Source organism: Pygocentrus nattereri, chromosome 6 (assembly GCF_015220715.1).
Source record: "Pygocentrus nattereri isolate fPygNat1 chromosome 6, fPygNat1.pri, whole genome shotgun sequence".
NCBI classification, from domain to species: domain Eukaryota; kingdom Metazoa; phylum Chordata; class Actinopteri; order Characiformes; family Serrasalmidae; genus Pygocentrus; species Pygocentrus nattereri.
In genome coordinates this window covers 1,883,143-1,955,231 of record NC_051216.1, presented here as the reverse complement: position 1 = coordinate 1,955,231, position 72,089 = coordinate 1,883,143, and the positions used below count along the sequence as shown (strand labels likewise).

General features: G+C 43.6%; 2 protein-coding genes across 2 annotated transcripts; one reads left to right on the top strand and one right to left on the bottom strand.

Moving 5' to 3' along the window:
* Positions 1 to 17,459: 17,459 nt before the first annotated feature.
* LOC108413800 lies at positions 17,460 to 55,705 on the bottom strand. The gene is made up of 6 exons (XM_037538995.1): positions 55,458 to 55,705; positions 54,730 to 54,945; positions 19,972 to 20,053; positions 19,715 to 19,763; positions 19,186 to 19,418; positions 17,460 to 18,243 (listed from the first exon to the last, which is right to left on the bottom strand). Exons 1-6 carry the CDS (start codon positions 55,570 to 55,572, stop codon positions 18,195 to 18,197), a joined length of 744 nt encoding a protein of 247 aa, XP_037394892.1. The 5' UTR covers positions 55,573 to 55,705; the 3' UTR covers positions 17,460 to 18,194.
* A 13,980-nt stretch (positions 55,706 to 69,685) lies between these two features.
* On the top strand, positions 69,686 to 71,894 carry LOC108413803 (zinc finger protein 239-like). The gene has a single exon (XM_017686474.2). The coding sequence runs from the start codon at positions 69,799 to 69,801 to the stop codon at positions 70,921 to 70,923; it is 1,125 nt and encodes a 374-aa protein (XP_017541963.2). The 5' UTR covers positions 69,686 to 69,798; the 3' UTR covers positions 70,924 to 71,894.
* Positions 71,895 to 72,089: the final 195 nt, after the last annotated feature.

Genomic DNA, 72,089 nt, shown 5'->3' with positions numbered 1-72,089 from the left:
CCTCTCTTGTACACACATGCGAGAGTTACAGCTCCAGTACAGCTTGGGGTCCGAGTGCACACCCAGATATTTGTATATCCCAACCACCTCCACATTAACACCATCAATAGTGACTGCTGACAAGGTAGGTTTGGACTTCCTAAAGTCCAGCACCATCTCTTTAGTCCAGCACCGTCTCGTTAGTCTTACTGATGTTTATCTGCAGCTGGTTCACCAGTCAAAGTCCTTTACCGGCTTCCTGAATTCCTCCTCTTGTCCATTCCTTGTGCACCCCACAATGGCCGTGTCATCCGAGAATTCCTGCAGATGACAGGACTCTTTGTTGTACCTGAAGTCGTAGGTGTACAGGCTGAACAGGAATGGGGCTAACACAGTCCCCTGGGGTGTCCAACACCGCACACAGCCTTTTCTGAGACACAGCCCTGCAGTTGCACATACTGAGATCGTCCAGTCAGATAGTCCATTGTCCATGAGATGATGGATTCCTCCACCTGCACCAGCCATAGATTCTCCCCCAACAGCACAGGCTGTATGGTGTTGAATGCACTGGAGAAGAACATGATCCTCATAGTGCTGCCTGATGTGTCCAGGTGAAAGCATGTTCTGTCCAGCAGGTAGATAACTGCATCATCCACTCCATTTCCATCATTTAGCAGAGCGACTCCAATGCCATCCTGGTATACACACTGCAGTCGAGAGCCATTTTGACCAGAGGTCTCAGATGAGCTAATATCAGCCTTTCAAGTGTCTTCATTAAGTGGGATGTCAGTGCAACCTGTGGTTAATCATTTCAGTGCTGTTGGTTGCTTTGTCTTGGGGTCCAGAACCACACAAGATGTGTGGGGACTCTCTTCAAGCTGCAGCTCAGATTAAAGATGTGCTGAAGAATTCCACACAGCTGCTCCACACAGTTTCAGCACCCTGGGTTCAGCAGCATCAGGTCCACCTGCTTTGCTCTGCTTGAGTTTTCAGTTCAGTCTTCACCTGGTTAGCAGTGAATATATCATCACTGCAAGTTCCAGTTGTGGGGAGAGGGTGAGAGGTCCATGTTCCATTGTAGAGAGCTGTTGCTGATGGTCACAAGTGTGAGTGGCTGTGGTGGAGGAAAGTGAGGCTGTGGATTAACCATGGCGTAGTTGTGTAGGTGTGTTAATCTTCGGGGAAGACAGACGCCACCAGTAGAGGAGTCTCCATCAAACTACACAAAGAACTGATTTAACTCATTCGCTCATTCACGCTTTCCCTCTGCTGGAATAGGGCTGTGTTGGTTGAAGCCAGTCAGCTCTAGTTTGTTTTCCAGCTTGGACTTGTCCTCCTCTTTGACCTTCTGAATTGAGGTTTTAAGCTCTTTGTACCCTTCATTTATGGCAGGAGACACGGGTGAACTGCTCTGTTCTTCTGGTGACCCAGGGTTTGTTGTTCAGAAAGCATTGCACAGTCCTGGAGGGAACAACAGAACAGAAGTTGATGTAGTCAATGATGCATGATGGGACATCCCATTGTGTAGCCTCCAGAAAGCCCCTCAGTGACTCTACAACCTCATGTGACCACTTCCTTACTGCCCTTGTGGTCACTCCCTGTCTCTGAACTAGGGATTTAGATCAGGAGTTGAGATGGACCAGGTTATGGTCTGAACGACCCAGTGGGGGGAGAACCGTGGATTTATATGCTTCCTTGACACTGGCATACAGCAGGTCTGGAGTCTTGTTCTCTCTCGTCTTGCAGTCCACAAACTGGCTGAAAGTGGGCAGACATGATGAGAGGATAACATGGTTGAAGTCTCCAGCCACCATGATGAATGCACTGGGGCTCTGGTTTTGCACCCTTGCAATGGTCGAGTGGATGACATCACATGTAGCGTCTGCTTTTGAAGAAGGTGGGATGTACACAGTACGGCATGAACAAACTCATGTGGGAGATAATACGGACGCATATCTACAGCACAGTTCAATGTCCGTCTTACAGATTACTTCTTTAACCGTAATGTGAGCAGGATTACATCATCTGTTAATGAACACAGCCAGCCCTCCTCCCTTCTTCTTCAGTTTACTTGTGGTCCTTCTGCCCTCACAGTAGTAAAACCATTTAGCTGAACACGACTTCCCGGTATTCCCATTGTGTCTGTGTTATAGCAAACAGTTTGTCCATTTTGTTAACCAATGACTGTACGTTCCCCATCATTACTGCAGGAAGATTTGGTTTGTATCTCAGCTTATTTTCACACCATTTCCCTCCCGTTCCGTTCTGCAGCCCCGGTAAGGATGTCTCAGCTCTGCTGGAACCGGCCACTATGATGTAAACAAAGCCGTCGGCTTCCACAGCGTGATCAGCTGATCGTTAAACGATCCATTAAAAAGTCAATAAAAGTTTAAAAAGTTGTATAACAAATTCAGACCATGCCTCAGCATCCTGAAAAGAAAGAACGTGGATAAAGACACCATTTACGAAAAAAAACAAGACACGGAGCTACTGGAAGAGGCAGCCGCCTTGAGTGGCACCTTTACGTTTATTTACAAACACAGTGAGAGTTGAAGCTTCATAAAAGTGCAGTTCTGTAAATGTGACTAGAATAGACAGTATTCGATTGATGTCACTCTTGTCCCTGCCAGCATGTTGTTGACACACCACCAGTCTGTGTGGCAATGACAACATCTCTCACTAAGCCACCTTCTGTACAGAGTTAGTCAACATCCTGACAAAATACAATCATGGTGGGCTGCACATTTCACGGTTAAAGTAATAACAGCGACAAAAAAAACAACAAAAAAAGATTCCTGGCTGTTTGACGTTGTGAGGGGAAAGAAGCTGAAGAGCTGAGCCAGAGAATAAACAGGAAAGACTTCCAACCATAACTCACAAGACGACGCACAGACTGGTCAACTGATCGACTTCACTGTTCGATGATGACGCCTTAATCTTGATGTCGACGAGATGCTGATCACATCATTATGGCGCTGACAACATTGTTGTCTCAAAAAAGACAGCAGGTGAGGGGGCTGGTGGTTTCTGGGTCCATATCTCTGGTTTCCTGAAGGCTTGCAATGCGATATTTATCACAACCAACTTATTTATGCAGGTTTCTCCATTCTACTTGAGTGAAATTTATTCCCTCTTGTGGAGAACCTTCAACCTGAGTGAGAAGTACAAGCCAATGAACTGACTAGCATCCAAAACTCACTTTACAAGTATATAGTTTTATTTGCTATGCTTTTAAAATGACAGACAAAGCATGGAGCATTAGACACATGACAAAACAGCTGCACAGCCCACATATGATCAGCAACAAATTCAGAGATAAGCAGCATAAGTCCAACTCCATCACCACTAGCATTTTGAACACAATCAGCACAGCATTAAACAAAGAACACTAAATACGAGATCTCTAGACAGAAGATAAAAGGAGTTCTTATGACACCAATGTATCGCTGCTGTCGGAAGAAAACCTTGTATCTTCAAAATTAGAACTTTACAGGAGAAAGAAAAAACTTAGTGCAGTTTTAATGCAAGTCAATGGAACCAGACATCTTTCCAAGTCATTCTGGGCCGTTTCTTTCGCTCCGTTCATCATGAAATTTACACACAAAGTAAAGGGCAACAGCTCCTTTGAAAACATCTCAAAGACTGAAAAATAACAAAAATGGAGATACAAGGTTTTCTTCCGACAGCAGCGATATATAGACATTTAGCCAAAGGGTTAACTGATCTAAACTTGGCACCAGAAGCCTTTGACAGGAGAAAATGACGGCAGCTGTTTTAAACGCAACTTATTTTGCTCATTTTTAATGTTGATCATTTTTGGAGTCGACTACAATAGAATTACAGCTTCAAACTGTCAAACGCTGTTACAGCTCTTGTGTCTTTAAGCCCCGCCTCTCATTGATCATAGTGTGCTATGACTGGTCTCCATTTCTGTTCTTGATGGTCACTTTCAACCAGCAGAGAGGTTGAAAGCGTCATCCTGCTACAAGTTCTGCCCCTACATGTTCCGCCCCTGTCTGCAATCTGCAGGAGTCGTTCTCTCTGAGCAGCTGTCAACACCACTGTCGCTGTTCTCACAATGACCTCAGTTCTGCCGTGTCAGAGTCGGACCTGAACAAAGTGAAAAAAACTGAACACTCTTCCTCCTTCAGTAGTTGCTGTGCACTGTGTGAGGTTGTGCAGAGCTCACCAGTAGGAGGGCAGCAAGGACTGTGTTACTGTGGTTTCTGTGGGAGGCAGTTTCTCCTTCTGGCATGAACTTTGGGCCATTAACATGCATAAACCACATAGCACACCAAAGGGAAAAAACAGAAAAGGTCCCCTTTAAAACAGTGCATTAATTTCCAGTAGCAACGGCCACAAGACAGATCAAGGCCGTTTGCCCTGAACCACTATTTGTTTGAGCTGCTGATTGGCTGAGGGCAGTGCATTGTATCTGGTGGAGGAGTTAGGAATTTAAGGCATGCTGTACCCGACAATGTGGTTGTGGCGCTGTAGCATGGACAGGGCCACAGCTCCAAGTGATTGTAAACTGGCCTTTATTTTTTTCCACTCTCCAGTTTCATTGACACATACTGGACAAGGACTTTAGTATTTAGTACAAAATTAGCAATATTTTTCAATATGGTGTTGCCTGGCCCTGGAGAGGAAAGCACTACAGGTGCTTGTGGACTTGCCAGCAGGGCAACCTGACAACCTAGCGGTACTGACCACAGTTCTCCAGTGGCATTGCAAGGAAGAGCTAGACAGCACATGCAGCTCGCCACAACAGCCAGCCTTCAAAACACCCATCGCCGAGGCAGAGAGGAAGAACTCATCCTTGGTATACAAATGCTGCAGCGAGCAAAACAGCACTATGGGGCAGAGGAGCCTGTGGAGGAGATAGCATCTCAAGCAGCCCCCAAACAAGAAGCACCATCAAACTCAAGTCTGTTACCAGAGACTGAGTTGACACGAAAGGGAAGAGGTAGCTCCCGGCCGAGAGCTCAGAGTTCTGGCTTGCGCCTATACAGAACGCGTGCAAGCTTGGTCTGAATTTTCCTGTGGCAGCCAGGGCCGTGATCAACCTGGAGACAGGACAAGCGAAGGTGGTTGCGTCGGCTAGATGCTTGACCTTTTTTACCCACTGGGAAAGCTGTGGGGCATGTTGTCAGGTCATGGGCAAAACAGCTTTAAGCAGGTGAAGACGCCAATGCTGGAGGAGCTGAACAAAGTGCCAGGGCCAGGGGATGGCGCACACGAGAGGCGTCCTCACCGGCATGGATGCAGTGGACAACAGAGAAAGTGGAAGATGACAAAGGAGTGCAGCTGCTGTTGTCGTCGTCGTCCCCAGTAGCACCACAGCGCTCAGTCAATCTGCTCCAGCACACCGAAGTCGTGGTGTTGTGTCCACCCCCATTAACCCCACCTGTGTTTTGTGCTGGGGTAACTCTGGGCTGGGCATTTCATATAATTGCTGTGTATGAAATGCTTCTGCAGTAGCTGTGTTTAGTTTTTTGGGGGTTTTTATTTAAAGGGGGGAGGGGGTGTACTGGATTGCCATGTGGACAAATTAGTATTGTTGTCATTTTCTGTTTTTATTATTATTAATAGTATTATAGGTGCTATTGATAATGGTTAGTTAATAACCAATCGGGACTTGTGGATTGTACCAAAACACCAAAGATTTAATTAATGAATAAGAAAATTGTCTGAAGTTTGCACTGATTTCATGGGTAGACTGTACCATACACAACTTTGATGAACAGGGGCCAATCTTTCCCTTTGGTTAATGAGGAGTTAAATCAGATGAAGGAAAAAGACCAACAGCACCAGAGTTGAGAAACATTACTTTAGATTACTGAACAGATTATTAGTGCATTAGTGATAATCTGCACTCACCCACTGGAGGAGGGTGGAGATCACTGCCTTTAACAGCACAGCTGTAGCTGACCGCTTCACTGACCACAGCTACAGAGCAGGAGGCAGATTCACACTCAGATACAAGCTGTCCGGTCCTGTACCAGATGTAGGTGGTGGTGTTGGGCAGAGTGCAGATGGAGCTGCAGGTCAGCTTCTTTACTCCTCCATCTGTATCTGACACTGTAACCTTCAGATCTGCAGGTGATTTTAAACAAGGTTTAGTGTTATTTTCATCTGTAGACACTCTTCCAGTTAACTCCCCTCACTGTATGTTATCTAGTAGGGGTGTGTATGGACACTCGGTTAACTGTTCCAGGGGTCAGTATCTGAACACTGAAATCACTGCTGGGGTATTTCTTACGCTGCATAATGTAAAGTCAGGGAGGAAATAATACAGGTCAACTTCCTTTTTCCTTCCCTGAGATTATCTAAACACCCATTCAGTATCCAGAGTTACCTGTGACGGACAGAGTGACTCCAGGTCTGCCAGAGTATCTGCCCTTAAGATGATCAGTGTAGAATCTGAAGATGTATGTGTCAGTGTCATTCTCTCTCAGGTCAGTGATGGTCATTCTACTGGAGTTCAGGGTCCGGCTGTACTGCACTCTCCCCTCATACTGATCAGACCGTCGTACATCCTCAGGCTCAACACCAGACTTCAACTGACTTTCAATGAACCAGAGTGATCTATTCACTGTGAGTCCTTCAGGGTGTTTATAAGAGCAGGACAGATCAACTGATGATCCTTTCAGAGCACAGACATGTTCAGGAGTGTAGATCACACCCCAGTCCAATTTACCTGGGACACAGAGTCAAGAAGAAGAAATTGTTATATAATTTCCATCTGTAATATTCTAACAAATTACCATTTCCAAAGAATGACATTCATTAAAACTCCACCTACAAGTGTAATTGAAGCTCTTCCTCCCAGAAATGCTGAGGGAAACAGCAGAGAGCGACTGACAGAGAGAGAGAGACTGACAGACAGAAAGAGCGACAGACAGACAGACAGAGCGACAGAGATGTACTAAAGTAAATATTAGCCCCCGGAAGAGGCGGGACCAGAGAGCATTCTGGGAAACATGCAATGCTCTTTTATTTGCACACTCACAAGGCAATGGAAGTTTATTTATAGAACACCTTTCAAGCACTGCTTTACAAATGAGAAAATTGAAAAATAAAAAACAAAAAGTAAAAAAAAGAGAATTACTAAATTAAAAATCAAATTATAAATACATTTAAAAAGTTAAATAATCAAATTAAAAACAAAATTATATTAAGACCGAAAACGTGCCATTACAAAGGGTGTGAAAATACTAAGTGTTTAAACTGAGCTGAAAGCTGCTCAGAAAGGACTGATTTAAAGTCTTCAGTGTCAGGGCTCTTCTAAACACCCTCTGTCCACTGGGTCCATTTAAGAGCAGCACAGGGTTTAAATGCTTTTCCATATTTAGTTTTCACCTTCGGCAGGACTGACCGAGCAGTTCGTAAAGATCTGAGAGCTGAGCTCTGCTCATATCGCAGCATTCTGAGTCAGCTGAAGCCGTTTGTAATGGTCTCCTAACCGGACCCCCAAAAAATACAGTGATCAATCCTGCCAGAAATAAAAGGTGTGGACGAGTTTCTCCAGCTCTGCTTTAGTCAGAACATCTCTAATCTTCATGATTTTCTTAAGGTGATAAAAAGCTGATTCAGTAACTGCTTTGACACGACTGATAAAACCATTAGTTTACGTACTTGTTCTTTAGATTTTAGGGCTCTTCAATCGGCAGCCAGTCTGTGCCTCTCTGTTTCATCCTTAATTTAACTGTAGAAAGTTTTGTTCCATCAGGTTAGTGATGAGCTCAAGGCACTTAGAGTGACCATAGTTGTTTGGGGAGTGGACCAAGTAGATCTGAGTATCATCTGCATAGCTGTGGTAAGATATCCTGTAGTCTTGTAGGATTTGGCCAAGAGGCAGCATGTATTAATTAAATAAGAATGAACTGAAATGCCCAAGAACTGAACCCTGGGGTACACCAGAGGTCACTGGCACACTCTCAAAAGATTATTTTAAATTTCCATGATTTAGTCCCTCCCTTGTAGGTACAAACTGAACCATTTTAGCTCCTGAGAGGACCCAGTTCTCAAGTCTATGAGAATTTTATAGTCCGTGGTAACAAGCAGCGCTGAGATTGAGCACTAAAAAAAAAAAAAAAAAAAAAAAATGGTTTTCCAGAGTCTATATTTAACTGAATGTCATCAATAACTTTATTAGTTATTAGACCCATTTCAGTACTAAAAACCTGAGGGAAATTTGTCTAGACAGCTATTTAAGGATACAAAGCCAGTAGGTTGCTTAAAGACAATTTCCAAAGAAAGGTGTATTTAAAACCAGTTTGTAATTACTCAATAGAGCAGCTTCTAGATTTTTCTTTAAGAAGGGCTTCACAACTGCAGTTTTTAATTTGTTAGAAAAATCACCGACAGAAGTTAGGTGTACTATCTGACGTATGTCCACTGCTATTGAGTGAAACATGTTCTTTAAAAAGTTTGGTAACATGTCAAGACTACAAGTGGAGGATTTGGGACGAGTCACTGTATCAATTAAAACTTCATTATTGAAAGCACTAAACTGGGACATTTTAACCAGGACATCTTTACATGGTGATGAAGAGGACATGGGCTTTCTGTACGAATTGTTCTGGATTTTAATGTTAAAGGCAGCACACTCATGGCAGTTTGTAAACATGACGATATTCTGCTGTTGGGGGGTGAGAGGTTCTGATGTAGGACTGTACATGAAGGAGTCTTAGATCGAATTTGAAAACTACAGATTTTTTTATTTTATCATACCTAAAAATCTGATTTGTGCCACTTCTGCTGGTAATGTGAACACAGCCTTGGTCACTGAGAAACCGGCAGTTTTACACAGCACAGTAGCCCTGCAAAGACTCATGGGAGATATGCAAATGAAGAGAACACAGACCAGAAATCCTGTTGGAGCTTCTTTCTTCTTCATGCAACTCAAATTAATTTGATCTTCCTGCTATTTTGCCTTCGGCACGCAGCAGAACATCCTGTACATCGTGATGCAGCATAATTACCTTATACTACAAAATGATGTAGTGTTGTTTCTTTTGATCTTGATGTGTTTTTACTGAAAACGGTGATAATATTCATATTCTTTTGAAACCTCTGCAAGTTCTTGAAATAAAACATACAGCTCTGTGCAAAAGTCAGAGACCCTTTAATTTTTTTTTACATTCCAGTCAAAACAGCCGTTCAGTACAAGCTGGAGGACGGCTGTCCTGCAGATCACCGACAGTGCCCCACAGTGAGCCGGAAGCCTGGTTACTGATCTATTCCTTCCTAAAATTCTGCTTTTACTGCAGTGGTCTGGTCACAGCCAGGACACGCGGTCATTCACTTACTGTCCAATCTAATGGGGAAAACTGCTGTCCAGCTTGTGTGATAATCTACTTAATACATCTCTGTCCTCATTTACAGACTTAACTGTGGTGAAAATCACTGAAGTTTGTAGCTGGTCTTTAACACCAAACTAATTCCTAGGGTGCAGCTCTCTAGGTGGCATAGTGGAGTCAGTGATTATCTGCAGATTGTCTTCCAGACCACAACAGCATCACGTCTTCACCTCTTTACCTGGAGAAATTTCCTAAACAGGTGTTTTTAATCATTCCACAAACGTCCGAGTCTCCTACTGACCCTGTCCTAACTTTATGGAATGTGCTGCAGGCATCAAATTTGGATTTTGAGTATATTTACAAAAATCAATCATTTATGAAGTCAAATAATAAATATTTCTTTGTGCCGTTATTAATAAAATATCTGTAAAACAGTTTACAAATCACTACTTTCTGTTTTTATTAGAATTTTACCTTCTGTCTTGACTTTCTGGGAATTAATTTAATGTTTTCATATTTGAAATTTACTGTATGTTAAAACTTTATTCTGGGGAAAATAAAAATCCATGGCTTGAAATTCTGTTTGACACAACCACGTGACGCGTTTTCACCGTTCTGATTGGCTGTTTTATGAAATTATGAAACTAAAGTGTAATTAAGTTTCATGTGAGTTTCACTGCGTAGCGTCAGCCCAACTTCACCTTAACGGCCGTTTTGATTGAATATTAAACAAGGGGGGGGCAGGGGGTCTCTCACTTTTACACAGAACTGTACATGAGACTTTCTGGAGTCCAGACATGATACGTTTAATTCCACTGAGCACAAATGATATATTTAGCATATTTTAAACATTTCTATAATGTATAGAGACTGTACAATAAAAGAGCTCTTATTTTGAAAGTGAAGTTTTTTACATCTCAAATCGAAACTGAATGCAGGTCATTTCCTGGTTCTGAATTTCTTACTTTATTTTTTAAATTACTTTATTTACAGACTGACACTCACAGTTTCTCTGAGGGAGGGCGTCGTTCTTCACCTGACAGGTGTAGCTGCCCTGATCAGATGATCTGGTGGAGTCCAACCAGAGTGAGGCGCTATATGAACATCCTGCGTATTCTCCACTGCTGGACTGCCCTTTATATCTGAACCAGTTGTAGTAACAGTTTCCACTGGGCCAGCAGGGGGGGCTACAGGTCAGCTTCACCACTTTCTGTCCTACAGTCTCACGATCCACCTTCGCCTGCAGGACTACACACACACACACACACACACACACACACACACACACGGTAATCACACCATACCAGAATTCTGTAAATCCCCATCATTCCTGTGTGAGTGTGAAGCAGCACTGTGAGGATCTGGGTTTATTTATTTATCTGTAACACTCAGACCGTCTGCAGGTGAAGCGGATATCTGACGTTCTGATGGACGGAGTGGACACAGCGTTAAACACTGCTGATAATATTTAAATGTCCAACTTAAACAGAGACGAAAACACTCAAATACTTTGTTTCTGTACGCAAGTATTATTTTAGAAGATCTGGACTTCAGTCTAATATTCTAGAAACTGGATCCTTTTACTCAGTAATATTTCCAAAAGAGAAAAATAATCATTTAGACCTTCAAAGCACTCATTACAAATTTCAGGATATAAGATTTCTGAAAAGGAACCTGATGTAAGAAAAAAATTAAAGAAGTTCTGTTCATGAAATTTACACACAACTCCACACGACTTTACAACAGACTTTCAAATTATGAGAAAAAGGATCATAAAAATGGACAAATTATTCTGACAACAATGATTTTACACACACTAACATAATATATATAATCGGAAAATCAACAGAAATGGAGATACAAGGTTTTCTTCTGACAACAGTGATATTTACATATGTAGAGTGTGCGGTCAGGACAAGCAGAGCATGGCTTTTCGTGGACAGCTCACTCTGACAAGTACATAAGAGTAAAAGTAACGAATAAGATTTTAACAGAACGTCATTCTGTCACTACAGTTTCTTGACTTGCTCCGCCCTGTTAACAGAACCAAGAGCTGCTCAAAGACGTGTGAAGATGGGTGGAGACCTCACAACCAGAGAAGAGCTGACCTCAGTTTAAAACAGCTCCAAAGCTTTAACAGAGTTAATCACACAAATAAGCTCTGATGAAGATCTTCAGCTTAAAGCTGCAGTTAGTCTGAATGTTCTGGAAGTGTAAGAGATTATAAAACGGTATCAGTTATTAATCTTTAGCTCCTGCAGCTCTGCTGTTCGTTCTAAAGCCACTTCCTGAGACTGAATCGCGTCAAATGTATTAAAATGTTCTGAAAAACAACTGTTAATGTTGAAGGGTTTTTAGTCTCTACACGTTAATCTGACGCAGATGTAGATCAACGCTGTGGAACACAAACACATTAAGAGCAGAAATGGAATAAATGGAAAGTTTACCTGCCAGTAAAATGAGGATCAGCGCTGCTGGAATATTTACTGAGCTCTGGGAAAACATGGCAGCATCGCTCTTCAGACCCAGCAGATACCTGAAGGTCCAGAAGGTCCAGAAGCTCCTCACTCTGACTCTCCTACACTTATGAACTGCTCTGATCTCAGCAGAGAGAAAGTCAGCAGAGACACTGAAGACGTGATCTGCACTGTGTGGTCTGTCGTCACTCCTCCCCTTTCAGCTCAGAGTCGCTTCCTCTTCCACTCAACTCCCTCAGAAAGACGTCTGAGTGAGATCATTTTATTTCTGTGATTCTCTGTGAGGATCATCTCATCACATCACATCAGAACCCACTGCCATACATGAAAGTCCAGAACGCCGCCTTTTCAGAGAGGAAAGGGTCAGTTATGATAGCAGTGATATGAGATGAAGCTCCTCTTCTAAACGGCTCTATTTCTGTCCTTTTATCTCCAGAAAGGTTCATGATGTTCTAGCAGGTTTGGACTCTCCTGGGTCCTGATATTCAACTTCTAACACCTTCATCTGTTTGATGGCCATCATAAACGCTGCTCTCTCACTGTTACAGTACAGTTCCTATTTTTTTTGCCGAGTTTAGATTAGATTCAGTTGTCACTGTGCAGAATAAGAGAAATAAAACATTTGATTTTTTGTGTTTTACTTCGGCCGTTTTCCTTTTCTTTTCTTTTCAATTCAGTAAATTACAGCAAGACAGAAACTACAGATTTTATAGTTTTCTCTCAATAATCATTAAGGAATATTTCAAAACAGGCATTTTAGGATGTGCTTTTAATGAAAACTGGTAACTGAAACTCTGAGGACCAGCACATGAGAGATGAGCTTATCTTACACCATCAGCTGTTAGATTATATTTACACTAATGTTCACCCTCAATCACGTGACCAACACTTCACACACGCAGAGCGGCTCCTGTGACCGTTTACCAGAAACAGACGACTTTATTTTGGTCATTTCAGAGAATCTCATGCAGGCGACATCCATTCATGCCTAAACATCTGAACAGCAGCAAACAGCTTCTTTAATTTGGTTCCACACAATAATAGTCTGAGTGTAGAGAGCTAAAGCCAGCTTAGAGAACCTTTAAATGGGAGCAGGTTTTTAAAACTAAGAATCCAGACTAAAAACAGAGCCAAATGCTGTTAAAACCTCCACTGTTCAAGCTCTAAACACAGTCGTCTGTTTGGTGGGAATGGCCATCAGAACAAACGCTGCTCTCTCGCTGTGCTTCAAGTTAAACACTAACAGTCCAGAGTTTCTGCTACCAGCTCGTTTGGGTACGGCCATGGCAGTGGTGATGGACTTACATGTGTAGATAAGCAACATATGTGCTTACTGAGTTACCCTGAGTTGGGTTATGGGGTAGTTGTGCAGGGTTAGTGCCAAACGGCAGTGTTTCAAATCACCCTGGTATTCGGGGGTCCTAACTCGCTCATCATAGGGGGACTGATGCTTTGGTTTAACAGTTCTTCTTCTGGAAATGAAATCTTACACATCTCTTCTGCCTCCAGTGTGACAAATGTTGAAGAGCTCACTCTTTACACCAAACTCTTGGTAAATTTGGGTAAGTTTTGTATATATGTCATGGCAGGGGGGTCCAAGATGCCTAGGGCCCTCCCGTATTTCACACCTAGTCAACAGTCATGTAATGTGTGGTTATTGATGACCTACCTGCTATCCCAGCAGTTTCAGCCAGCACTGAGCGGTGGGTTTCCCCTGCTGCTGGACAAATGAAAGAGCACTCGTTCAAAGTGGTATGTTTTTTGTGCCTTCTTGGTCTACGCCAACACCGCAGTAGTGTCAGAAGTGGGATCATCCCCTGCCGGACTTGAGGGGAATAGTATGTTTAGCAGTGGACTGGTGTGAGCGAGCCGAGCCAAGTACTACAAAAGAGAGGAGGAGCTTGGCAAAGCAGCTGACAGCAGTAGAGCCAAAGCACCAAGGCACGATGGCCAAACACAGCTGGAGGACGGTGGCCGGCCTCAAGAACCTTCAGGCAAGGACACCTGGATGGCAGTTGATGGGAGAAGGCCTAGCACCAAGGCCTGGATGGCTTGGCTGGGGGACAGAGCTGGCGCAATATAGCCCAACGACAGGGCTGGCACAAGGATGTCAGTGGCAAGGCCAGCATGGCGAGGCATGATGGCAGCCTACATGTTCAAGGCCGAGCATCAGAGCTTGAGTGTGCACAAGCAGTAGCCTTGCTACAGTCTCCAATATGGTGGGCAGACAAAGTGGAGAGCGGTCAAGGAAGCGCTGTTGTTGCTACTGTGGAGAAGTACCTACCATCACTGTAAGAAGTGTGGCTGCTCAGTTTCCCCCACTGCTGCAGTAATAAAAGAGCACTTGTTTGAAGTGCTGTTTCCCACGTCTTCTTTTACACCAACGCCACAATACTTCAGATGTAGCCCAGGGTTGTGGTTAGGGTGGTTCCTGGTAATGAAGCAATGCTGCCATTCTAAAGTTTGAGGAAGCAGGGGCATCAAAAATGTTGAAACAAGCGGCTGATTCTGCATCTCATTATTTACAGTGTGTGCTTCTTTAGTCACAACAACATAAATGTCTTGTGATGTAGATAAAATTTAAAAAAACTATACTAGACTGCAGGAAAACTGGCAATGAAACAGGAGCTCTGAAGACAAGCTTGTGTGAGATGTGCTAATCTAACACAATCAGCATTAAGAATAACTAGACCCTACAGTAGGCTTGTTCTAGGAAAAACAGTTTTAAGACTAACACAGTGAATTCTGAGTAATGAATGAATTAACTGCACCATAATAAGAGCGCAGGATTAAGAAGTGGAGAATGAATGAGAGCAGAGAGACGTTCCTCAAGGTTTTACCTGAAGAGCTCTGTGCAGTGCAGAGTTCCACCACTGAGGGGCGAAGAAATTACCTAAGAAGGAAACGGTCACTAAATTAGTCTCGATAGTTCCAGCAGCTCTGAGTCTCTATTTCTCTGTCAATAGATTTAGATCAACACAGATTCATAAAAAGTGATTATATCTGAAATACACGTTACGCAACGCTGGGCTGGAGGTCAGGGAATCGGCTCTGTGACCGGACGGTCGCCGGTTTGATCCCCACAGTCGACAGTACGAGACTGAGGTGTCCTTGAGCAAGACACCTAACCCCCAACTGCTCCCCGGGCGCTGCGGACTAATTGCCCCCTAGTGTGTGTGTTCACTAGTGTGTATGTGGTGTTTCACTGCATGGATGGGTTAAACGCAGAGGTGAAATTTCGCTGTTGTGGGACTAATCAGGGTCATTAATCTTAATCTAGAGAACAAGATTATGTTTGTGTCAGTTATACAGCCAAACGTCATGGTGTTCACTTCCATAAACATGTTAAACTCTCTTTGGGCATTAATGACAACACTGCACAGCACGTTCCTGCAAAGGGAAGTTTGTCATTCCAGTTAAAAATACTTTATTTTAATGCTGACTCAGTTCCACAAACATTTCCCCCTTTAAATAAATGTGTAGTTCCTCAATTCTCACAGAAGCCTCTGAATATAATAAACCAGGTTTTCAAACAGCAGTGCTGCATAATAAACAATCCCTAGGGAGGTGTTCCAGACATGTCCAACGGGGAGGAGACCCCAGGGAAGACCCAGAACACGTTGGAGGGATTATGTCTCTCGACTGTCTTGGGAACGCCTCGGTATAACCTCCAGAAGAGCTGGAGGAGGTGGTGGGGGAGAGGGAGGCCTGGGCCTCTTTGCTTAGGTTGCTGCCCCCGCGACACGGACCCGGATAAGCGGTTGAGGATGGATCCTATAAAACCACCTACAAAAGTAACCAGCCTTTGGGTTTCAAGCTCCTCTTAACTTGTTCAAGTAAACAGGAACCATAAACCAAAGTTCTGCACATCACAATATTGATTCACTGTTATTTCCCAAAACCAACCCTTATCGTTCTTCATGTTTCCATCCCACAGAAACAGCAACACCCACGTTAATGTTCTCTTACAGGAAGTTAAACAAACTCTCCACCTTTATTTCCTTTATTTTGCAGTTATCTTAGATCAAAACAACAGATCCTCATTTCTTTCCCATATTTTCAGCGTGATTAATCTAGAACCTTGCTTTCTTTACCAGGTTCTAGCAGCTGGGTCCCCTGTTCAATGTGCACTCGTTCCCCTGTCATAACTGAGTTTATATTAATAAAATAAACTCCTACAAAGAGTTTAAGGTGCGCTGTTTGTTCCAGCGTCTACCTGCTTTACCAAGACTCCCTGAATATGAGCAGCTTCCATATCTCTGGAATGTTCTCCGTGTTAGCGCCGTCTGCTGTCCCGGCAGCTCCAACCTGCTCAGAGTCCAACAAGGAGAACAGAACATTTTCCTCCACGGCTTTCAGAAGAACCGGCCTTAACCCAGTGAAACGGGTCGGTACCGTGTGGGTTTAGCGCGTTATATTAGCGTTTAGCCGAGTTAAACCCGCTTTACGCTGAGCCGTCCTGCCAGGAAAGCTAACGAGGATTAGCGTGATGAGCTGCTGAGCGCTGAAACAGAGGAGGTGGTTTTCTGAGGAGAAACAGTGAAATAAACTCACCCAGATGTCCTGCTGAGCCGGGGGCTGAACTTCTGATCAACATTAGCGGCTTTTGTTGGGGTTTTTCTGTGTTCGAGTCCTAAAGCCACTTTTCTGTAGAGCTGCGTGTTTTAGCTGCTAAGCTAACTCCTCACTGAGAGTCCACAGCACAGAGCGCGCGACGGAGACACGCAGCTGAGCGCCAAACCGCGGCTGATGAGGAGGCGGGGCTACACGGAGAGACTGATGAGGAGGCGGAGCTACACGGAGAAACTGATGAGGAGGCGGGGCTACACGGGGAGACTGATGAGGAGGCGGAGCTACACGGAGAGACTGATGAGGAGGCGGAGCTACACGGGGAGACTGATGAGGAGGCAGAGTTACACACAGAGAGACTGATGAGGAGGCGGAGCTACACGGGGAGACTGATGAGGAGGCGGAGCTACATGGAGAGACTGATGAGGAGGCAGAGTTACACAGGGAGAGACTGGTGAGGAGGCGGGGCTACACAGGGAGACTGATGAGGAGGCGGGGTTACACAGGGAGAAACTGGTGAGGAGGCGGGGCTACACGGGGAGACTAATGAGGAGGCGGGGCTACACGGGGAGACGGATGAGGTGTGATATTAATCACACTAAGCCCACACAACTCTCCTCATTACTGATCTTCTGTTACTCTCTAGAACCCAAACAACGCTCCCCCTGAACCCAGCAGGGCTTTCAGTGCTTTATTAGAGAAACAGCCGATCACAGTAAACATCGTTTAAAGGAAATCAGGCTCGGATTCTTAGTCATGGTGACTTTAAATGGTTTAGGTGGAGGTAAATGAGGTGAGGAACTGCACCGCTGTGTACAGTAGATCTGTAACAACTGACACCATTACTATTATTGATACTATTTATTTGCACTAAATATATACAATATTAATTTTTTTTCTTCATTTTGCCTCACTAAACAAAAAAAAATTAACAGACCAATGAATATTTACAAAGAAAAAATCTTTAAAATAACACTGGGCTGTTTATTATGTACAATGAAAAACATGAATGGAATAAAAAGTACAACAATTACAGTAATAATAAGTAAGTAATGTAAAACCTTACAGTAGAAATAAGGAAAATATAAGAGTTAAAAGCTAAAGTTAAAAAATTACAATTTTAGCTGCTTTCTAAAAATCTGTATAAAAGAAGATGAATATTTATTGATCCTGTGTTTCAGATCTTTGCGGCATAAAAACAAAACTTTTTAAATTGGTGGAAAGTGTTGAAGGCAGCAGTGGATGATCTCGGAGCTCAATGTGGATCAGAGTTTATGAGGCTTTCAGAGACGTATGAAGGAGCTGCAGCACTAACAGATTCAGAGACTACTAATAAAACATTACAGCCAATTCTAAAGGAATAGCCAGTGGAGTGATGATAAAACTGCTCTCATAGGTTCTCCTTATCTAGTACGTGTTCATGTTCTCACTGCTGTGCTTTGTACAGGCTGTAATTTGTTTGTTGGTACGGCGAGAAACACATTTCAGTAATGAAGGTGGCAAAGTATAAAAGCATGGATCTGTTTCTTGGTCTTGAAACTGGTAAAGCCATGAAATTTTAAAACAAAACATCATGATTGCTGCCTGCTGCTTCTTTTGGTTCAACAGGAATGGAGCAATTTTTTTAATCCATCAGAAACTATACAGTGATTTTATTTCTGTCCTGCACTAAATCCAATTAAACAGGACTAATTAAGCCCTCTTTGTAATGAAACAGGCAGTTGTTCAGTGTTAAAGTACTGACGATACCAACAAAATACTCCAAGTATACAAAAGAACATTGTGACTAGATTCATCACAAAAATGATAAATATCTTCATGTTGTTCACCACTATTGGCGCGTCTGCTGGAGAGGTGGAAGCTTTCATCTTATGTTCTTCTGGACTGTGCTGTAGATTGGAGTTTCATCATTCCTGCAAACAGTTGGAACAGCAAGATCATATTGGCGGGTGGCATTTCACATATTCATAAATACGTTCTGCTTTCCAAGATTAAACAATTTCTTCACCATAAATTGATTAGGAAAAACACTAATATTCAATTCCATGATGGTAAATAAAAGCTCATGAGGACAAACTGCACTTTGTGCAATTCATCACCTACTGGGTCCTTCACTGGTGTCAGAAGTGAGATAAATATCACGCATGGGTTCAATTGGCTCGTTATTCTTTATGACAAATGAGTATCCACCATCGTAGAAAGCATGCATCATCACACATAAGCTACATCCATTCATGTATTCGTTTAACTGGCCATGCTAGCCTTTCTCTGTATGTACGTTCAGCAGTAAAGTGAATAAGAACCTCTTTGGGTTTGTTCAGACTGCCAGCCCAAATCTGATTTTTGTCATATCCAAATTGTATCCAGATTGATTCCTAATAGTCTGGACAGCAAAAAACACATGAAATCTGATTTTTGTACATCAGATCCAAACCACATCTGGAGGTGGTTTGAAATGTGAATCATATCAGATTTTTACAGATGCGTCTCAATCTGGACGCTCAAATCAGATTTCATTTTTTTTTTTTTTGGCTTCACACACAGCATGAAAAACAATGACTGTCAAATTGAGAATGATGAAGTGCTGGGATTCAAGAAGTGCTCCAAAAATTCATGATTATGAAGTAAATTTTGAAGTCTGGAGGATGAGATGATGCTTCTATATCCCTCCTGTATCCGTGTTTGAAATCTGCATCACCATGAGTTGTTAACTCCGTAGGTTAAAGTAAATTTATCTGCAGCTACTGTCTGCGCTACAGAGAATCTATTTCTATTCTATCAATTTCCAGAGAAAGCAGAAGAAGTGAGCTGTGTGTTTGAGAGAGATAAGCTTCACTGTTATTTGTCCTGCTTACCGAGCAGTTCTTGGTTTAGCAGTGTTCACTACGGCGTACTGCACTTCCTCTTCATGAGGCAGAACGTTTGACGGGTGGACGGTGGAGTTGAGAGGAACATCCTTCGTCTGAGAGCGTGAGAAATGAACGCTGGAGTACTGAACATCATCCTGACCATCTGAGGATGCAGCTCTTGAGGGCTCAGAGGTCACAGCCAGGGTGGAGACCTCATCATACACAGGAGCAGAAGCTCCCTGAGAGAGTGAGAGAGAGCAAGAGAGAGATGAAAATACAGATATACAGAGCCAATTGACTGAGCTTTTCTCCGAAGAGCTTAAAAATTCTAGTGTTCATCATATTCAGAGTTTATTTTCTTAGTCAGTGCAGCGGGAGCTGAAAAAGTTCTATTGGAGAACCTTTTATATGAGCCACACCAACCTGTGTAGAACAGAATTACAGCTCTGTTTAATCAAGAACACTTCTCAGTGTATGAATTCAATCACTGATGCAATTCAAACTGGACTCAAACGACTCCCTCATTAAAACTCACCTCTCCACTGCTCTTCTCTGTCTTGCTGCTGGTCACTGCTGCTCGTCTCCTGTTGGAGTTTTCAGAGGAAAATGACCTTCAGACTCACATCTCCAGCATTAAATCAGCTCCTGTTAATGTTCTGAAACTGCACACCGTCTATTTCACTCTCCACTGTATTAAACTGCTGATATTAGAGTGAAGAAGCTGAACTGCAGCACAGCTTACAGGCAGCATTTGGAGGATGTTTCATATCTTACATGTGTTCAGATTCTCACCTCATCCACAAAAAGACTGCAGTGAATATCAGAAGCAAAACCACGGCGCCTCCAGAAGCTGCATATACTGACGTCCTGTTATCTGTATTAGTGCAGAGATGCAGGAGAGGAAAAAGAAAAGTACGTGAGTGAAAACTAAAAATACAACTTGAAAGTTCTGAAGTAAGTTTATTGCATACTACAATGGAAGTAAAGAAATCTGGGGCCATTTTTTTTACCTTTGCTTCAGCTTCACAGAGGTTCACAAAGTTTACTTTGCATGCAGAGGAGCAGCAGCAGGAGGAGCAGGTGTAGCAGCAGCAACAAGAACGTAATAGCACATGCAGTTTTGTCCAGTAATTTTAAGACTGTTCTTAACTCAGACAAGGGAGCAAGATAGACAGAACTTTATTGCCGTTTAAAGGAAATTGCAGTGTTTCAGTAACAAGATATTATAACACAAACTTTGCAGAAAAAAATAGAAATAAAGCTAGACATAAGTGAAAGTGCAAGAGAAATGAAAGTATATCTACTTGCATATTTACATGGCATATGAGACATTTGTTTCACATGACGGCAGATTATTTACATGACAGCAGGCTCTGAGAGTTATGAGGTAAACTAAAAGCACAATGAGTGCAGACATAACTGACTACACATTACAGTGTAAAGTGCAGTGAAAGTATCGTTACAGTAATAGTTAGTGATATATTGCACAGTGTGTATTAATCAGAGAGGAGATACAGTGATGTGGTTCAGCTCAGTTCAGACAGTGGGGTATCAGTACCGTCTCTGCAGTAAGGAGACTTGCTGTAGAGCCGTATAGCAATAGGTAAGAAAGATCTCACACAGCTCTTTAACACAGAGCAGCTGGAACAGACACCACTCAATGAGCTTCTCCGTTCATCCAGTGTAGCATGCAGAGGGTGTGAGATGTTGTTCAAGATGGCTAGCAGCTTGAGCGTCCTCTCTGTTCTGCCACAACCTCAAAAAGAGTCCAGCTTGACTCTACACCAGAGCCAGCCTTCCTAATAAGTTCGTTGATTTTGTTCAGAGCACAGTTTTAATGCTGCTGTCCCAGAACACAACAGCCTAGAATAGAGCACTCGCCACAACAGACAGGTAGAACATCCAAAGGAGCTTAGTCCTCACATCAAAAGACCTCAGCCTCCAGAGGAAGAAGAGACTGCTTTGGCCTCTCTTGTACACATGCGAGAGCTACAGCTCCAGTCCAGCTTGGGGTCCAAGTGCACACCCAGATATTTGTATATCCCAACCACCTCCACATTAACACCATCAATAGTGACTGCTGACAAGGTAGGTTTGGAATTCCTAAAGTCCAGCACCATCTCCTTAGTCCAGCACCGTCTCGTTAGTCTTACTGATGTTTATCTGCAGCTGGTTCACCAGTCAAAGTCCTTTACCGGCTTCCTGTATTCCTCCTCCTGTCCATTCCTTGTACACCCTACAATGGCTGTGTCATCCGAGAATTCCTGCAGATGACACAACTCTTTGTTGTACCTGAAGTCGTAGGTGTACAGGTTGAACAGGAATGGGGCTAACACAGTCCCCTGGGGTGCCCAACACCGCACACAGCCTTGTCTGAGACACAGCCCTGCAGTTGCACATACTGAGATCGTCCAGTCAGATAGTCCATTGTCCATGAGATGATGGATTCCTCCACCTGCACCAGCCGTAGATTCTACCCTAACAGCACAGGCTGTATGGTGTTGAATGCACTGGAGAAATCGAAGAACATGATCCTCATAGTGCCTCATAGAGCCATTTTGACCAGAGGTCTCAGATGAGCTAATATCAGCCTTTCAAGTGTCTTCATTAAGTGGGATGTCAGTGCAACCTGTGGTTAATCATTTCAGTGCTGTTGGTTGCTTTGTCTTGGGGTCCAGAACCACACAAGATGTGTGGGGACTCTCTTCAAGCTGCAGCTCAGATTAAAGATGTGCTGAAGAATTCCACACAGCTGTTCCACACAGTTTCAGCACCGTGGGTTCAGTGGCATCAGGTCCACCTGCTTTGCTCTGCTTGAGTTTTCAGTTCAGTCTTCACCTGGTTAGCAGTGAATATATCATCACTGCAAGTTCCAGTTGTGGGGAGAGGGTGAGAGGTTCATGTTCCATTGTAGAGAGCTGTTGCTGATGGTCACAAGTGTGAGTGGCTGTGGTGGAGGAAGGTGAGGCTGTGGATTGCCCATGGCATAGTTGTGTTGGTGTGTTAATCTTCGGAGAAGACGGACGCCACCAGTAGAGTCTCCATCAAACTACACAAAGAACTGATTTAACTCATTCGTTCATTCACGCTGTCCCTCTGCTGGAATAGGGCTGTGTTGGTTGAAGCCAGTGATGTCTTTTAGGCCTCTCCAGACATCACAAGTGTTACTCAGCTCTAGTTTGTTTTCCAGCTTGGACTTGTCCTCCTCTTTGACCTCCTGAATTGAGGTTAAGTACCCTTAAAAAATATGAGTACCCTCATTTATGGCAGGAGACACGGATGAACTGCTCTGTTCTTCTGGTGACCCAGGGTTTGTTGCTCAGAAAGCATTGCACAGTCCTGGAGGGAACAACAGAGTCCACACAGAAGTTGATGTCAATGATGCATGATGGGACATCCCATTGTGTAGCCTCCAGAAAGCCCCTCAGTGACGCTACAGCCTCATGTGACCACTTCCTTTCTGCCCTTGTGGTCACTCCCTGTCTCTGAACTAGGGATTTAGATCATGAGTTGAGATGGACCAGGTTATGGTCTGATCGACCCAGTGGGGGGAGAACTGTGGATTTATATGCTTCCTTGACACCGGCATACAGCAGGTCCACAAACTGGATGAAAGTGTGTAGACATGATGAGAGGGTAACATGGTTGAAGTCTCCAGACACCGCGATGAATGCACTGGGGCTCTGGTTTTGCACCCTTGCAATGGTCGAGTGGATGACGTCACACGTTTGCAGAAGGTGGATGTCCACAGTACGGCATGAGAAAACTCATGTGGGAGATAATACGGACGCATATCTACAGCACAGTTCAATGTCCGGCTTACAGATTACTTCTTTAACCGTGATGTGAGCAGGATTACATCATCTGTTAATGAACACAGCCAGCCCTCCTCCCTTCTTCTTACCAGTGCACTTGTGGTCCTTCTGCCCTCACAGTAGTAAAACCATTTAGCTGAACACGAGAGTGAGGTATTCACGGGCTCAGTCATGACTTCCTGGTATTCCCATTGTGTCGGTGTTAGAGCAAACAGTTTGTCCATTTTGTTAACCAATGACTGTACGTTCCCCATCATTACTGCAGGAAGATTTGGTTTGTATCTCAGCTTATTTTCACACCATTTCCCTCCCGTTCCGTTCTGCAGCCCCAGTAAGGATGTCTCAGCTCTGCTGGAACCGGCCACTGTGATGTAAACAAAGCCGTCAGCTTCCACAGCGTGATCAGCTGATCGTTAAACGATCCATTAAAAAGTCAATAAAAGTTTAAAAAGTTGTATAACAGCTTCAGACCATGCCTCAGCATCCTGAAAAGAAAGAAAGTGGATAAAGACACGATTTACGAAAAAAAACAAGACACGGAGCTACTGGAAGAGGCAGCCGCCTTGAGTGGCACCTGGAAGTTTATTTACAAACACAGTGTGAGTTGAAGCTTAAATCTTTGTGAAATAAAAGATCATAAAAGTGCAGTTCTGTAAATGTGACTAGAATAGACAGTATTCGATTGATATCACTCTTGTCCCTGTCATCATGTTGTTGACACACCACCAGTCTGTGTGGCCATGACAGCATCTCTCACAAAGCCACCTTCTGTACAGAGTTAGTCAACATCCTGACAAATAAAATACAAATCATGGTGGGCTGCACATTTCACGGTTAAAGTAATAACAGCGACAAAAAAAACAACAAAAAAAGATTCCTGGCTGTTTGACGTTGTGAGGGGAAAGAAGCTGAAGAGCTGAGCCAGAGAATAAACAGGAAAGACTTCCAACCGTAACTCACAAGACGACGCACAGACTGGTCAACTGATCGACTTCACTGTTCGATGATGATGCCTTAATCTTGATGTCGACGAGATGCTGATCACGTCATTATGGCGCTGACAACATTGTTGTCTCAAAAAAGACAGCAGGTGAGGGGGCTGGTGGTTTCTGGGTCCATATCTCTGGTTTCCTGAAGGCTTGCAATGCGATATTTATCACAACCAACTTATTTATGCAGGTTTCTCCATTCTACTTGAGTGAAATTTATTCCCTCTTGTGGAGAACCTTCAACCTGAGTGAGAAGTACAAGCCAATGAACTGACTAGCATCCAAAACTCACTTTACAAGTATATAGTTTTATTTGCTATGCATTTAAAATGACAGACAAAGCATGGAGCATTAGACACATGACAAAACAGCTGCACAGCCCACATATGATCAGCAACAAATTCAGAGATAAGCAGCATAAGTCCAACTCCATCACCACTAGCATTTTGAACACAATCAGCACAGCATTAAACAAAGAACACTAAATACGAGATCTCTAGACAGAAGATAAAAGGAGTTCTTATGACACCAATGTATCGCTGCTGTTGGAAGAAAACCTTGTATCTTCAAAATTAGAACTTTACAGGAGAAAACTTGCAGTTTTAATGCAAGTCAATGGAACCAGACATTTTCCAAGTCATTCTGGGCCGTTTCTTTCACTCCGTTCATCATGAAATTTACACACAATGTAAAGGGCAACAGCTCCTTTGAAAACATCTCAAAGACTGAAAAATAACAAAAATGGAGATACAAGGTTTTCTTCCGACAGCAGCGATATACGGACATTTAGCCAAGGGGTTAACTGATCTAAACTTGGCACCAGAAGCCTTTGACAGGAGAAAATGACGGCAGCTGTTTTAAACGCAACTTATTTTGCTCATTTTTAATGTTGATCATTTTTGGAGTCGACTACAATAGAATTACAGCTTCAAACTATCAAACGCTGTTACAGCTCTTGTGTCTTTAAGCCCCGCCTCTCATTGATCATAGTGTGCTATGACTGGTCTCCATTTCTGTTCTTGGTCACTTTCAACCAGCAGAGAGGTTGAAAGCGTCATCCTGCTATATGTTCTGCCCCTACATGTTCCGCCCCTGTCTGCAATCTGCAGGAGTCCTTCTCTCTGAGCAGCTGTCAACACCACTGTCGCTGTTCTCACAATGACCTCAGTTCTGCCGTGTCAGAGTCGGACCTGAACAAAGTGGAAAAAACTGAACACTCTTCCTCCTTCAGTAGTTGCTGTGCACTGTGTGAGGTTGTGCAGAGCTCACCAGTAGGAGGGCAGCAAGGACTGTGTTACTGTGGTTTCTGTGGGAGGCAGTTTCTCCTTCTGGCATGAACTTTGGGCCATTAACATGCATAAACCACATAGCACACCAAAGGGGAAAAACAGAAAAGGTCCCCTTTAAAACAGTGCATTAATTTCCAGTAGCAACGGCCACAAGACAGATCAAGGCCATTTGCCCTGAACCACTATTTGTTTGAGCTGCTGATTGGCTGAGGGCAGTGCATTGTATCTGGTGGAGGAGTTAGGAATTTAAGGCATGCTGTACCCGACAATGTGGTTGTGGCGCTGTAGCATGGACAGGGCCACAGCTCCAAGTGCTTGTAAACTGGCCTTTATTTTTTTCCACTCTCCAGTTTCATTGACACATACTGGACAAGGACTTTAGTATTTAGTAGAAAATTAGCAATATTTTTCAATATGGTGTTGCCTGGCCCTGGAGAGGAAAGCGCTACAGGTGCTTGTGGACTTGCCAGCAGGACAACCTGACAACCTAACGGTACTGACCACAGTTCTCCAGTGGCATTGCAAGGAAGAGCTAGACAGCACATGCAGCTCGCCACAACAGCCAGCCTTCAAACACCCATCGCCGAGGCAGAGAGGAAGAACTCATCCTTGGTATACAAATGCTGCAGCGAGCAAAACAGCACTATGGGGCAGAAGAGCCTGTGGAGGAGATAGCATCTCAAGCAGCCCCCAAACAAGAGGCACCATCAAACTCAAGTCTGTTACCAGAGACTGAGTTGACACGAAAGGGAAGAGGTAGCTCCCGGCCGAGAGCTCCGAGTTCTGGCTTGCGCCTATACAGAACGCGTGCAAGCTTGGTCTGAATTTTCCTGTGGCAGCCAGGGCCGTGATCAACCTGGAGACAGGACAAGCGAAGGTGGTTGCGTCGGCTAGATGCTTGACCTTTTTTACCCACTGGGAAAGCTGCGGGGCATGTTGTCAGGTCAGGGGCAAAACAGCTTTAAGCAGGTGAAGACGCCAATGCTGGAGGAGCTGAACAAAGTGCCAGGGCCAGGGGATGGCGCACACGAGAGGCGTCCTCACCGGCATGGATGCAGTGGACAACAGAGAAAGTGGAAGATGACAAAGGAGTGCAGCTGCTGTTGTCGTCGTCGTCCCCAGTAGCACCACAGCGCTCAGTCAATCTGCTCCAGCACACCGAAGTCGTGGTGTTGTGTCCACCCCCATTAACCCCACCTGTGTTTTGTGCTGGGGTAACTCTGGGCTGGGCATTTCATATAATTGCTGTGTATGAAATGCTTCTGCAGTAGCTGTGTTTAGTTTTTTGGGGGTTTTTATTTAAAGGGGGGAGGGGGTGTACTGGATTGCCATGTGGACAAATTAGTATTGTTGTCATTTTCTGTTTTTATTATTATTAATAGTATTATAGGTGCTATTGATAATGGTTAGTTAATAACCAATCGGGACTTGGTGGATTGGACCAAAACACCAAAGATTTAATTAATGAATAAGAAAATTGTCTGAAGTTTGCACTGATTTCATGGGTAGACTGTACCATACACAACTTTGATGAACAAGGGCCAATCTTTCCCTTTGGTTAATGAGGAGTTAAATCAGATGAAGGAGAAAGACCAACAGCACCAGAGTTGAGAAACATTACTTTAGGTTATTAAACAGATTATTAGTGCATGTGATAATCTCCACTCACACACTGGAGGAGAGCGGAGATCACTGCCTTTAACAGCACAGCTGTAGTTGACCGCTTCACTGACCACAGCTACAGGGCAGGAGGCAGATTCACACTCAGATACAGGCTGTCCGTTCCTGTACCAGATGTAGGTGGGGTTGTTGGGCAGAGTGCAGGTGGAGCTGCAGGTCAGCTTCTTTACTCCTCCATCTGTATCTGACACTGTAACCTTCAGATCTGCAGGTGATTTTAAACAAGGTTTAGTGTTATTTTCATCTGTAGACACTCTTCCAGTTAACTCACCTCACTGTATGTTATCTAGTAGGGGTGTGTATGGACACTCGGTTAACTGTTCCAGGGGTCAGTATCTGAACACTGAAATCACTGCTGGGGTATTTCTTACGCTGCATAATGTAAAGTCAGGGAGGAAATAATACAGGTCAACGTCCTTTTTCCTTCCCTGAGATTATCTAAACATCCATTCAGTATCCAGAGTTACCTGTGACGGACAGAGTGACTCCAGGTCTGCCAGAGTATCTGCCATCAGGATGATCAGTGTAGAATCTGAAGCTATATGTGTGAGCGTCACTCTCTCTCAGGTCAGTGATGGTCATTCTACAGGAGTTCAGGGTCCGGCTGTACTGTACTCTCCCCTTATACTGATCAGACTCTCGTATATCCTTATGCTCATCACCAGGCTTCCACTGACTTTCAATGTACCAGAGTGATCTATTCACTGTGAGTCCTTCAGGGTGTTTATAAGAGCAGGAGAGATCAACTGATGATCCTTTCAGACCACAGACACGTCCAGGAGTGTAGGTCACAGCCCACTGCTGATCACCTAGAGCACAGAGTCACAATCAGGAAGAGGAAATTGTGTTATATCAAAATTTTTTCAGCTGTAATATTCTCACAAATGACCATTTCCAAAGAATGACATTCATTAAAACTCCACCTACAAGTGTAATTGAAGCTCTTCCTCCCAGAAAAGCTGAGGGAAACAGCAGAGAGAGACTGACAGAGAGAGAGAGAGTTGCTTTATTGATCCCGAAGGAAATTTAGCAGCCAGTTGCAGACACACAAGAGTATACAGTAACCGTAAACGGGTGTAGACATATAACAAGAATAAATAAACCAGATCCGCTCTACAGGTGTACAGGTGACGTACTACAGTAAATACATATTAGCCCCAGGAAGAGGCGGGACCAGAGAGCATTCTGGGAAACATGCTCTTTTATTAGCACACTCACAAGGCAATGCAAGTTTATTTACAGAACACCTTTCAAGCACTGCTTTGAAAATTCAGAGTCAAATAGAAAAAACAAAAACACTTAAAAAGATAAAAATAACAAGAGAATTATTAAATTAAATGTCAAATTATAAATATATTTAAAATAGTTAAATAATCAAATTAAAAACAAAGTTAGATTAAGACTGAAAACATGCCATTACAGACAAAAAGGGTGTGAAAATACTAACAGTGTTTAAACTGAGCTGAAAGCTGCTCAGAAAGGACTGATTTAAAGTCTTCAGTGTCAGGGCTCTTCTAAACACCCTCTGTCCACTGAGTCCATTTAAGAGCAGCACAGGGTCTAAATGCTTTTCCATATTTAGTTTTCACCTTCGGCAGGACTGACCGAGCAGTTCCTAAAGATCTGAGAGCTGCGCTCTGCTCATCGCAGCATACTGAGTTTGCCTTTTTTGGGGGTCCAGTTAGATTACCATTACAGTGATCAATCCTGCCAGAAATAAAGGTGTGGACGAGTTTCTCCAGCTCTGCTTTAGTCAGAACATCTCTGATCTTCATGATTTTCTTAAGGTGATAAAAAGCTGATTCAGTAACTGCTTTGACATGACTGATAAAACCATTAGTTTACGTACTTGTTCTTTAGAGTTTGGGGCTCTTCAATCGGCAGCCAGTCTGTGCCTCTCTTTCATCTTTAATTTAACTGTAGAAAGTTTTGTTCCATCAGGTTAGTGATGAGCTCAAGGCACTTAGAGTGACCATAGTTGTTTGGGGAGTGGACCAAGTAGATCTGAGTATCATCTGCATAGCTGTGGTAAGATATCCTGTAGTCTTGTAGGATTTGGCCAAGAGGCAGCATGTATTAAATAAGAATGAACTGAAAATGCTGAAAAGAACTGAACCCTGGGGTACACCACAGGTCATTGGCACACTCTCAAAAGATTATTTAAAATTTCCATGATTTAGTCCCTTCCTTGCAGGTGCAAACAACCATTTTAGTTCCTGAGAGGACCCAGTTCTCAAGTCTATGAGAATTTTATAGTCCGTGGTAAGAAGCAGCGCTGAGATTGAGCACTAAAAAAAACAGATGTTTTTCCAGAGTCTTTATTTAACTGAATGTCATCAATAACTTTAATTAGACCCATTTCAGTACTAAAAACCTGAGGGAAATTTGTCTAGACAGCTATTTAAGGATACAAAGCTAGTAGGTTGCTTAAAGACAATTTTCTCAACAATTTTTCCAAAGAAAGGTGTATTTAAAACCAGTTTGTAATTACTCAATAGAGCAGCTTCTAGATTTTTCTTTAAGAAGGGCTTCACAACTGCAGTTTTTAATTTGTTAGAAAAATCACTGACAGAAGTTAGGTGTACTATCTGACGTATGTCCACTGCTATTGAGTGAAACACGTTCTTTAAAAAGTTTGGTAACATGTCAAGACTATAAGTGGAGGATTTGGGACGAGTCACTGTATCAATTAAAACTTCATTATTGAAAGCACTAAACTGGGACATTTTAACCAGGACATCTTTACATGGTGATGAAGAGGACATGGGATTTCTGTACAAATTGTTCTGATGTTTTGATGTTAAAGGCAGCACACTCATGGCAGTTTGTCAACATGACGGCATTCTGCTGTTGGGGGGGTGAGACGTTCTGATCTAGGACTGCATATGAAGGAGTCTTAGATCGAATTTGAAAACTACAGATTTTTTTATTTTATCATACCTAAAAATCTGATTTGTGCCACTTCTGCTGGTAATGTGAACACAGCCTTGGTCACTGAGAAACCGGCAGTTTTACACAGCACAGTAGCCCTGCAAAGACTCATGGGAGATATGCAAATGAAGAGAACACAGACCAGAAATCCTGTTGGAGCTTCTTTCTTCTTCATGCAACTCAAATTAATTTGATCTTCCTGCTATTTTGCCTTCGGCACGCAGCAGAACATCCTGTACATCGTGATGCAGCATAATTACCTTATACTACAAAATGATGTAGTGTTGTTTCTTTTGATCTTGATGTGTTTTTACTGAAAACGGTGATAATATTCATATTCTTTTGAAACCTCTGCAAGTTCTTGAAATAAAACATACAGCTCTGTGCAAAAGTCAGAGACCCTTTAATTTTTTTTTACATTCCAGTCAAAACAGCCGTTCAGTACAAGCTGGAGGACGGCTGTCCTGCAGATCACCGACAGCGAAGCGACACTCCTCTTAAAGCCCCACAGTGAGCCGGAAGCCTGGTTACTGATCTATTCCTTCCTAAAATTCTGCTTTTACTGCAGTGGTCTGATCACAGCCAGGACACGCGGTCATTCACTTACTGTCCAATCTAATGGGGAAAACTGCTGTCCAGCTTGTGTGATAATCTACTTAATACATCTCTGTCCTCATTTACAGACTTAACTGTGGTGAAAATCACTGAAGTTTGTAGTTGGTCTTTAACACCAAACTAATTCCTAGGGTGCAGCTCTCTAGGTGGCGTAGTGGAGTCAGTGATTATCTGCAGATTGTCTTCCAGACCACAACAGCATCACGTCTTCACCTCTTTACCTGGAGAAATTTCCTAAACAGGCGTTTTTAATCATTCCACAAACGTCAGAGTCTCCTACTGACCCTATCCTAACTTTATGGAATGTGCTGCAGGCATCAAATTTGGATTTTGAGTATATTTACAAAAATCAATCATTTATAAAGTCAAATAATAAATATTTCTTTGTGCCGTTATTAATTAAATATCTGTAAAACAGTTTACAAATCACTACTTTCTGTTTTTATTAGAATTTTACCTTCTGTCTCGACTTTCTGGGAATTAATTTTATGTTTTTATATTTGAAATTTACTGTATGTTAAAACTTTATTCTGGGGAAAAAAATCCATGGCTTGAAATGATGTTTGACACGACCACGTGACGCGTTTTCACCGTTCTGACTGGCTGTTTTATGAAATTCTGAAACTAAAGTGTAATTAAGCTTCATGTGAGTTTCACTGCGTAGCGTCAGCCCAACTTCACCTTAACGGCCGTTTTGATTGAATATTAAATAGGGGGGTGGGACGGGGCAGGGGGGGTCTCTCACTTTTACACAGAACTGTACATGAGACTTTCTGGAGTCCAGACATGACACGTCTAATTACACTGAGCACAAATGATATATTTAGCATATTTTAAACATTTCTATAATGTATAGAGACTGTACAATAAAAGAGCTCTTATTTTGAAAGTGAAGTTTTTTACATCTCAAATCGAAACTGAATGCAGGTCATTTCCTGGTTCTGAATTTCTTACTTTATTTTTTAAATTACTTTATTTACAGACTGACACTCACAGTTTTCCTGAGGGAGGCTGTAGTCCTTCACCTCACAGGTGTAGCTGCCCTGATCAGATGATCTGGTGGAGTCCAACCAGAGTGAGGCGCTATATGAACATCCTACGTATTCTCTACTGCTGAACTGTCCTTTATCTCTGAACCAGTCGTAGTAACAGTTTCCACTGGGCCAGCAGGGGGGGCTACAGGTCAGTTTCACCACTTTCTGTCCTACAGTCTCACGATCCACCTTCGCCTGCAGGACTACACACACACACACACACACACACACACACACACACACACACACACACACACACACACACTCTGGGTTTATTTATTTATCTGTAACACTCAGACCGTCTGTAGGTGAAGCGGATATCTGACGTTCTGATGGACGGAGTGGACACAGCGTTAAACACTGCTGATAATATTTAATGTCCAACTTAAACAGAGACGAAAACACTCAAATACTTTGTTTCTGTACGCAAGTATTATTTTAGAAGATCTGGACTTCAGTCTAATATTCTAGAAACTGGATCCTTTTACTCAGTAATATTTCCAAAAGAGAAAAATAATCATTTAGACCTTCAAAGCACTCATTACAAATTTCAGGACATAAGATTTCTGAAAAGGAACCTGATGTAAGAAAAAATGAAAGAAATTCTGTTCATGAAATTTACACACAACTCCACACGACTTTACAACAGACTTTCAAATTATGAGAAAAAGGATCATAAAAATGTTTAAAACAGCTCCAAAGCTTTAACAGATCACACAAATTTAATCACACAAATAAGCTCTGATGAAGATCTTCAGCTTAAAGCTGCAGTTAGTCTGAATGTTCTGGAAGTGTAAGAGATTATAAAACGGTATCAGTTATTAATCTTTAGCTCCTGCAGCTCTGCTGTTCGTTCTAAAGCCACTTCCTGAGACTGAATCACGTCAAATGTATTAAAATGTTCTGAAAAACACTGAAACTGTTAAATGTTGAAGGGTTTTTAGTCTCTACACGTTAATCTGACGCAGATGTAGATCAACACTGTGGAGCACAAACACATTAAGAGCAGAAATGGAAATAAATGGAAAGTTTACCTGCCAGTAAAATGAGGATCAGCGCTGCTGGAATATTTACTGAGCTCTGGGAAAACATGGCAGCATCGCTCTTCAGACCCAGCGGATACCTGAAGGTGCAGAAGGTCCAGAAGCTCCTCACTCTGACTCTCCTACACTTATGAACTGCTCTGATCTCAGCAGAGAGAAAGTCAGCAGAGACACTGAAGACGTGATCTGCACTGTGTGGTCTGTCGTCACTCCTCCCCTTTCAGCTCAGAGTCGCTTCCTTTTCCACTCGACTCCCTCAGAAAGAAATTTTATTTCTGTGAGGATCATCTCATCACATCACATCAGAACCCACTGCCATATATTAAAGTCCAGAACGCCGCCACTTCAGAGAGGAAAGGGTCAGTTATGATAGCAGTGATATGAGATGAAGCTCCTCTTCTAAACGGCTCTATTTCTGTCCTTTTATCTCCAGAAAGGTTCATGATGTTCTAGCAGGTTTGGACTCTCCTGGGTCCTGATATTCAACTTCAAACACCTTCATCTGTTTGGTGGCCATCATAAACGCTGCTCTCTCACTGTTACAGTACAGTTCCCTTTTTTTTTGCCGAGTTTAGATTAGATTCAGTTGTCACTGTGCAGAATAAGAGAAATAAAACATTAGATTTTTTGTGTTTTACTTCGGCCGTTTTCCTTTTCTTTTTTTTCAATTCAGTAAATTACAGTAAGACAGAAACTACAGATTTTATAGTTTTCTCAATAATCATTTTAAGGAATATTTCAAAACAGGCATTTTAGGATGTGCTTTTAATGAAAACTGGTAACTGAAACTCTGAGGACCAGCACATGAGAGATGAGCTTATCTTACACCATCAGCTGTTAGATTATATTTACACAAATGTTCGCCCTCAATCACGTGACCAACACTTCACACACGCAGAGCGGCTGCTGTGACCGTTTACCAGAAACAGACGTCTTTATTTTGGTCATTTCAGAGAATCTCATGCAGGCGACATCCATTCATGCCTAAACATCTGAACAGCAGCAAACAGCTTCTTTAATTTGGTTCCACACAATAATAGTCTGAGTGTAGAGAGTTAAAGCCAGCTTAGAGAACCTTTAGATGGGAGCAGGTATAAAACTAAGAATCCAGACTAAAAACAGAGCCAAATGCTGTTAAAACCTCCACTGTTCAAGCTCTAAACACGGTCGTCTGTTTGGTGGGAATGGCCATCAGAACAAACGCTGCTCTCTCGCTGTGCATCAAGTTAAACACTAACAGTCCAGAGTTTCTGCTACCGGCTCGTTCGGGTACGGCCATGGCAGTGGTGATGGACTTACATGTGTAGATAAGCAACATATGTGCTTACTGAGTTACCCTGGGTTGGGTTATGGGGTAGTTGTGCAGGGTTAGTGCCAAACGGCAGTGTTTCAAATCACCCAGTATTCGGGGGTCCTAACTCACTCATCATAGGGGGACTGATGCTTTGGTTTAACAGTTCTTCTTCTGGAAATGAAATCTTACACATCTCTTCTGCCTTCAGTGTGACAAATGTGGAAGAGCTCACTCTTTACACCAAACTCTTGGTAAATTTGGGTAGGTTTTGCAAATATGTCATGGCAGGGGGGTCCAAGATGCCTAGGGCCCCCCCGTATTTCACACCTAGCCAACGGTCATGTAGAGATGTGTGGTTATTGATGACCTACCTGCTATCCCGGCCATATCAGCCAGCACTGAGTGGTGGGTTTCCCCTGCTGCAGGACAAATGAAAGAGCACTCGTTCAAAGTGGTATGTTTTTTGTGCCTTCTTGGTCTACGCCACAGTAGTGTCAGAAGTGGGATCATCCCCTGCCGGACTTGAGGGGAATAGCATATTTAGCAGTGGACTGGTGTGAGCGAGCGGGCCAAGTACTACAAAAGAGAGGAGGAGCTTGGCAAAGCAGCTGACAGCAGTAGAGCCAAAGCACCAAGGCACGATGGCCAAACACAGCTGGAGGACGGTGGCCGGCCTCAAGAACCTCCAGGCAAGGACACCTGGATGCCAGCTGATGGGAGAAGGCTGAGCATCAGAGCTTGAGTGTGCATAAGCAGTAGCCTTGCTACAGCCTACAATATGGTGGGCAGAGAAAGTGGAGTGCGGTCAAGGAAGCGCTGTTGTTGCTACTGTGGAGAAGTACCTACCATCACTGTAAGAAGTGTGGCTCCTCAGTTTCCCCCACTGCTGCAGTAATAAAAGAGCACTTGTTTGAAGTGCTGTTTCCCACGTCTTCTTTTACACCAACGCCACAATACTTCAGATGTGGCCCAGGGTTGTGGTTAGGGTGGTTCCTGGTAATGAAGCAATGCTGCCATTCTAAAGTTTGAGGAAGCAGGGGCATCAAAAATGTTGAAACAAGCGGCTGATGCTGCATCTCATTATTTACAGTGTGTGCTTCTTTAGTCACAACAACATAAATGTCTTTTATGTCTTGTGATGTATATAAAACTTAAAAAAACTATACTAGAGTGGAGGAAAACTGGCAATGTGTCAGGAGCTCTGAAGACAAGCTTGTGTGGGATGTGCTAATCTAACACAATCAGCATTAAGAATAACTAGACCCTACAGTAGGCTTGTTCTAGGAAAAACAGTTTTAAGACTAACACAGTGAATTCTGAGTAATGAATGAATTAACTGCACCATAATAAGAGCGCAGGATTAAGAAGTGGATAGTGAATGAGAGCAGAGAGACGTCCCTCAAGGTTTTACCTGAAGAGCTCTGTGCAGTGCAGAGTTCCACCACTGAGGGGCGCTAAAGAACACCAAAACTGTAAGATCTTACCTTATGAGAATGATCAGATCTCAGGGAAGATCATGAGAGTCCAGGAGTGGAGACCTGAGCTGGCGAGCAGGTGTGGAGGTCTGAAGGTTCTGAGGGAGGTTCTGTATCTGATTTTCATCTCCACAGGAAGTGAAATGACCTAAGAAGGAAACGGTCACTAAATTAGTCTTGATAGTTCCAGCAGCTCTGAGACTCTATTTCTCTGTCAATAGATTTAGATCATCATATTCATAAAAAGTGATCATGTCTGAAATGCACATTACGCAACGCTGGGCTGGAGGTCAGGGAATCGGCTCTGTGACCGGACAGTCGCCGGTTTGATCCCCACAGTCGACAGTACGTGACTGAGGTGTCCTTGAGCAAGACACCTAACCCCCAACTGCTCCCCGGGCGCTGCGGATAGGGCTGCCCACCGCTCCAGGCAAGCGTGCTCACTGCCCCCTAGTGTGTGTGTGTGTGCTCACTAGTGTGTATGTGGTGTTTCACTGCATGGATGGGTTAAACGCGGAGGTGAAATTTCCCTGTTGTGGGACTAATCAAATCAAATCAAATTTATTTGTATAGCGCTTTTTACAACGGATGTTGTCACAAAGCAGCTTTACAGGATTTCAGAAAAGACAAAGTTTCCACAGGACTGTAAGAATGTACAGAATGTACAGAAACCCCCCAGTGGGCAAGCCAGGGGCAACAGTGGCAAGGAAAAACTCCCTCAGAACTGAGGAAGAAACCTTGGGAGGAACCAGGCTCACCAGGGGGGACCCATCCTCCTCTGGTCAAACTACCTACAAGTGATTATACTACTAATATTATCAGCAGTAATATTGATATTAGGAATATCTAGGAGTCTATGAGAACATCAGGGTAGGGTGGGCAGCTCATCCAAGGTGGTTGGTGGTAGCTGAGGCGTGGGCAGCTGGTCTGAAGTGGGTAGCAGGGGGGCTCGGCAGTCAGTCGTCCTTCAGTGTCCAGCCGGACATGTGGGCGGTTGTATACTCGGAAAAAAAAAGAAAGCAGGGAGATGGAATTAGTTTTGTTCTATCCGTTTGTACATAAACAGGGAATGTAAACATTTACAGAGTGTGGCTAACGACTCCGGCAGATCTGACTATGACAGCTTAACTAACAGGAGAGAACCAGTAGGACACACAGACACGGCAGCACTCTGAGACAGTCTGGCATCCCTCCGCTCCACCGTCCACAAACTTGAGTGACCACGTGCGAGCAGCGGGACGACAGCACCAGCGTCTCAGTTTACTATAATTCCCTGTGTCCATGGACCCCTGGATCTGCTGCCTTTATCTAGGGGGGAACATTACCTACCAAAATCTAAACTGAACAAGTGTGTTTTCAGCCTAGTCTTAAAGATTGAGACTGTGTCTGAGTCCCGAACAGTTTCTGGAAGATCATTCCAGAGTTTGGGGGCTTTATAAGAAAAAGCTCTTCCCCCAGATGAAACCTTCTGAATTCTAGGAACTATTAATAAGCCAGCGCTCTGGGATCTGAGTGGTCGTGATGGCTCATAATGAGAAATAAGGTCTTGCAGGTATTCGGGGGCAAGACCATGTAGGGCTTTATAAGTCAGTAAAATGATTTTATAATCAATACGGAATTTAATAGGTAGCCAATGAAGTGATGATAGCACTAGACTGATATGATCAGATGTTCTAGTTTTAGTGAGGACCCTGGCTGCGGCGTTTTGGACTAGTTGGAGTTTGTTTAAATTCCTGCTCGTGCATCCTGACAGTAGCGCGTTACAGTAGTCTAGCCTAGAAGTAATAAAGGCGTGTACTAGTGTTTCTGCATCACGCAGGGACAGGGCATTTCTGATCTTGGTGATGTTGCGAAGATGTAGAAAAGCTGTCCTAGTGATGCCGCCTGTGTGTTGATCGAATCTAATAAGGGTTATTAATCTTAATCTAGAGAACAAGATTATGTTTGTGTCAGTTATACAGCCAAACGTCATGGTGTTCACTTCCATAAACATGTTAAACTCTCTTTGGGCATTAATGACAACACTGCACAGCACGTTCCTGCAAAGGGAAGTTTGTCATTCCAGTTAAAAATACTTTATTTTGGGGGGCGCTAGTGAGCAGCGTATGGAGTAGACATGTTTGAGGGAGCTCCTCTGCGCCAAACCTTTAAAATTATTTTTTTGCGCCATCTGTCAATAAATTATCAGTATTTGTTTAGCTCACGTTGAAAGTGAACTTCTGCTGCTTTACTTTTTTTGCTTTTTGGAACTAAAATGCAACCAAAAGCTTCGAAACAACCGAAAGAATCTCTGCAGTCGGCTACAGGCATGGAGGACTCCATTAGCCGCGAAGCTAGCCAAGCAACAAGCGACGAGGCTCTGCCTCTGGTCTGGGAAAAAGTGTCTAACAAGATCTTGAAGACAATAAATGAGAGGTTTGATAAGCTTGAACTGTCCTTCCAGACTTTGCAAACCACGCTACAGACAGTCACGGAGAAGATGAATGCCGCTGAGGAGCAAATTCAAGAACACAAGGCTTGCATCAGCTCACTTGAAACGGCACTGACGGAGACCCAGAGGAAGAACGAACTCCTCAGGTTAAAACTCGACGACTTGGAGGGCCGGTCACGCCGTAATAACATCAAAATAGTCGGAGTGCCAGAAGGAGAGGAAAAGGGAAAGCCAGTCGAGTTTGTCGCCGGTCTACTCCCCAAGTTGCTTGGAGCTATGCACTTCGCGGAGCCAGTCATTGTTGACCGGGCCCATCGTGTGCTCCAGCCCAAACCCCCAGAAGGAGCAAAACCCCGCACGATCATTGCTCGTGTTCATTTCTACACCGAGAAGGAGCGGATTTTGCGAGTATACATCTTTCCGGACTACACGGCGGAGGTGCTGAGCCAGCGGAGGAGCTTCAGGGATGTCATGCAAGCACTTCGAGCGCTACAGGTGACCCACACGCTCCGTTTTACCGCAAAACTCTGTTTCCAGCATAACGGTCAGCTCAAGAGCTTCACCTCCCCCGCTGAAGCGGCTAGATTTGTGGAATCTGACCTTAAACAAGTCTGAACAAGGACTGTAATACTATAGTCACTGGCTGGTTTCAGCGGTAATGCCGTTTAATAACGCTTTTTGGGGTTCATTATAGATGGTGCTATTTTATTTTCTTTACATACTTAAATAAGGTGCGGAGGAGCTAAGGAGGTAGTGTAACTTAGCTGTAGCTTCATCAGAGATTTGTTTAGGTCTCTGTGCACTTAGTGTTCCTGTCTTCAAGGGTTAATACAGTGCTTCTCCTCTGCAGGAGCTTACTGAGTTGGGGTGGGATGTTTTACTGGGTGTTAATGTTAGGTTATGTTATTTTTCCCCTTTCATTCTTGTTTTTTTTTTTTTTTTTTTTTTTCAGGCTGTCGCCCTATTTTTTCTTTTTTTTTATCCTTTAGACTTAGATGTCTGTAATTAACAATGCTGGGGCGGGGGTCACTTTTGCCTCTTGGAATGTGAGGGGGCTGGGTCACCCAATTAAAAGAGGCAGGGTTTTCTCACATTTGAAATCCCTTAAGGTTGATATCATCTTCCTCCAGGAAACCCATATTGCTAAGACACAACAAAGTAGACTCAGAGTTAATTTGGTGTCCCAGGTCTATCAAGCAACATTCACTTCCAAAGCTAGAGGTGTTGCTATTCTCTTCCGTAAAAATATCCCATTTTATCTAGAAGCTATGGTTTCTGATCCTCAGGGTAGATATGTTATAGTCTCGGGTCACATTAACTCTTTTCCGTTGACTTTGGTTAATGTTTATGGCCCAAATTTTGATGCACCTGATTTTTTTTGTAAATTGTTTGATGCTGTTCCAGAGGATAATTTTACGAACATTGTAATGGGCGGTGATTTTAATTGGTTTCTGGATCCTTATATGGACAGACTTTCTCAAAGGCCACCACCTGTGCTATTGTCAGCTAATGTGTTAAAAAATCTACTGAATTCTAGGAACCTGGTAGACATATGGAGATTGCAGCATCCAAGTCAGAAAGAATTTTCTTTTTATTCTCATGTACACAAGTCATATACCAGGACTGATTATTTTTTGGTGAATTCTGAACTTTTTCTAATGTGGAAGACACCAAGTGTCATAATATTTTGATTTCAGATCATTGTCCAATTACTCTCCAACTCAAATGTAATATAGCTAAAGAAAAATATAGCTGGCGTTTCAACCCTCTTTTACTTAAAGAACCACTATTTAATAAATATATTAAGTCAAAACTAAAGGAATTCTTAGAAATTAATGACAACGGTGAGGCTTCAGATTGTACTCTCTGGGAGTCCCTGAAGGTAGTCATGAGAGGTTATGTTCTCATACGAAGCACAAAAAAGAAAACGAACAACGACAGACTTTTAGAAATACAAAGGGAACTTACATTAATCGAACATGCATATAGATCATCTCTTGCACAGTCAGACTACAATAAAATTTTAAAACTAAAAGATGAATATAATTCAATTCTTAGTAAATGTGTGGAAACTTCTTTACTTAAAATGAAACATAAATATTTTGAACTGGGAGATAAGCCTGAGAGATTATTGGCCAGACAATTAAAAGGAATACAATCCAAACAAGCTATTCATAGAATCAAAGCGAAGTCTGGTGACTTACTTACAGATCCAAAGCAAATAAACAGTTGTTTCAGGGAGTTTTACTTTAATCTATACTCTTCTTCTTTGGAGGTAAATGAGGAAGATTTTAACCTTTTTTTCGATAAGCTTGTAATACCTCAGTTACCTGAGTTCTGCAAAATTGAATTGGATGCCCCAATATTAGAAACTGAACTTATGGAAGCTATTCAGGCTTTCCCATCAGGCAAAAGTCCCGGCCCGGATGGATTTGGGTCTGAATTTTACAAGGCTTTTAGCAAACAACTTGCCCCCTATATGTTAAGGATGATAAATGATTCGGTTAGGAATAAAAAGTTGCCCAGCTCCCTGTACGAAGCAAATATTATCTTATTGTTGAAAAAAGGAAAAGAAGACTCAGACCCTGCTTCTTATAGACCAATAGCACTCTTAAACTTCGATCAAAAAGCTCTAACTAAGGTTATGTCGATTAGACTTGGAAAGCATATCTCTAAGATAATTCACACAGATCAGACTGGGTTCATACCAGGTAGATTCTCATTTGCGAAACACGTCTCCTCCTCAACATTTTATACTCTGACAAAATTAAAGATAAAGAGGCTGCAATTATATCATTGGATGCTCAGAAGGCTTTCGATCAGTTAGAATGGCCCTATATGTTTGAGGTGCTCAAAAGATTTGGATTTGGTGACTTTTTTTATTTCACTGGTCAAGATGCTTTATCTTTGTCCTACGTCAACTATATCTACTAATAGGGAGCGCTCTCGTTCATTTGAACTACACTGTGGGGTCCGGCAAGGGGACCCTTTGTCCCCTCTTCTTTTTGATCTAGCTCTCGAACCACTGGCAATAGGGATCAGGAATCATCCACAGATTCATGGCATTAAATGTGGAGACACTGAAAGTCTTGTGAATTTATATGCAGATGACTTGCTGATTTTTATATCTGACCCAGAGCTGTCTGTTCCCAACTTATTAAATTATATAGATTCTTTTAGTAGACTTTCAGGTTATTCAATCAATTGGAACAAGAGTGAATTTATGTGCATTACTAATTACCTTAGTCCTAGTTTCTTGAGATCATTGCCATTTAAAATAATTGATGATCATTTTACATATCTAGGCCTTAAGATATCAAGAAATCCCAAACATCTCTTCAAACTTTTTTTTCTACATATGGTTGATAAACTAAATGCGAATATTGAATGTTGGAAGCTACTTCCTTTATCAATGATTGGACGTATTAATGCTATCAAAATGGTGACTTTACCACGATTCTTATATCTCTTTCAAAACATACCAATTTTCCTCCCTTCATCATTTTTTAGGCAATTAGACTCAATTATTTGCTCATTTGTCTGGGCCTATAAGCCCCCTCGCAAAGGCCGACAGCACTTGGGGGCCTAGGCCTGCCTGTGTTTAAGCAGTATTACTGGGCAGCCAATGCTAGGGTTCTTACCTATTGGCAGAAGGGAATCATAGATCACTCACTACCTGATGGGTCTCCACTGTGGTTAAGTATAGAGGCACAGTCCTTAACTAATACCTCTTTACCAGTTTTACTGTTTTCTATGACGAAATCTCTCAAGAGAACAATTGGTAATAATTTTATAATTAAAAACTCCTTAAGGATTCTGAATCAAATTAAGAGGTTTCTTTCTCTGCCTCCAGTCTCCAGCTATACTCCTATAGCTCAGAACCATTTTTTTGTTCCAGGCCAGTTAGATAATGTGTTTCTTACATGGAGAGAGAAGGGTTTACAGTGCATCAAAGATTTTTATTTTGACAATAGCTTTGCTTCCTTTACTCAGCTTACAATTAAATGTAGTCTTCCTTCTTCTCACTTTTTTCGATATTTGCAGGTCAGACACTATGTTAAAAAAAAATATACCCTCTTTTTCAATTAAACCAAAAGAACCTGTTTTATACGACTTGCTACTTTCTCTGCCTGACGCTAGACACTTGGTGTCCAAATTTATTGCTGCATTATCGCCACCAAACAATACTACCCCCTTAAAGGTAGGGTGGGCCAATGAGTTGGGTGCTGCAATTTCTGATGATATGTGGGAGGAAAGTTTGTCCAGTATTCATCGTTGCTCAGTCAACTCCAGGTATAGACTCATACAGTTTAAAGTATTACACAGGTTTTACTTTTCTAAAACCAAATTGAACAAAATCTACTCCTCTGTCTCTCCTTTGTGTGATCGGTGTCAAACCTCCGAAGGTTCCTTGTTTCACTTAATCTAGTCCTGCCCTGTGTTGCATGACTATTGGGTTCATATCTTTCATTGGTTCTCTGAAGCACTCAAGGTGGACATTGTTCCAGATTACAAACTTGCTATCTTTGGTTATTTGACAGTTCTGTTTCTCTTTCATTTGCACAAAAGCAAGCTCTTTTGGCGGGTATGGTTGCAGCTAAAAAAGTCATACTTTTATCCTGGAAATCTCCAGTGGCACCATGCTTTAAGAGGTGGTTAAATGAGATGTTATTCATTATACAAATGGATTGGTTACATTGTAATGACGCTAAATCATATAAACGCTTCCAGAGTGTTTGGGGAGTGGTTTTGAACAGTCTGGATGGGTCCTAGTCTGATACCAGTCCCAGTCTGATATTGAATATACTCCAGCTTGATCTATTGTCATTTAGTCTTTGTAATGCTTGAACTCGACAGCCTGTATTGTATTTTTATTTATTTATTTATTTTTATTTATTTTTTATTTATCTTTATTTATTTTGTTTTCCTTTTTCTTTTTATCTTTCCCTTTTTTGTTCTTTATGCTTTGGTGCTAGTTATTATTTCTGATTGCATATTGTCATTATTAGCATAGGTTGTGTTTTTCTGTGATTCCTTATAAATAAAGTATATAAAAAATAAATAAATAAATAATAAAAAAACCAACTTTATTTTAATGCTGACTCGGTTCCACAAACGTTTCCCCTTTAAATAAATGTGTAGTTCCTCAATTCTCACAGACGCCTCTGAATATAATAAACCAGGTTTTCAAACAGCAGTTCTGCATAATAAACAATCCCTAGGGAGGTGTTCCAGACATGTCCAACGGGGAGGAGACCCCAGGGAAGACCCAGAACACGTTGGAGGGATTATGTCTCTCGACTGTCTTGGGAACGCCTCGATATCCCTCCAGAAGAGCTGGAGGAGGTGGCGGGGGAGAGGGAGGCCTGGGCCTCTTTGCTTAGGTTGCTGCCCCCGCGACACGGACCCGGATAAGCGGTTGAGGATGGATGGATGGATGGATCCTACAAAACCACCTACAAAAGTAACCAGCCTTTGGGTTTCAAGCTCCTCTTAACTTGTTCAAGTAAACAGGAACCATAAACCAAAGTTCTGCAAATCACAGTATTGATTCACTGTTATTTCCCAAAACCGACCCTTATCGTTCTTTATGTTTCCATCCCACAGAAACAGCAACGCCCACGTTAATGTTCTCTTACAGGAAGTTAAACAAACTCACCACCTTTATTTTGCAGTTATCTTAGAACAACACAACAGATCCTCATTTCTTTCCCATATTCTCAGCGTGATAAATCTAGAACCCTGCTTTCTTTATCAGGTTCTAGCAGCTGGGTTCCCTGTTCAATGTGCACTCGTTCCCCTGTCATAACTGAGTTTATATTAATAAAATAAACTCCTACAAAGAGTTTAAGGTGCGCTGTTTGTTCCAGCGTGTGGGTTTAGCGCGTTATATTAGCGTTTAGCCGAGTTAAACCCGCTTTACACTGAGCCGTCCTGCCAGGAAAGCTAACGAGGATTAGCGTGATGAGCTGCTGAGCGCTGAAACAGAGGAGGTGGTTTTCTGAGGAGAAACAGTGAAATAAACTCACCCAGATGTCCTGCTGAGCCGGGGGCTGAACTTCTGATCAACATTAGCAGCTTTTGTTGGGGTTTTTCTGTGTTCGAGTCCTAAAGCCACTTTTCTGTAGAGCTGCGTGTTTTAGCTGCTAAGCTAACTCCTCACTGAGAGTCCCCAACACAGAGCGCGCGACGGAGACACGCAGCTGAGCGCCAAACCGCGGCTGAGGAGGAGGCGGGGCTACACGGAGAGACTGATGAGGAGGCGGAGCTACACTGAGAGACTGATGAGGAGGCGGAGCTACATGGGGAGACTGATGAGGAGGCGGAGCTACATGGAGAGACTGATGAGGAGGCGGAGTTACACAGGGAGAGACTGATGAGGAGGCGGAGCTACATGGGGAGACTGATGAGGAGGCGGAGCTACATGGAGAGACTGATGAGGAGGCGGAGTTACACAGGGAGAGACTGATGAGGAGGCGGGGCTACACAGGGAGACTGATGAGGAGGCGGAGTTACACGGGGAGACTGATGAGGAGGCGGGGCTACACGGGGAGACTGATGAGGAGGCGGAGTTACACAGGGAGAGACTGATGAGGAGGCGGAGCTACACGGGGAGACTGATGAGGAGGCGGAGCTACACGGGGAGACGGATGAGGAGGCGGAGTTACACAGGGAGAGACTGATGAGGAGGCGGAGTTACACAGGGAGAGACTGGTGAGGAGGCGGGGCTACACGGAGAGACTGATGAGGAGGCGGGGCTACACGGAGAGACTGATGAGGAGGCGGAGCTACACGGGGAGACTGATGAGGAGGCGGAGCTACATGGAGAGACTGATGAGGAGGCGGAGTTACACAGGGAGAGACTGATGAGGAGGCGGAGCTACATGGGGAGACTGATGAGGAGGCGGAGCTACATGGAGAGACTGATTAGGAGGCGGGGCTACACGGGGAGACTGATGAGGTGTGATATTAATCACACTGAACCCACACGACTCTCCTCATTACTGATCTTCTGTCACTCTCTAGAACCCAAACAACGCTCCCCCTGAACCCAGCAGGGCTTTTCAGAGAAACAGCCGATCACAGTAAACATCGTTTAAAGGAAATCAGGCTCGGATTCTGAGTCAAATGAGGTGAGGAACTGCACCGCTGTGTACAGTATATCTGTAACAACTGACACCATTACTATTATTGATACTATTTATTTGCACTAAATATATACAATATTACTTTTTTTTTTCTTCATTTTGCCTCACTAAACAAAAAAAATTAACAGACCAATGAGTATTTACAAAGAAAAAATCTTTAAAATAACACTGGGCTGTTTATTATGAACAATGAAAAACATGAATGGAATAAAAAGTACAATTACAGTAATAATAAGCAAGTAATGTAAAACCTTACAGTAGAAATAAGGAAAATATAAGAGTTAAAAGCTAAAGTTAAAAAAAAATCACAACTTTAGCTGCTTTCTAAAAATCTGTATAAAAGAAGATGAATATTTATTGATCATGTGTTTCAGATCTTTGCGGCATAAAAACAAAACTTTTTAAACTGGTGGAAAGTGGACAAGGCAGCAGTGGATGATCTCGGAGCTCAATGTGGATCAGAGTTTATGAGGCTTTCAGAGACGTATGAAGGAGCTGCAGCAGATTCAGAGACTACTTATAAAACATTACAGCCAATTCTAAAGGAAGCAGCCAGTGGAGTGATGATAAAACTGCTCTCATAGGTTCTCGTTATCTAGTACGTGTTCATGCTCTCACTGCTGTGCTTTGTACAGGCTGTAATTGTTTGTTGGTCCGGCGAGAAACACATTTCAGTAATGAAGGTGGCAAAGTATAAAAGCATGGATCTGTTTCTTGGTCTTGAAACTGGTAAAGCCATGAAATTTTAAAACAAAACATCATGATTGCTGCCTGCTGCTTCTTTTGGTTACAAGGGAGCGGGAGATTGACAGGCGGATTGGTGCTGGGTCAGCAGTGATGCGGGCTCTTTACCGGTCTGTTGTGGTAAAGAAAGAGCTGAGCCATAAGGCAAGGCTCTCGATTTACTGGTCGATCTACGTTCCCACCCTCACCTATGGTCATGAGCTTTGGGTAATGACCGAAAGAACGAGATCGCGAATACAAGCGGCCGAAATGAGTTTCCTCCGCAGGGTGTCTGGACTCTCCCTTAGAGATAGGGTGTGAAGTTCGGTCATCTGGGAGGGACTCGGAGTAGAGCCGCTGCTTCTCCACGTCGAGAGGAGCCAGTTGAGGTGGTTCGGGCATCTGGTTAGGAAGCCTCCTGGACGCCTCCCTTGGGTGTCACAGGCAAGTCCACTCGGGAGGAGACCCCGGGGAAGACCCAGGACACGCTGGCGTGACTATCACCCAGCTGGCCTAGGAGCGCCTCGGAATCCCTCCCAGGGAGCTAGTGGAAGTGGCTGGGGAAAGGGAGGTCTGGGCCTCATTGCTCAGGATGCTGCCCCCGCGACCCGAACCCCGGAGAAGCGGAAGATGATGGATGGATGGATGGATGCTTCTTTTGGTTCAACAGGAATGGAGCATTTTTTTTAATCCATCAGAAACTATACAGTGATTTTATTTCTGTCCTGCACTAAATCCAATTAAACAGGACTAATTAAGCCCTCTTTGTAATGAAACACGCAGTTGTTCACTGTTAAAGTACTGACGATACCAACAAAATACTCCAAGTATACAAAAGTACATTGTGACTAGATTCATCACAAAAATGATAAACATCTTCATGTTGGTCACCACTATTGGCGAGTCTGCTGGAGAGGTGGAAGCTTTCATCTTATGTTCTTCTGGACTGTGCTGTAGATTGGAGTTTCATCATTCCTGCAAACAGTTGGAACAGCAAGATCATATTGGGGGGGGCGGCATTTCACATATTCATAAATACGTTCTGCTTTCCAAGATTAAACAGTTTCTTTACCGTGAATTGATTAGGAAAAACACTAATATTCAATTCCATGATGGTAAATAAAAGCTCATTAGGACAAACTGCACTTTGTGCAATTCATCACCTACTGGGTCCTTCACTGGTGTCAGAAGTGGGATAAATATCACGCATGGGTTCAATTGGCTCGTTATTCTTTACGACAAATGAGTATCCACCATCGTAGAAAGCATGCATCATCACACATAAGCTACATCCATTCATGTATTCGTTTAACTGGCCATGCTAGCCTTTCTCTGTATGTACGTTCAGCAGTAAAGTGAATAAGAACCTCTTTGGGCTTGTTCAGACTGCCAGCCCAAATCTGATTTTTGTCATATCCAAATTGTATCCAGATTGATTCCTAATAGTCTGGACAGCAAAAAAAACACATGAAATCTGATTTTGCACATCAGATCCAAACCACATCTGGAGGTGGTTTGAAATGTGAATCATATCAGATTTTTACAGATGCGTCTCAATCTGGACGCTCAAATCGGATTTCATAGTTTTTTTTTTGCTTCACACACAGCATGAAAAACAATGACTGTCAAATTCAGAGTGATGAAGTGCTGGGATTCAAGAAGTGCTCCAAAAATTCATGATTATGAAGTAAATTTTGAAGTCTGGAGGATGAGATGATGCTTCTATATCCCTCCTGTATCCGTGTTTGAAATCCGCATCACCATGAGTTGTTAACTCCATAGGTTAAAGTAAATTTATCTGCAGCTACTGTCTGCGCTACAGAGAATCTATTTCTATTCTATCAATTTCCAGAGAAAGCAGAAGAAGTGAGCTGTGTGTTTGAGAGAGATAAGCTTCACTGTTATTTGTCCTGCTTACCGAGCAGTTCCTGGTTTAGCAGTGTTCACTGCGGCGTACTGCACTTCCTCTTCTTGAGGCAGAACTTTTGACGGGTGGACGGTGGAGTTGAGAGGAACGTCCTTCGTCTGAGAGCGTGAGAAATGAACGCTGGAGTACTGAACATCATCCTGACCATCTGAGGATGCAGCTCTTGAGGGCTCAGAGGTCACAGCCAGGGTGGAGACCTCATCGTACACAGGAGCAGAAGCTCCCTGAGAGAGTGAGAGAGAGCAAGAGAGAGATGAAAATACAGATATACAGAGCCAATTGACTGAGCTTTTCCCCGAAGAGCTTAAAAATTCTAGTGTTCATCATATTCAGAGTTTATTTTCTTAGACAGTGCAGCGGGAGCTGAAAAAGTTCTATTGGAGAACCTTTTATATGAGCCACACCAACCTGTGTAGAACAGAATTACAGCTCTGTTTAATCAAGAACACTTCTCAGTGTATGAATTCAATCACTGATGCAATTCAAACTGGACTCAAACGACTCCCTCATTAAAACTCACCTCTACACTGCTCTTCTCTGTCTTGCTGCTGGTCACTGCTGCTCGTCTCCTGTTGGAGTTTTCAGAGGAAAATGACCTTCAGACTCACATCTCCAGCATTAAATCAGCTCCTGTTAATGTTCTGAAACTGCACACCGTCTATTTCACTCTCCACTGTATTAAACTGCTGATATTAGAGTGAAGAAGCTGAACTGCAGCACAGCTTACAGGCAGCATTTGGAGGATGTTTCATATCTTACGTGTGTTCAGATTCTCACCTCATCCACAAAAAGACTGCAGTGAATATCAGAAGGAAAACCACGGCGACTCCAGAAGCTGCATATACTGAAGTCCTGTTATCTGTATTAGTGCAGAGATGCAGGAGAGGAAAAAGAAAAGTACGTGAGTGAAAACTAAAAATACAACTTGAAAGTTCTGAAGTAAGTTTATTGCATACTACAATGGAAGTAAAGAAATCTGGGGCCATTTTTTTTTACCTTTGCTTCAGCTTTACAGAGGTTCACAAAATTTACTTTGCATGCAGAGGAGCAGCAGCAGGAGGAGCAGGAGGAGCAGGTGTAGCAGCAGCAACAAGAACGTAATAGCACATGCAGTTTTGTCCAGTAATTTTAAGACAGTTCTTAACTCAGACAAGGGAGCAAGATAGACAGAACTTTATTGCCGTTTAAAGGAAATTGCAGTGTTTCAGTAACAAGATATTATAACACAAACTATGCAGAAAAAAATAGAAATAAAGCTAGACATAAGTGAAAGTGCAAGAGAAATGAAAGTATATCTACTTGCATATTTACATGGCATGTGAGACATTTGTTTCACATGACAGCAGATTATTTACATGACAGCAGGCTCTGAGAGGTATGAGGTAAACTAAAAGCACAATGAGTGCAGACATAACTGACTACACATTACAGTGTAAAGTGCAGTGAAAGTATCGTTACAGTAATAGTTAGTGATATATTGCACAGTGTGTATTAATCAGAGAGGAGATACAGTGATGTGGTTCAGCTCAGTTCAGACAGTAGGGTATCAGTACCGTCTCTGCAGGAGACTTGCTGTAGAGCCGTATAGCAGTAGGTAAGAAAGATCTCACACAGCTCTTTAACACAGCACAGCTGGAACAGATGCCACTCAATGAGCTTCTCGGTTCATCCAGTGTAGCATGCAGAGGGTGTGAGATGTTGTTCAAGATGGCTAGCAGCTTGAGCGTCCTCTCTGTTCTGCCACAACCTCAAAAAGAGTCCAGCTTGACTCCTACACCAGAGCCAGCCTTCCTAATAAGTTGATTTTGTTCAGAGCACTGTTTTAATGCTGCTGTTCCAGAACACAACAGCCTAGAATAGAGCACTCGCCACAACAGACAGGTAGAATGTCCAAAGGAGCTTAGTCCTCACATCAAAAGACCTCAGCCTCCTCAGGAAGAAGAGACTGCTTTGCTCTCTTGTACACATGCGAGGGTTACAGCTCCAGTCCAGCTTGGGGTCCGAGTGCACACCCAGATATTTGTATATCCCAACCACCTCCACATTAACACCATCAATAGTGACTGCTGACAAGGTAGGTTTGGACTTCCTAAAGTCCAGCACCGTCTCGTTGGTCTTACTGATGTTTATCTGCAGCTGGTTCAGCTTACACCAGTCAAAGTCCTTTACCGGCTTCCTGTATTCCTCCTCCTGTCCATTCCTTGTGCACCCCACAATGTCAGTGTCATCCGAGAATTCCTGCAGATGACACGACTCTGTTGTACCTGAAGTCGTAGGTGTACAGGTTGAACAGGAATGGGGCTAACACAGTCCCCTGGGGTGCCCAACACCGCACACAGCCTTGTCTGAGACACAGCCCTGCAGTTGCACATACTGAGATCATCCAGTCAGATAGTCCATTGTCCACGAGATGATGGATTCCTCCACCTGCACCAGCCATAGATTCTCCCCCAACAGCACAGGCTGTATGGTGTTGATTGCACTGGAGATATCGAAGAACATGATCCTCATAGTGCTGCCTGATGTGTCCAGGTGAGAGCATGTTCTGTCCAGCAGGTAGATAACTGCATCATCCACTCCATTTCCATCATTTAGCAGAGCGACTCCAATGCCATCCTGGTATACACACTGCAGTCGAGAACCATTTTGACCAGAGGTCTCAGATGAGCTAACATCAGCCTTTCAAGTGTTTTCATTAAGTGGGATGTCAGTGCAACCTGTGGTAAATCATTTCAGTGCTGTTGGTTGCTTTTTCTTGGGGTAAGGAACTACACAAGATGTGTGGGGACTCTCTTCAAGCTGCAGCTCAGATTAAAGATGTGCTGAAGAATTCCACACAGCTGCTCCACACAGTTTCAGCACCCTGGGTTCAGTGGCATCAGGTCCACCTGCTTTGCTCTGCTTAAGTTCTTCAGTTCAGTCTTCACCTGGATAGCAGTGAATATATCATCACTGCACGTTCCAGTTGTGGGGAGAGGGTGAGAGGTTCATGTTCCATTGTAGAGAGCTGTTGCTGACGGTCACAAGTGTGAGTGGCTGTGGTGGAGGAACGTGAGGCTGTGGATTGCCCATGGCGTAGTTGTGTAGGTGTGTTAATCTAAGAAGACGGACACCATCAGTAGAGGAGTCTCCATCAAACTACACAAAGAACTGATTTAACTCATTCGCTCATTCACGCTTTCCCCCTGCTGGAATAGGGCTGTGTTGGTTGAAGCCAGTGATGTCTTTAGGCCTCTCCAGACATCACAAATGTTACTCAGCTCTAGTTTGTTTTCCAGCTTGGACTTGTCCTCCTCTTTGACCTTCTGAATTGAGGTTTTAAGTACCCTTAAAAAAATGAGTACCCTCATTTATGGCAGGAGACACTGAACTGCTCTGTTCTTCTGGTGACCCAGGGTTTGTTGCTCAGAAAGCATTGCACAGTCCTGGAGGGAACAACAGTCCACACAAAAGTTGATGTAATCAACGATGCATGATGGGACATCCCATTGTGTAGCCTCCAGAAGCCCCTCAGTGACTCCTTGTGGTCACTCCGTCTCTGAACTAGGGATTTAGATCAGGAGTTGAGATGGACCAGGTTATGGTCTGAACGACCCAGTGGGGGGAGAACTGTGGATTTATATGCTTCCTTGACACTGGCATACAGCAGGTCTGGAGTCTTGTTCTCTCTTGTCTTGCAGTCCACAAACTGGCTGAAAGTGGGCAGACATGATGAGAGGGTAACATGGTTGAAGTCTCCAGACACCGTGATGAATGCACTGGGGCTCTGGTTTTGCACCCTTGCAATGGTCGAGTGGATGACGTCACACGTTAGCAGAAGGTGGGATGTACACAGTACGGCATGAGAAAACTCATGTGGGAGATAATACGGACGCATAGCTACAGCACAGTTCAATGTCCGGCTTACAGATTACATGTTTAACCGTGATGTGAGCAGGATTACATCACCTATTGCTCATGAACACAGCCAGCCCTCCTCCCTTCTTCTTACCAGTGCACTTGTGGTCCTTCTACCCTCACAGTAGTAAAACCATTTAGCTGAACACGAGAGTGAGGTATTCACAGGCTCAGTCATGAATTCCCGGTATTCCCATTGTGTCTGTGTTAGAGCAAACAGTTTGTCCATTTTGTTAACCAATGACTGTACATTCCCCATCATTACTGCAGGAAGATTTGGTTTGTATCTGCTTATTTTCACACCATTTCCCTCCCGTTCTGTTCTGCAGCCCCAGTAAGGATGTCTCAGCTCTGCTGGAACCGGCCACTGTGATGTAAACAAAGCCGTCAGCTTCCACAGCGTGATCAGTTGATTCCTCGAATGGACACAGCTAGGGCACGCGGTGCAGTCGTAATCTGAAAGTTACGTTAAACGATGTGACTCTTGTGGAGAACCTTCATCCTGATAAGCACAGGTGAGTGAGAAGTACAAGCCAATGAACTGACTAGCATCCAAAACTCACTTTACAAGTATATAGTTTTATTTGCTATGCATTTAAAATGACAGACAAAGCATGGAGCATTAGACACATGACAAAACAGCTGCACAGCCCACATATGAACAGCAACAAATTCAGAGCTAAACAGCATAAGTCCAACTCCATCACCACTAGCATTTTGAACACAATCAGCACAGCAGTAAACAAAGTACACTAAATACGAGATCTCTAGACAGAAGATAAAAGGAGTTCTTATGACACCAATGTATCGCTGCTGTCGGAAGAAAACCTTGTATCTTCAAAATTAGAACTTTACAGGAGAAAGAAAAAACAGTGCAGTTTTAATGCAAGTCAATGGAACCAGACATCTTTCCAAGTCATTCTGGGCCATTTCTTTCGCTCCGTTCATCATGAAATTTACACACAATGTAAAGGGCAACAGCTCCTTTGAAGACATGTCAAAGACTGAAAAATAACAAAAATGGAGATACAAGGTTTTCTTCTGACAGCAACGATATAGACATTTAGCCAAAGGGTTAACTGATCTAAACTTGGCACCAGAAGCCTTTGACAGGAGAAAATGACGGCAGCTGTTTTAAACGCAACTTATTTTGCTCATTTTTAATGTTGATCATTTTTGGAGTCGACTACAATAGAATTACAGCTTCAAACTGTCAAACGCTGTTACAGCTCATGTCTTCAAGCCCCGCCTCTCGTTGATCATAGTGTGCTATGACTGGTCTCCATTTCTTTTCTTGGTCACTTTCAACCAGCAGAGAGGTTGAAAGCGTCATCCTGCTAACAAGTTCTGCCCCTACATGTTCCGCCCCTGTCTGCAATCTGCAGGAGTCCTTCTCTCTGAGCAGCTGTCAACACCACTGTCGCTGTTCTCACAATGACCTCAGTTCTGCCGTGTCAGAGTCGGACCTGAACAAAGTGGAAAAAACTGAACACTCTTCCTCCTTCAGTAGTTGCTGTGCACTGTGTGAGGTTGTGCAGAGCTCACCAGTAGGAGGGCAGCAAGGACTGTGTTACTGTGGTTTCTGTGGGAGGCAGTTTCTCCTTCTGGCATGAACTTTGGGCCATTAACATGCATAAACCACATAGCACACCAAAGGGAAAAAACAGAAAAGGTCCCCTTTAAAACAGTGCATTAATTTCCAGTAGCAACGGCCACAAGACAGATCAAGGCCGTTTGCCCTGAACCACTATTTTTTTGAGCTGCTGATTGGCTGAGGGCAGTGCATTGCATCTGGTGGAGGAGTTAGGAATTTAAGGCATGCTGTACCCGACAATGTGGTTGTGGCGCTGTAGCATGGACAGGGCCACAGCTCCAAGTGATTGTAAACTGGCCTTTATTTTTTTCCACTCTCCAGTTTCATTGACATATATTGGACAAGGACTTTAGTATTTAGTAGAAAATTAGCAATATTTTTCAATATGGTGTTGCCTGGCCCTGGAGAGGAAAGCGCTACAGGTGCTTGTGGACTTGCCAGCAGAGCAACCTGACAACCTAGCGGTATTGACCACAGTTCTCCAGTGGCATTGCAAGGAAGAGCTAGACAGCACATGCAGCTCGTCACAACAGCCAGCCTTCAAACACCCATCGCTGAGGCAGAGAGGAAGAACTCATCCTTGGTATACTGCATAATGCTGCAGCAAGCAAAACAGCACTAGGGGGCAGAGGAGCCTGTGGAGGAGATGGCATCTCAAGCAGCCCCCAAACAAGAGGCACCATCAAACTCAAGCCTGAGACTTGAGACTTACCAGAGACTGAGTTGACATGAAAGGGAAGCGGTAGCTCCCGGCCGAGAGCTCAGAGTTCTGGCTTGCGCCTATACAGAACGCGTGCAAGCTTGGTCTGAATTTTCCAGTGGCAGCCAGGGCCGTGATCACCCTGGAGACAGGACAAGCGAAGGTGGTTGCGTTGGCTAGATGCTTGACCTTTTTTACCCACTGGGAAAGCTGCGGGGCATGTTGTCAGGTCATGGGCAAAACAGCTTTAAGCAGGTGAAGACGCCAAAGCTGGAGGAGCTGAACAAAGTGCCAGGGCCAGGGGATGGCGCACACGAGAGGCGTCCTTGCCGGCATGGATGCAGTGGACAACAGAGAAAGTGGAAGATGACAAAGGAGTGCAGCAGCTGCTGTTGTCGTCGTCGTCCCCAGTAGCACCACAGCGCTCAGTCAATCTGCTCCAGCACCCCGAAGTCGTGGTGTTGTGTCCTCCCCCATTAACCCCACCTGTGTTTTGTGCTGGGGTAACTTTGGGCTGGGCATTTCATATAATTGCTGTGTATGAAATGCTTCTGCAGTAGCTGTGTTTAGTTTTTGGGGGGTTTTTATTTAAAGGGGGGGGGGGGGTACTGGATTGCCATGTGGACAAATTATTAGTATTGTTGTCATTTTCTGTTTTTATTATTATTAATAGTATTATAGGTGCTATTGATAATGGTTAGTTAATAACCAATCTGGAATTGGTGGATTGTACCAAAACACCAAAGATTTAATTAATGAATAAGAAAATTGTCTGTGAAGTTTGTGTGCACTGATTTCATGGGTAGACTGTACCATACACAACTTTGATGAACAGGGGCCAATCTTTCCCTTGGTTAATGAGGAGTTAAATCAGATGAAGGAGAAAGACCAACAGCACCAGAGTTGAGAAACATTACTTTAGATTATTAAACAGATTATTAGTGCATGTGATAATCTGCACTCACACACTGGAGGAGGGTGGAGATCACTGCCTTTAACAGCACAGCTGTAGCTGACCACTTCACTGACCACAGCTACAGAGCAGGAGGCAGATTCACACCCAGATACAGGCTGTCCGTTCCTGTACCAGATGTAGGTGGTGGTGTTGGGCAGAGTGCAGGTGGAGCTGCAGTTCAGCTTCTTTACTCCTCCATCTGTATCTGACACTGTAACCTTCAGATCTGCAGGGGATTTTAAACAAGGTTTAGTGTTATTTTCATCTGTAGACACTCTTACAGTTAACTCACCTCACTGTATGTTATCTAGTAGGGGTGTGTATGGACACTCGGTTCACTGTTCCAGGGGTCAGTATCTGAACACTGAAATCACTGCTGGGGTATTTCTTACGCTGCATAATGTAAAGTCAGAGAAGGAAAAAATCCAGCTGGCATTGGCAAGAACCATAAACAAACAGATTTCTGTCTTCAAAGTAATGTAATGGAACATCATTCACAACGGAAAAAAGCTCCATGTGGAAGACCTAAAATCATCATCATCATCATCATCATCTACCACTGCACTGGTCAGCTCTTGTGTTAGCACTAGCTCATCTGAAGGAGCAGCCTTTTAGTTACTAATTGCTTTAATCTGCTAATACCAGTGAACCAGTTCACCCTGTTTGTGTATTATGAGAAAAAAAACCTTTATTTTTTCCTTTCCTGTGATAAACTATATATTCATTATGCAGAGTTACCTGTGACGGACAGAGTGACTCCACCTCTGCCAGAGTATCTGCCGCCAGGACCACCAGCGTAGAATCTGAACCTGTATGTGTGAGCGTCACTCTCTCTCAGGTCAGTGATGGTCATTCTACAGTCGTTCAGGGTCCGGCTGTACTGCACTCTCCCCTTATACTGATCAGACTCTTTCACATCCTCAGGTTCAACACCAGGCTGCCAGAGACTTTCAATGAACCAGAATGATCTAGTCACTGTGAGTCCTTCAGGGAGTTTATAAGTTCAGGACAGAGCAACTGATGATCCTTTCAGAGCACAGACACGTTCAGCAGTGTAGGTCACACCCCAGTGCTGGTTAGGCAGTTCACCTGGAACACAGAGTCACAGTCAGGAAGATGAAATGATATAATAGATATAATAATCTGCAGCTGTAATATAATATTCTCACTAATTACTGGCTTTTTAATCTACCCAACGTTACACTGTAGAAATCACCTCTGCTTTACAAACAATACACAGCTCTTTATTCTCAATTCTATCAAGTCCCAGTGATTCTACTATCTGACATTTCTATATGACGCTCATCTCAACTACAGGGGTGATATTTTATTTCCTCTCAGAAAAGCTGAGGGAGACAGCAGAGAGACACGGACAGTGAGAAAGTAATACTGTAAAGACAAATTGCAGTGACGCCCAGGAAGAGGCAACACCAGGAAGCATTCTGGGAAGCATGTAGTGCCCTTTTATTAGCATTTTATGAATATCAAATATTAAATATCAAGAGAGCATCGGACGTTTCCTCAGCCACTGACCTCTGCACAGAAATGTACATAGTATGATACTTTTATTTGGAATAAATATACAGTGCCTCCACAAATTGTGGCACCTCTGATAAACATGAACAGAACAGGCTGCAAGAACAAATATCAGGTCAGAGTCTCTCTATAGCACTAAATGAAACTGGAGAACACATGGCACAGGATCCGAGACTGTTCTTCGATAAGGAACCTCTCCAGAACCTTCAGATTCAGAGCTCCACACTGTGGACTCTCCTCTTCAGCTCATCCTAAAGGTTTTCTATGGGGCTGAGGTCAGGGGTCTGGGGTGGCCTTGGCAGAACTTTAATTCTGTGGTCAGTGAACCATTTTAGTGTTCACTTTGAGGCATGTTTTGGATCATTATCCTGCTGAAATATCCAAACTATGGCCCAGTTTAAGCTTCCAGGATGAGGCAGTCAGGTTTAGGATTTTATTTCTGCTTGTTCTTGGTGGTGTCTGTGATCATATGTATCCAAATAAACTGTTCAGGCCTTTGGAAGAAAAACATCTCCACAGTATCACAGATCCTCCACCATACTTCACTGAGGGGATGAGGGACTTCTCTGCATGGCCGTCTTTGCGTCCACACCAAACTCACCTCTGGTCTTTCTTTTCATAAAGCTCTGTTTTGGTCTGATCTGACTCCAGAACACTGTCCCACTGAAAGGTCCAGTAACGGTTGGAGTTTGAGTTTGTTGGTCCTTGACAGCTGAGACTTTCTTCTGGCAACCCCCCAAAAAAAACCTGTGGCTCTGTAGGTGGCGTCTGATTGTAGATTATGGAAATAATCTCTGATTTAAGAATGATGAATGTAGCTCTTTATAACTGTTTAAAGTCCCAGTCGTTCTGCTGTCTAACATCTCCAAAGAATGACCCTCATTAAAAGTCCATGTAGAGAGACACAGACAGTGAAAGAGACAGACAGACAAAGAGAGAGAGAGAGAGAGAGAGAGAGAGAGAGAGAGAGAGAGAGAGAGAGAGAGAGAGAGAGAGAGAGAGAGAGAGAGAGAGAGAGAGAGAGAGAGAGAGAGAGAGAGAGAGAGAGAGCGCGAGCGAGAGAAAGAGAGAGCGAGAAAGAGAGAGCGAGACAGAGAGACACAGACAGAGAGTGAGAGAGAGAGACAGAGAGAGACAGAGAGAGAAAAAGGGAGAAAAAGGGAGAGAGAGAGAAAAAGGGAGAGACACAGAGCGAGAGAGAGAGCGAGCGAAAGAGAGAGCGAGACAGAGAGAGACAGACACACAGACAGACAGACAGAGAGAGAGAGAGCGAGAGAGAGAGAGAGAGAGAGAGAGAGAGAGAGAGAGCGAGAGAGAGAGAGAGAGAGAGAGAGAGAGAGAGAGAGAGAGAGAGAGAGCGAGAGAGAGAGAGAGAGAGAGAGAGCGAGAGAGAGAGAGCGCCAGCGCGAGCCAGACAGAGAGAGCGAGAGAGAGAGCGAGAGACAGAAAGAAAGAGAGAGCGAGGTACGAGACTCAAATCTGTCGTTAACGAACTGGTGTCCTGAAACGGCCACACCCCCTAATCAATGACGTCATGTGAGTGAATCACAATCATGAACAGCAAACAAACTGAACTAAACTAGAACTTTAGTTATGACTAGAATCAGCTCTGATCGGCCCCCGGCTGCTCTGATCGACTGGAGGACGGCTGTCCTGCAGATCACCGACAGCGAAGCGACGCTCCTCTTAAAGCCCCACAGTGAGCCGGAAGCCTGGTTACTGATCTATTCCTTCCTAAAATTCTGCTTTTACTCTTTTACACAGAACTGTACATGAGACTTTCTGGAGTCCAGACATGATACGTTTAATTCCACTGAGCACAAATGATACATTTAGCATATTTTAAACATTTCTATAATGTATAGAGACTGTACAATAAAAGAGCTCTTATTTTGAAAGTGAAGTTTTTTACATCTCAAATCGAAACTGAATGCAGGTCATTTCCTGGTTCTGAATTTCTTACTTTATTTTTTAAATTACTTTATTTACTGACTGACACTCACAGTTTTCCTGAGGGAGGCTGTAGTCCTTCACCTCACAGGTGTAGCTGCCCTGATCAGATGATCTGGTGGAGTCCAACCAGAGTGAGGCGCTATATGAACATCCTACGTATTCTCTACTGCTGAACTGTCCTTTATCTCTGAACCAGTCGTAGTAATAGTTTCCACTGGGCCTGCAGGGGGGGCTACAGGTCAGTTTCACCACTTTCTGTCCTACAGTCTCACGATCCACCTTCGCCTGCAGGACTACACACACACACACACACACACACACACACACACACACACACACACACACACACACACACACACACACACACACACACACACACAGGGGGTGTGCGGTCAGGACAAGCAGAGCATGGCTTTTCGTGGACAGCTCACTCTGACAAGTACATAAGAGTAAAAGTAACGAATAAGATTTTAACAGAACGTCATTCTGTCACTACAGTTTCTACTGACTTGCTCCGCCCTGTTAACAGAACCGAGAGCTGCGCAAAGACGTGTGAAGATGGTGGAGACCTCACAACCACAGAAGAGCTGACCTCAGTTTAAAACAGCTCCACAGCTTTAACAGAGTTAATCACACAAATAAGCTCGGATGAAGATCTTCAGCTTAAAGCTGCAGTTAGTCTGAATGTTCTGGAAGTGTAAGAGATTATAAAACGGTATCAGTTATTAATCTTTAGCTCCTGCAGCTCTGCTGTTCGTTCTAAAGCCACTTCCTGAGACTGAATCGCGTCAAATGTATTAAAATGTTCTGAAAAACACTGAAACTGTTAAATGTTGAAGGGTTTTTAGTCTCTACACGTTAAACTGACGCAGATGTAGATCAACGCTGTGGAGCACAAACACATTAAGAGCAGAAATGGAAATTAATGGAAAGTTTACCTGCCAGTAAAATGAGGATCAGCGCTGCTGGAATATTTACTGAGCTCTGGGAAAACATGGCAGCATCGCTCTTCAGACCCAGCGGATACCTGAAGGTCCAGAAGGTCCAGAAGCTCCTCACTCTGACTCTCCTACACTTATGAACTGCTCTGATCTCAGCAGAGAGAAAGTCAGCAGAGACACTGAAGACATGATCTGCACTGTGTGGTCTGTCGTCGCTCCTCCCCTTTCAGCTCAGAGTCGCTTCCTCTTCCCCTCGACTCCCTCAGAAAGACGTCTGAGTGAGATCATTTTATTTCTGTGATTCTCTGTGAGGATCATCTCATCACATCACATCAGAACCCACTGCCATATATTAAAGTCCAGAACGCCACCACTTCAGAGAGGAAAGGGTCAGTTATGATAGCAGTGATATGAGATGAAGCTCCTCTTCTAAACGGCTCTATTTCTGTCCTTTTATCTCCAGAAAGGTTCATGATGTTCTAGCAGGTTTGGACTCTCCTGGGTCCTGATATTCAACTTCAAACACCTTCATCAGTTTGGTGGCCATCATAAACGCTGCTCTCTCACTGTTACAGTACAGTTCCTATTTTTTTTTGCCGAGTTTAGATTAGATTCAGTTGTCACTGTGCAGAATAAGAGAAATAAAACATTTGATTTTTTGTGTTTTACTTTGGCCGTTTTCCTTTTCTTTTCTTTTCAATTCAGTAAATTACAGTAAGACAGAAATGACAGATTTTATAGTTTTCTCTCAATAATCATTTTAAGGAATATTTCAAAACAGGCATTTTAGGATGTGCTTTTAATGAAAACTGGTAACTGAAACTCTGAGGACCAGCACATGAGAGATGAGCTTATCTTCACCATCAGCTGTTAGATTATATTTACACTAATGTTCGCCCTCAATCACGTGACCAACACTTCACACACGCAGAGCGGCTGCTGTGACCGTTTACCAGAAACAGACGTCTTTATTTTGGTCATTTCAGAGAATCTCATGCAGGCTACATCCATTCATGCCTAAACATCTGAACAGCAGCAAACAGCTTCTTTAATTTGGTTCCACACAATAATAGTCTGAGTGTAGAGAGCTAAAGCCAGCTTAGAGAACCTTTAGATGGGAGCAGGTTTTTAAAACTAAGAATCCAGACTAAAAACGGAGCCAAATGATGTTAAAACCTCCACTGTTCAAGCTCTAAACACGGTCGTCTGTTTGGTGGGAATGGCCATCAGAACAAACGCTGCTCTCTCGCTGTGCATCAAGTTAAACACTAACAGTCCAGAGTTTCTGCTACCGGCTCGTTCGGGTACGGCCATGGCAGTGGTGATGGACTTACATGTGTAGATAAGAGGTCTTGTTAGCTTAAACAACATATGTGCTTACTGAGTTACCCTGGGTTGGGTTATGGGGTAGTTGTGCAGGGTTAGTGCCAAACGGCAGTGTTTCAAATCACCCTGGTATTCGGGGGTCCTAACTCACTCATCATAGGGGGACTGATGCTTAGGTTTAACAGTTCTTCTTCTGGAAATGAAATCTTACACATCTCTTCTGCCTTCAGTGTGACAAATGTGGAAGAGCTCACTCTTTACACCAAACTCTTGGTAAATTTGGGTAAGTTTTGCAAATATGTCATGGCAGGGGGGTCCAAGATGCCTAGGGCCCCCCCGTATTTCACACCTAGCCAACAGTCATGTAGAGATGTGTGGTTATTGATGACCTACCTGATATCCCGGCCGTATCAGCCAGCACTGAGCGGTGGGTTTCCCCTGCTGCTGGATAAATGAAAGAGCACTCGTTCAAAGTGGTATGTTTTTTGTGCCTTCTTGGTCTACGCCACAGTAGTGTCAGAAGTGGGATCATCCCCTGCCGGACTTGAGGGGAATAGTATGTTTAGCAGTGGACTGGTGTGAGCGAGCCGAGCCAAGTACTACAAAAGAGAGGAGGAGCTTGGCAAAGCAGCTGACAGCAGTAGAGCCAAAGCACCAAGGCACGATGGCCAAACACAGCTGGAGGACGGTGGCCAGCCTCAAGAACCTCCAGGCAAGGACACCTGGATGGCAGCTGATGGGAGAAGGCTGAGCATCAGAGCTTGAGTGTGCATAAGCAGTAGCCTTGCTACAGCCTACAATATGGTGGGCAGAGAAAGTGGAGAGCGGTCAAGGAAGCGCTGTTGTTGCTACTGTGGAGAAGTACCTACCATCACTGTAAGAAGTGTGGCTCCTCAGTTTCCCCCACTGCTGCAGTAATAAAAGAGCACTTGTTTGAAGTGCTGTTTCCCACGTCTTCTTTTACACCAACGCCACAATACTTCAGATGTGGCCCAGGGTTGTGGTTAGGGTGGTTCCTGGTAATGAAGCAATGCTGCCATTCTAAAGTTTGAGGAAGCAGGGGCATCAAAAATGTTGAAACAAGCGGCTGATTCTGCATCTCATTATTTACAGTGTGTGCTTCTTTAGTCACAACAACATAAATGTCTTGTGATGTATATAAAATTTTAAAAAACTAGAGTGGAGGAAAACTGGCAATGAAACAGGAGCTCTGAAGACAAGCTTGTGTGAGATGTGCTAATCTAACACAATCAGCATTAAGAATAACTAGACCCTACAGTAGGCTTGTTCTAGGAAAAACAGTTTTAAGACTAACAGTGAATTCTGAGTAATGAATGAATTAACTGCACCATAATAAGAGCGCAGGATTAAGAAGTGGAGAGTGAATGAGAGCAGAGAGACCTTCCTCAAGGTTTTACCTGAAGAGCTCTGTGCAGTGCAGAGTTCCACCTCTGAGGGGCGCTAAAGAACGCCAAAACTGTAAGATCTTACCTTATGAGAATGATCAGATCTCAGGGAAGATCATGAGAGTCCAGGAGTGGAGACCTGACTGGCGAGCAGGTGTGGAGGTCTGAAGGTTCTGAGGGAGGTTCTGTATCTGATTCTCATCTCCACAGGAAGTGAAATGACCTAAGAAGGAAACGGTCACTAAATTAGTCTTGATAGTTCCAGCAGCTCTGAGTCTCTATTTGTCTGTCAATAGATTTAGATCAAGACAGATTCATAAAAAGTGATTATGTCTGAAATACACATTACGCAACGCTGGGCTGGAGGTCAGGGAATCGGTTCTGTGACCGGAGGGTCGCCAGTTTGATCCCCACAGTCGACAGTACGTGACTGAGGTGTCCTTGAGCAAGACACCTAACCCCCAACTGCTGCCCAGGCGCTGCGGATAGGGCTGCCCACTGCTCCGGGCAAGTGTGCTCACTGCCCCCTAGTGTGTGTGTGTGTGTGTGTGCTCACTAGTGTGTATGTGGTGTTTCACTGCATGGATGGGTTAAACACGGAGGTGAAATTTCCCTGTTGTGGGACTAATAAGGGTCATTAATCTTAATCTAGAGAACAAGATTATGTTTGTGTCAGTTATACAGCCAAACGTCATGGTGTTCACTTCCATAAACATGTTAAACTCTCTTTGGGCATTAATGACAACACTGCACAGCACGTTCCTGCAAAGGGAAGTTTCTGTCATTCCAGTTAAAAATACTTTATTTTAATGCTGACTCGGTTCCACAAACGTTTCCCCTTTAAATAAATGTGTATTTCCTCAATTCTCACAGACGCCTCTGAATATAATAAACCAGGTTTTCAAACTGCAGTTCTGCATAATAAACAATGATTTAAAACTAAGTCCTCAGGGAGAAATTTCATTCTTCATCCTACAAAACGTTGAGAGAAGCCAGTTGAGGTGGTTCGGGCATCTGGTAAGGATGGCCTCTGGACGCCTCCTTAGGGAGGTGTTCCAGACATGTCCAACGGGGAGGAGACCCCGGGTAAGACCCAGAACACGTTGGAGGGATTATGTCTCTCGACTGTTTTGGGAACGCCTCGGTATCCCTCCAGAAGAGCTGGAGGAGGTGGCGGGGGAGAGGGAGGCCTGGGCCTCTTTGCTTAGGTTGCTGCCCCCGTGACACGGACCCGGATAAGCGGTTGAGGATGGATGGATGGATGGATCCTACAAAACCACCTACAAAAGTAACCAGCCTTTGGGTTTCAAGCTCCTCTTAACTTGTTCAAGTAAAGAGGAACCATAAACCAAAGTTCTGCACATCACAGTATTGATTCACTGTTATTTCTCAAAACCGACCCTTATCGTTCTTTATGTTTCCATCCCACAGAAACAGCAACACCCACGTTAATGTTCTCTTACAGGAAGTTAAACAAACTCACCACCTTTATTTCCTTTATTTTACAGTTATCTTAGAACAACACAACAGATCCTCATTTCTTTCCCATATTCTCAGTGTGATTAATCTAGAACCTTGCTTTCTTTATCAGGTTCTAGCAGCTGGGTTCCCTGTACAATGTGCACTCGTTCTCCTGTCATAACTGAGTTTATATGAATAAAATAAACTCCTACAAAGAGTTTAAGGTGCGCTGTTTGTTCCAGCGTCTACCTGCTTTACCAAGACTCCCTGAATATGAGCAGCTTCCATATCTCTGGAACGTTCTCCATGTTAGCGCCGTCTGCTGTCCCGGCAGCTCCAACCTGCTCAGAGTCCAACAAGGAGAACAGAACATTTTCCTCCACGGCTTTCAGTGGAACCGGCCTTAACCCAGTGAAACGGGTCGGTACCGTGTGGGTTTAGCGCGTTATATTAGCGTTTAGCCGAGTTAAACCCGCTTTACACTGAGCCGTCCTGCCAGGAAAGCTAACGAGGATTAGCGTGATGAGCTGCTGAGCGCTGAAACAGAGGAGGTGGTTTTCTGAGGAGAAACAGTGAAATAAACTCACCCAGATGTCCTGCTGAGCCGGGGGCTGAACTTCTGATCAACATTAGCGGCTTTTGTTGGGGTTTTTCTGTGTTCGAGTCCTAAAGCCACTTTTCTGTAGAGCTGCGTGTTTTAGCTGCTAAGCTAACTCCTCACTGAGAGTCCACAACACAGAGCGCGCGACGGAGACACGCAGCTGAGCGCCAAACCGCGGCTGATGAGGAGGCGGGGCTACACGGAGAGACTGATGAGGAGGCGGAGCTACACGGAGAGACTGATGAGGAGGCGGAGCTACACGGAGAGACTGATAAGGAGGCGGAGTTAAACGTGGAAATTGACGAGGGATAAACCAGGGAAATTGGTGAGAGGGCGGGGCTAAACAGGGATAACTGATGATGAGGAGGCAAGTCCCCGCCCACTGGTGCTGGAAGAGCTGTTTGTTTACAGGAATTCTACAGATTCCAGGCCGCTCTGATTCCACTGATGGAGTCGATTCAAGATCATTTTCTGAGTATTGATTTAAAAAATCAACACGTAGGAAAAGACATGGAACAAAAACATCTACACAACTGCTGGTCAACTTAACAGACTTTAATTCATCAGTTGTTCCATGACATCAGTTTAATTATGTGACCAATCAGATGTCAGCAGGGTTAATTGGCGGGCGACTCTGGGTAAATGGTCTGTGTAAGCTGACACACTGTGGGGTTTCCGGACTCTCCTCTGGGGGCAGATGTTTTACTGCTTCCTATGAACGTCAGTCTACACAGCCCTGTGCTGGAGGCGTTCCGACTCCCAGAATCCTGCGTTCGGAGAATCGACTCCCAGAATCATGTGTTCGGAGAATCGACTCCCAAAAGCCTGCGTTCGGAGAATCGACTCCCAGAAGCCTGCGTTCGGAGAATCGACTCCCAGCCCTGCAGCCGCCGGAGCCGCGCTGATGAAGGTAGGAGGCTCACTGACAGCGGTTCACGCTGTTTGCGCTGTTTTAGCGCCTCTGAGCGAAACAGCTGGACAGATGTTGCTGTTGTAGAGGATCAGGCTGTAGAACGTGTCTTTGTCTGGGTCTGCCAGACTGAGCTAACGTCAGTGCTAATGTCAGTGCTAATGTTAGCTCACCCTGCTAAAAACACAGCACTGCTGGGTTAAGCTGGGTTACACTGGTCTGGTCCTGGTTCAGCTGGTCACCCAGCATGACCATACTGGTTCACCAGCACACCAGCATCTAAAACACGAAACCCTGCTGAAAAAAATGAGAAACCATTAAGTTCTTTTGGTTCTGTGGTGTTGATATCAGAGCTGATATCAGAGTGTGATATAATCACTGTGAATCTAGTGGTTTAACACGGGACCAATGGCTGATTCTAAAGGCACTTGATGGTTTCCTAATGGGATGTAAAGGTGTTCTACAGAACACTGGTGGTCTTTATTGGAAACTATTAAGCCAGTTCCTATTAGAAAACCATTGGGTTTCAATACGTTCCCTGCAGGGACAACATACGCTGGTTTGGCTGGTGACCAGCTGTGCTGCTCTGTGCTGGTTTTTCCAGCAGGGTGAGCTTCCATCGAGTTTGAGAAGAATGCACATTATTACCGATGCTCTCTTTAGGATTTACCCCCAAGCTGGTCCCAAAGGCTTCTGGGTATTTTTCCTTTCTTTATGTACTTATTTTTTTAACCTCCTTACGTCCTTCACGTTCAGTGCAAAGGTCAGAGTTCTGTTATCTTCTCGCTACAGCTTGAAATACCTGTGCAAACTATTCATGTCACATTTCCAAAATATGTGTCGGGATCGGTTCAGGTTTTCACAGCCGGCCTCTCACTGTTGTCAGGTTTTACCTGCATTTCCTTCTCTAGTATAAATTTATTCCTTCCTTCATTTCTATTCTCTACTTTCGTTACCTTCAAATAGATTTTAACCTGGCAGCATTCAGGTGGTTTGGCAGAACTTAGTTTGTGTCAGCTGAGGTCGGGTTCGGGCTCAAAAACCGATGGTGTGGATCAGTCTGAATTTGACCTGAACATCATCCATCCTGAGTCCACCCCTGACACTTTACTCCAAATTAAATCTGAACAACATCATCAAGTGTAGGGTTTGGGTCGGGGTTCGGGTTTTGTCAGGCCAGGGTCGGGTTTGAAGTCAAAGCTTGATGGTGAGGTCTTTTTTTTTAAAAAATTTTTAAAAGTCTACTTGTTGTCATAGTCGTGTTGAGCGAGGAACTAAATACAGGTGCGCAGAATACAGAGCTACGTTTAACAAAACACAGCAGCACACAGTAAATACAGACCATAAACTGTACAACTGTACATAACAGACTACATGACAGTGAGTACTGGACAGAGACTAGACAGTGGACAGTAGAGTGGAGGGAGCTATAAAATGTCTGTCTTAGCACTCAGCAGCGATGTTCCCTGACTAAAGGTGTTGAGATGTACCCCTGAGGGTTCCACCCCAGCGACAGTTTAGTACCGCTTTTTTCTTAGAGCGTATTTTATCATCTTCCAACTGCATGTGTCACGTGACTTTGGTCCAGTCATGATCGAGTGAAAGTTTGGCTAGTTTATTTACCTCAAGACAGGCAATAACTCTGAGACGGCAGACGTCCCAGACACATTCAGCTCAACAATGTGGGAACACTGGTTGTCCAGCAGAGTTCATTGATGGCAGTTGTGTCACAAAACACACACATTTGTTATGTTTTACCTCAAAATTCCAGATCTGAATCCGAACTGTGGATTTGGAGAATCATTACTCCCCTACACATTAGTCCAGTCTCAGCATCTCTATGCCAGCTCCCAGTTCACCACAGAATCCAGAATAACATGGATTTGATGGTCTTGCACCTCAGTATGTTGTGCACATTCTCGGTCACTGCTGCTCAGTGACTTCTGACTGTTCATAAAATCAGCTTAAACTAAGACGAGATTGCTCCCTCTGCTGTTGGGCTTTGGAACAGTCGGCACAGTTGATCTTAGACAGACGTCTTCAGAGACCGTCTTTAAATCTAGGTTTGTATCACATTTCCACTGTGTTTTAGCAGCTTTTGAACAGTTGAATTGTTATGTACCTTCTCTAGCCTGTGACCATGTACTGTAGATATGGTGTAGAGGATGAAACGGAGGTAGTCGTCTGCTCAGACAGTCTGTAGCATCACCAGGCAGATCACTGAACTCACTGCCAGCAGGAAGTGACTCTTCATGAGTCTGAGGAACTTGGGCCCCAATGCTCTGTGGCATTCTTCCAGATGGGAGGGGTGAATAGTCTGTTTGAAGGGTGAAAGAGACTCTTTTGCTAAACTCTGGAACCCAGTTCCACCCTTTATTAGGTGCCTGCATTTGGTACACTCTTTAAGGAAACACCTGAAAGCGTAGCTTGTTAATTTAGGAACTTTAATCAGAGTTCTACATTTTATCATATTAATAAAGCACTTTGAGGTGCTATCTGCAAAAAATCACTCTATAAATTAAACTTATTATTGATGTGATTTGTATTTATTACTACTATTATTATTATTATTATTATTATTATAAACCTATGAAAATATTGGTAATTAGGATTGATAAAAGGGTCAGAAAACACTTTGATTACCACTTCCTGACAGCTGGTAATGTTCGGGGGGTGGTCTTAGATTAAGATCAAAATGGCCATTTTGGAAGTTATTCCGTTTTCAGCATCAAGAAAAATAAATATGTAACAGAAAATTACCCAGCAGTAGGGTTGGGCGATAAAACGATAATGATAATTATCACTGTATAACTTTCCCTCGATAGAGCAATAAGAAAGGTTTGATAAATGTTTGATATAATACACTGTTTTCATACTTCCATGTTCTAGCTAAAGCCATTTTTTACTGCAATTAAAGCGACACCTCTTTGCTGTCACCAAGAGAAATCGTGCAGTGATTCAGAAATGAAGTGCTGGTGAGTGCAATATGGTGTTAACCCAGGTGTTGCCTGAAGAGGTGATTCCTCAGACCATGGCAGAAGGATTGAGTGACTGTGCAGTATGGAGTTCAGAGGGTTCTACCACTGAGGGGCAAGACCCTCCTTTATGGGCATGTTTAGATTTGAAGGAAGAACGTATCAGGAGCCTACTAGTGTAAGACCTAAGAGTCTATTCAGTGAGGGAGAGAGGAGCTGTGTCCTTTGAAGCCTGGAATGTGAAAACCAGAGCCTTAGATCTGATTTGTGTTTTACAGGAAGCCAGTGAAGTGATGTTAGCAGAGAAGTTACATGGAACACCTTTAGGATCTTATAAACCAGTCAAACTGCAGCCGAATGCTTTGTATCAGGAATGGCATATGACAAAAGGTCACCAAAGGAATTCCATCTATGAACAAGTGGTGGGTCTTCATCCAAGACCAGATACTTGGATATCTTGTGTTGGAAGTAGCTGATGGAAACAATAAGGATGGCTGGTTGAAGAGAAGCCATGTAAGCTTATCACTGATGCCAGTAACTAAGTTTTTAGGGAGAACAGTAATGGACCAAGAAGTGATTCCTGAGGGACTCCAGTAGTGAGGTTATGCTTCATACTTCAAATTCTTAGTTTCAGAATGATACATAGTACTGCAGAAACACATTGTACTGTACTACTGCTGATGCTTTAGATTATTTCTTTCTTCCTAGACATCTACTTTACTTAGCCTTGCATGGTACTTAACACGTGTGCCACAAGTGATGATTCGATGCAAAGATCTAAGTCCAGGCCCATGCCCAAAGCCTGTGAGTCTTGGTGCTTTGGCTCTCAGAATCAGGACCATGCACTTCAAGACCAAAGCCCTCAGGGCCCAAGTCCCAGCATAAAAACCAAATATGTTGACATCACTGGCTTCTGGTTCAGAATACAGGCCTGGTCTCAATACCTGTCCTAGCTCCATTCACTAAGCCTTTGCCTTAAGACCTCTGATAGCCACAACCCAATGCCACTGCTCAGGATTCAGCCTTTTAGTCTTGAGGTTTAGGACTGTCCAAGAATGAGTTTAGTCTGACGCCCAGGACTCAAAAGCCCAGGTCTTCATGTTTTGTGTCTTGCAACTGGTCTTAGGGCCTTATGGTCTAAGGACTTTCGGTCATTGATCGTACCAAAGCTAAGTTCCTCGGCCATAGAATATTGGTCTCAGCATCAAAATCCCATATTGCTCTGTTTGAAGTCTATGAAAACAGGACATGAACCTATTTATGAGGAATCTGGAACCTTTCTTTTTTGAGGACGAGGGGCTAGGGATAGAAAGGGGTTGGGCCTGGAACATTGGAATTCTGGCTTCAAGGACTTGTACTTGGGAAATTGGAGACCTAAAAACAGGTTTCTAGGTCTTTCTAGGAACCCAGAGGATATGGCTGAGGGTGGGACTGAGGCTTGGGCTGGAGTCCCTTGCACTCTTAGTTCTCACAGACAGTATCTCAAGGTTCTAGCGCCAGGATACAGGGTTATGGTTTAGAACTTGACAATGAAGTGATTGGTTTTGAGGCCTTAAATCCCAGTCAAGTTCAACATGGCACAGACTATCATAGGACTTAATATTTATAAGTGTCCTCCTAATGGCATAAACTATATGGAACTAAATGTAACAGTACTGCACTTTCTATTGTTTATGTTCAACTTTGTTTTACCAGAATGTATTCCTAATAAGTGTTTTCCTCGCAGACAGAGAGGTTTTAGAGTTGCACTGAATTCACAGTGAGTTTTGTGCTTGTTTCTTTCAGTTTTGTTTCTTTAATCATTGTGCTTTTACTTGATTTGGATTTATTCTTTTCCCCTCCAGGACTGAGTGACGTCTCCTGCTCCTGGTGACCACACAGTTTAGATTTACCTCCACAAGCACATTAGGAGATACCACCAAGGGGAATCTGTCAGGCTGCTGAAAGGTGAGAAGATTAGATATGAGAATATGGAGTCTGGAGGAAGCTCCACAACTCAGCAAATATTCCCTGGGACTCTCAGCACTGACACATGTAGTAGACGAATGGAGAAGAATCTAGTCAAGGAGAGAACCCACCTCTGCCTGGAGTGTGGGAAGAGTTTTACTGAGAAAAGTACCCTCAAAATCCACCAGCGCATCCACACAGGAGAGAAACCCTTTCACTGTTTGGAATGTGGGAAGAGTTTTACTCAGCTGAATCATCTCCAGCTTCACCAACGCATTCACACAGGAGAGAAGCCCTTTCGCTGCCTAGAATGTGGAAAGAGTTTTAATGTACAGAGTCATCTGCGACTACACCAGCGTGTTCACACAGGAGAGAAACCTTTTCAGTGTTCATACTGTGGAAAGAGTTTTAGTGACAAAGGCAATCTCAACAAACACCAGCGCATCCACACTGGAGAGAAGCCGTACTGCTGTTCTGAATGTGGAAAGTCCTTTAAGGATAGAGGTCCTTTCAAAGCTCACCAGCGCATCCACACCGGAGAGAAACCCTATCACTGCTCAGTATGTGGGAGAAGATTTAATCAACACATTAATCTCCAGCTTCATCACCGGGTCCACACAGGAGAGAAACCGTTTCAGTGTTCATTCTGTGGAAAGAGCTTTAGTGATAAAGGCAACCTCAACAAACACCAACACATCCACACAGGAGAGAAGCCGTACTGCTGTTCAGAGTGTGGAAAGACTTTTAAGGACAGAGGTCCTTTCAAAGCTCACCAGCGCATCCACACCGGAGAGAAACCCTATTATTGTTTATACTGTGGAAAGAACTTCAATCAGCAGAGTCATCTCCAAAGACACCGACGCGTTCACACTGGAGAGAAACCGTATTATTGTTTATACTGTGGAAGGAGCTTTAGTGACAAAAGTACTTTAAAAAAGCACCAGCACATTCACACAGGAGAGAAACCGTTTGACTGCTTAGTCTGTGGAAAGAGTTTTACTCAGCAGAGTAGCCTCCAGCAACACCAGCGCATTCACACCGGAGAGAAACCATATTACTGCTCAGACTGCGGGAAGAGCTTCAGACATTCAAACACTTTAAAGGCACACAAGTGCTCTAGAGGAGAGGTGGAATCTCCTAACTCATGAATTTGTTGCATCTGTGTTGAATTTATACCCAGTTTTTGCTTGAAATGTTTCATAGAAATCCATGAACCAGTGGTCACCAACCCTTCTCCTGGAGATCTACTTACTGAAGAGTTTTCCAATCCATATCTAAGGCTGATCATATGTGTCTCTCCAATCAGGTCTCTTAAGACGACTGTCCACACTGTTATTTGCAAGTGATCAGGTCCAATTTGTGTGTCTGGAGAAGACCAGTCCATCTGCATGGGTTGCTGTGGTAACGACATAGGCGTCAGTACTATCTAGCTACATAGCTACACTGGTGACACGGATTTCAAACGCGGATCCAGGATTGATGGAGGAGCATCATCTCGCCCTCCAAACTCTTCAGAATTCTCTTCATAATCCTGAGTCTTTGGAGCTCTTCCTGAATCTCAGCACTTCCGTCACTTTTGATTTGACTTGATTGAGTTGTTTGTCATGTGGGAGTGATTCAAAAGATGCTTTGAAATCTGATTTGAGCGTCCAGCCTAAGCCGGAATCAATCTGTAAACATCCAGTTGAGTCGCATTTCAAACCACCAAATGTGATTTGCAAAATGTGTTTTTTTGTTGTCCAGACTATCAAGCTGGATACAATCTGAATTTGCCAAAAATCTGATCTGGGCTTGCAGTCTGAACAAGACCTAACAAGCGGCATTTGATTGTGCCAGTGGAGAACATCTGCAGCTGTTAATAAGCTGGAGCAGGTGTAGTAGATTGTGGTTGGAACGACACTCTGCAGGAACGTAGATCTCCAGAACCAGGGTTGGAGACCACTGCTGTAGAATCTTTTGTAAGAAAAAGAGGTCTTTGCTTTCTCTCCTGTGTTTTTGTAAGTTTATGTTTTATTGTCTTTAGTTTTGTGTATGTGGGTGGTCTGAGAATGAATTTCTGTAGCCGACTGTGTTACACACTGACCAGAAGAAGTAGGATTTGGACTTTAATCAGCTGCTAATCTGCCAGTATCTGCACCAGATGAAAAACAAGAACAGGGTGACTCTGAGTCCTCATCACATGTACTGAAGTGCCATTGTAAGATAAATCCTACACAGGCTGGTGAGGGACGTTCTGAAAGTACTAATGCTTCTTTACCTAACATGCTTATGGTATTTGTACAGCGTTTTGGAGAGTACATATAACTTTGTACAT

What these genes read in the sequence shown, in the direction of transcription:
- LOC108413800 (XM_037538995.1), bottom strand. Translation starts at nt 55,572, where the DNA reads ATGACCATCACTGACCTGAGAGAGAGTGACGCTCACACATACAGGTTC. An exon ending in AGTCACTCTGTCCGTCACAG is followed by an intron (nt 54,946 to 55,457) that starts GTAACTCTGCAT and finishes AATCCCCTGCAG; the next exon opens with ATCTGAAGGTTACAGTGTCA. An exon ending in GCAGTCTTTTTGTGGATGAG is followed by an intron (nt 19,764 to 19,971) that starts GTGAGAATCTGA and finishes AAACTCCAACAG; the next exon opens with GAGACGAGCAGCAGTGACCA.
- LOC108413803 (XM_017686474.2), top strand. Translation starts at nt 69,799, where the DNA reads ATGGAGTCTGGAGGAAGCTCCACAACTCAGCAAATATTCCCTGGGACT.